Raw genomic sequence first — 72,089 nt, 5'->3', positions numbered from 1 at the left:
CCATTCGAATATCGCTATGGATCAAATCAAAATAGAACTTTTGGAACCACACACATGTATCGAGACATAACAAAACAGTTTTCGGAAGTCAAGATCATTAGCCATCCTAGTGGCTCTAAGAATAGTAGTTTCTTTGAAATCATACATATACTTTGTCTATTTGTTTCACAAGGATCATGCCAAAAGAAGGAAAGGGTAAGCCTTACATACCTGAAAGATGATTCTCGACTTTCAACTTACTTCCCGTCTTGCAACTCGCATAAGAATTATTCGTAGCCTCGTACTCTACATATGGAATCATTCATAATATCATTAGGATCATCGTCGTACGTTCGTCTCGAAACTTTAATTAAAACCCCTTTAAATTCTGCTGAAATTCGGGCAGCATTTCCCCTGTTTATATGCCTAGCCCGAAATTCCAATTCAACAACCAACAACATCAACAACAATACCAATAGTATTAACATCATTTCCAATACCGACGTATGCCATAAAACAGCCCGCGCACTGTTTTCTAAATTTCTCAACCAACCAAATTTGCTATATAACTATTTAATAATTTTATTTCCGTAAAGAAGTTGAAATTAATACCAATGACATTAATAACAACATCCTCCACATTTTAAAAGTTAAATACATTTATTACCATCCAAAATTTTCTTCAAGTTTCATTCCATAATTCACAACACCAACAAACGAATTTATCAGGCTATTCTCTCCGTGCTAATCCGTCGAAACTCTAAATAAACTCGTTAACAATGAAAAGGAACCTTATTCATACCTTAAGCATGCAGCCACCACGTTATCACTCTTCTCCTTGGTTGATTTGTAGCTCAAATTGAAGACAACGCAACGTACAACACTTTTCCCTTCATGGGCTTTGGTATTCAGGGCTCAGATTTCGATCAAAATTGGTTTTTCTTCTCCAAGACTCTTTTTCTCTCTCTCCCGAGAATTTTCTGGGCGTTCCTGGTCTTAAAATGAGGAGGAAGGCCGAAATTTGCACTTATAAAGACATGGGTAATGGGCCTAACCCGGTTGGGCTCGGATTGGGCCTAGCTCACTAACCTTTCTGCCTTAAAACGTCCTTACTCCTTATGCCGACGTCACCTGTGGACCCACGACCTATTGTTGGAAAGCTAATTCAATTATATACAACTTCTATTTCTTGGTATTTTTCCAAATTCCAAACTTATAATACCGTTTTTGCCCCTCGAATTCAGATCACCCGAAAACGTTACTTAAAAATATTTGTTTGGAGGACTTCCACTTTGATTCGGCTCAGGGGTCCTTCTTGAGTTGTGTTCAACTTCACATATGTGCTTCATATAACTTTTCATGTGTCCTAAAAAATTTCTCGACGCCTGGGCCCCACCTCAGCTTATGAATAATCTGACGTACAAAAGTACGGAATACAACATTATCAACGTGAGTTTAAATTATGTGGCAACAATATGATTGTCAATTTTGAGGAAGCGCGTGTCACGCTCATGCTCTGAAAATGCGGGGTATAACATCTTCCCCCCCTTTAAAAACATTCGTCCTCGAATGTTGAGGTAGAGTTCGCTCCGAGGTAGATATCGATGTTTTTACCTGTATTTGTCCGTATCTACTTTACTTACTTGCAGTCTTACTTGCTCGTTAAAACTGAACTTATCTGAATTATGCAATATATTCTTCTTCCTTTGTGGCCAAAGTTTACGCCTGAACTCAAGGGCATCCCCTTTTCTTATTATTCGTTTGTCCACTAACTCTTTACACTTTATCACTTTCATCGTCTCTTCAGTCTTCGTTGTTTACATTCTTGTATGCCCCTTTCATGCCGTGCTTACCACATACTTTTATCTAGTTCGATCTCATTTTCTTTTTGTTCAGAAATTCTTGTTCTCTTTGATCTCCACGTATCTTTCTTATGTTGCACAGATATCCCAAGCCTTTGTCTCCTTGGAGTTGACTTATTCCTATTCTTACTTCCTTAAAGATAAATTCAAGACTGGTCATATCTAGAGTCCCCTGCTTAACTAGTTTAACACTGAAATGTCCCGCTTAATTTCTCTTCCCTTCAATTAGACTCTCGGCACCTGGCTAGCTAACGGTAATTTTTGCACTTATGTCGAAAACATTTCAAAAATCTTCTTTAATGATTTATTTCCTTCAGTTTATTCTGAAAGTTTCTAATCCTTATTTTGGCTAATAACATAGGGGTGAATTCAGAAGTTTGTCGAAAAATAACCAAGATTCTTGAATCATGCGGCGAATTCAGATCTTTTCATTCTTGCTTTTGTCTGTATCCTCCATTTGTCCCTTTTCCAATAAGATCCATCATATTGCTTCTCCAGTGATACTTTATATTCATATCATTTCATCTTCTTTTTAATACTTTTGTTGTACTTCATAATTCCTTACAATGTCATCATAATTCCGCCGATGGTAGCGCTCAGATGGCTTGCAATAGCACTTCCTTGCTAATGACGGATCATTCTCATTAACTACCTTACCTCAGGTTACTCATCCAATGCGTCGAAAATACCGTAGCTAAGGGATTTATAGTCAAATGAGACTCAATTCGACCCATACAACGATCCTCAGCACCATTTCTTATACTCTTGTATATAATATTTTCTCATCATCATTGTTATCCCTCAGAACACAAGAGTATACTTGCAACATAATATTCCACTATTCAAAATATTTTCAAATCCTTGTATGAATCTTTCCTCCAACCTCTTCTCCTCTGATCTGAACGTCATTACAAAATAACTCATAAGTAGGAGGCTAATAGAGATTTAATGAGATTCCGTTCTTCTTCAAATATTTATTGTCGTTTCCACACTATTTTACTAGTCATTTCGTCAGGACGATCATTTATGTGGTCCTATCACATATACTCCCACGATTTGATACATAAACGGTGACCTATGATTTCATGATGCAGGAGGTGTTTTCCAAATCTCAGGCAGTACTGTTGTCATGCTATCCATAGGCATATTGCCTTTTTTCCTTTTAACAAGAATTGAGATTCCTATAAATATTCCTCTTTTAAAACTCTCATTCCTTCCAACGTCGCGATTTTTCTTTAGTAATCCCGTCAGTCCTGATACTTTTCCTTGGTTACCCGTAGGCGTTTCTCACTTCCTGCGTTACCTTTTTGGAGTATGCCTGCTACATATTTATTTGCAACAAAATTTCTCCGGTACGAGTGATTCGAATCATAGCCCAGGACACAACGTATTTGTCACGACCCAAATAGGGGCCGTGACGAGTACCCGATACTTGTACCGAGCACCCCCTATCTCGTATCATATTCTTAGTACTAAGTGGGTCGTATGAACATCACCGTATTATTATTTTTTTCGTTGCTTACTATTAACATCAGCAGCATAATTATAAACATAGGCTAACAAACTTTGCTAACTCATTATACAGCGACGAGGACCATCAGAAGTGCATAACATCTAACTGTACATATCTGTCTACGAGCCTCTAAACATAGTACACACATATACATAGGAAGGGCCGAGTACTGCCGTGCCCGAATATATACACAAAAATAGTACCAAGGAACTGAGGCTCCGGGACAACTGGAGCGCTGCCAATTTCTGCTGATAGAGCTCCTAGGAACCAGATCCGCCTACCTGCTGACCTGCGCGACATGAAACGCAGCGTCCACAAGAAGGGACGTCAGTATGAATAGTGTACCGAGTATGTAAGGCATGGAAGGTAATACAAACAGAACATAGAGTATGATTATCAATATCATAGGGTCATAGGACATATAATGAGACGAGAAAGTAACCTGTACATCGGAATACCTTTTTCAGGTCGGATACCATGCATACTTGTCCGTCTTTTGAAAGCATTTCTTTTTCATGTTCATAGAAAGTAGAGCTTATTTCACATCGTATCATGTCATAGCATATCATAGTATATCATGTAATATCATAGCACCGAACAATGTCGGCTCGCCCACATTGCGCCGAAATACATCGGCTCGCCCATATATCCCGCGTCCGGGCATCCCGCGTCCGGGATGATAAGCCAGCTGACCAGGTGGCAGTGAAACATGTTTCCCTTCCCATTTCCCCATGTACATATACATATCCCATATATATATCATATAAGCATGCAGGAGAGCCTAAGGAAAATCATGTGTCCATCGGAGTGACGTAAGGTCGGTGACCTCCGATTACATTATGGAACAATCGTGGTCGCTTTGTCTCACCTTGAGGGAACGAGTATTTTAAGGCGAGACTACCAACGAAGAATAGCGCTAGAAGAAAACATAGTATGAAACCAGGGGCATCATAGACATCAATTCATGTTTTGAAATCTTTAGAAAATAGTGTCATGACCCAGGAATAGAATTAAAGATCAAGAACTAGTTGGACACTTTCATACTCATACTGAATCCTTAGCTTAAGACTCTTAGTTATGGAATCATTCTTGTCATACTTATCATAGACGTATTCTCTTCCTTAGCATCATCGTTATCATGGTCATCATAGACATATTTCCATTAGAATGGTACAGTACTTATCGTTTGATAATCGGAACAAGGATCAAAAGTTTCCTTTGGATTTTGCTTCAAAATAAGTCGAACAGAACAATAAGGAAAATCCGGGAAAAGTGGGCCCACCTCGGGTCAAATGAGGTGGCGTACCAAGTTTACGTGCATTACATTTCATGACGTCACTTGTGAGGGTTTTAGGGTAGTCGGATCCTATTTATGCAAGTTCTAGATGTTTAGGAAGTTTTTCCAACATTTTACACAATTTCTAGTTCAATCCTACTGAATGAAAAAGGGGAAACTTTAGGTGCGGATTCCGGGGAATAGAGTTGTCCCCGAGGTTCATATCCAACCTAGTATGGCTAAGACATGCCAAGAAAGAAAGAGTAAAACCTTACATACCTCTTTCCGCTCCTTATGCTATTCCAAATTCAAGTTGCAAATCCGCCACAATCTACAAATTGGTCATATTTACCAAACTTTGGTTAGAGTACTTAGAATTGGAATCTTAAGATAATACTTGGCTACCGAAATTTCGGCAGCACTTCCCCTGTAAATACACCATTCCCAAAATTCAACTTAACCAATTTTTAATCAACAACAATCCGGGAATTCAACCCGGCCAAACCATCAACATAATGACAACAACCATACTAACAATCTCAATAACCAACCCAAGATACATTCTAACACTTCAATTCACATACTACTTCCTTCAAGACTTTCCAACTCCAATAAAAACAATAAAAACCTTATAATATATATTCCAACAACACCATACTAATATCATTGTTTTCCATACATGTAAGAACATAATACTCAATTTACATAACTTCAACCACAAGTCTCCAACTTCTACCATTTCACTATGTTTATTAAGCCTTTATTAGCGATATGGAATCCACACAACAACAACCAATATACTAAATAAAATTAACTCATTTTCCTCCACATCACACTACAACTACACGGCCAACATCAAGCATACACAACTACAATCCCTCCAAAATCATTCAACTTCCATTATTAACATAACATTCACAACAATAACAACCAAACACTAAATAAAATAATTAGCACATGATTTCTACCCACACATATACACATACACGGCCACCACCCCCACTTCCATATTTCTCATGAATTTCACTCATTTTTGCATACAACAACATGCAAAAATATCCATATCATGTAAAGAGAATGAATTCTTACCTCCTTCTTTGATTTTTCAACTTGCTTTAATTTCCAACTTATGAATATATGTTTTTCTTGCTCCAATGAATACTCCACCTTGCTAAGGGACCTTCAAGGGATTGTTTGGCTAGAAGAGGATAATTTTTGGATGAGAATTTCCCAAGGTTCTTGCTTGTGGAAGCTTGGCCGAATGGCCCTTGGAGTTTATCTCCTTCTTTTCTTTTCCTTCAATTTCTTGAAAATTCTAGAGAGTTATGTGGACAAGTAGAAGACTTGATCTTCTATTTAAGCACATGGATTTTAATTCAACATGGGCCTAGCCCATGCCCATGGCCGGTTGGGCCTCTTTATTTTTAAAAAAAATTCAAGCCCAAATCCATTTTTCATGACAAGTTGCAATTCACAAAACTATTCTCTGAAATTCCGATTTTACCCCTAGACTCTTTTAATAATCCCGCTTCTAAATTCTTCATAAGCAACTCATATGCCAACCAAAACAAAAGTAAAGCCTTGTTTGTTGTATTCCCGCGATTGTCTTGAATTTTCCGATTGCACAAAAATGCGGGATATAACAGTATTGCTTTACAAAACTTATTTCCTTGATTCTTCTAAACCTTTATTATCTTGTCATGCCTCCTTTCCCATGTCTGTTTCGTAATATACCTGAATTTAGTCCAATTTCACTTTTGTTTTTAGTTGACTTCCTCTTTCATCATGCTTGCTATCAGTCCTGACATTGCAAAACCTCTTAAGTCGTTTCCTCGCTGTACTTTACTTACTTTGTATTGTAGTTCTTGCTACGTTCTCATTATATCCCAATCATAATCAACTCTATAGAGTACCATTTCTTGATCTCATTCGTAACACTGCTTATAAAACAGAATAAAGCTCGTGGAGTAAGCTTACTTAACCGGTAACTCTTTCTAATTGACCCTATTACACTTACCACATAAGTTGTCTTACCAAGTTATTCACATTCATTACAAACCTTAGTATTCTATGCCCCTGTCCCCGTCACACTGTTACTTCATTTTACTAATAGACTCGTCGCATTTCCCTTGTAGTTATCCATCTCAATCAATCCTTTATTTATCTTTTAATGCCACGGCCAAGTTTGTCTTCTCCTCCACGCACGTTTCTTACATTTCATTCTATTTCCTTTATAATTGAACCTCTTGGTCTTTACAGAAATTCTTGCCTCATATCACTAATTTTCTAATCAATTGTGTCAACTCACCATCCTCGTTCTTTCCTTGATGAGTAATCGTTCTCCTACCGTCATTTAGTTAAAGTATCCTTCTTACTCCCATGGTTAGATATTTCCAGTTACTCCACTCCTAAATGCTCTCCTCTTTCTTCGACCAACCCATTAGTATACCTTTCCTACTTTCATCCTTAACCTTCCTTGGGTCTATTCCTCCTCGAGTACCTTTCTTCTCTTGTTATTTGTAACATCGGCTCTGAAGTTCGTGAAATATTCCTTTAGACGCGCAAATCCGTCCTATTCTTAAGTCATTGTTTCAGGAAAGCTCCTCCATGCCTGAGGCAACCACATTAATATGGCCGCACATTTATCCCTTTATATACCTTTCAAGGGCCGAAATCTCCTAACATCGACGCAAGGCTTAATCATTCCTTCTCTTACTTCATATTCCTCTTTTGTTCCATATTACCATACTCTATCCCCTTCATATGCCTACCTTTGAATTTTTACCCAAATAGTCTCGTGCTTTGCCCGTCGTTTCTTTTGGGGAGTTTGCTCAATCATGTTTCTTGCTTTTCACTTTTCCCGACATTTTGATCTCCTTGCCTTCTACTTAATCACTCTCTTTCTTTTCCAAATATCATTGTATTAGAACTTTCCAATCTTACCTTGTAGTGAAAATAGCATCAGCTTACCTTGTAACACTTGTACCGTTTATTTTTATTGTCACTTGAACTTCGGTACCCTTACTTTATTGATGCCTTCCATACTGTAACACCGGTTGCTGGGATACACATGCCCATTGATACAGTAATAAATAAGATACCATATGCATACATATATATATATATATGTACTACCACCTCGCTTACAAAATATTTCCAAATGCTATTCAACCTCAATTTAGTTCTAGAGTCGTGGTGCACCTTCTTTCTCTTCAACGGTCTAGTCTACCTTGTCCTATGCGACCTCTTAAGGTTTCCAGCCATTCCGTATACTCTGATTTCCCTTAGGCTACTCTAGCTTCTCATTTTTTCTTTTATGTCTGCTTTTACAGAACTTTTAGTGCATTTCCCAGAGGGTCACCCATCCTAAGATTTCTCTCACCCCAGCATGCTTAACTTTGAAACTCCGATGAAATCCAGTGCATTAGTCCTGGTATAATCGCACCCACCTCATTGCATGACCTTCATTACATGATCTGGAGCAAGTCGAAGTCTTACAGATTCCAAGACATTCTCGTAACACGTCCTTCCCTTTACAATTACTATTTTACCCTTTTCAATCCTCAATATTCACCTTTCACTTATGTGTATGACTACCTTTCGTCCTAGATTCCTAGATTCCCGATGGTAGTGAACACACCTTCATCGCCGTTACTTATGAATACTCAGGTATCAGCCTGTTCGGATTCCCACTCACCATCTTTATATAATAATCTACAGCAAAACTGATTGCCGACTTTCTCTGAATCCTCCAACAGACCTTGCTCCTACTAAACCTCGAATGTTGTCCATCTTAATCCTTCGGCTGCTAATCGTCTTTCTTGCAATTATTCTTCATGCCATGCCAAATACATAACTCCTCTAGAACAACGAACCTCACTTATTTTCTATTTACAATATTCCCTTTCCACGCTTCCTTCTGTTAGGCGTACCTAACTAAATGACCTGATTTTGAAAAATTCTGGTAGAATCTCCTTTACAATTCTTACTATTCAGAATCTGCACGCAGCAAATACCAACAATGCCTCACAGGGCATACATATGTATACGGCACATTTCAGCCACCCAGAGCTCCCAATTTCAGGTAAAAGAATGAAAATATCAGAACTTACCCCTGTGACTTTCCATATCTTCATTCATCTTCTCCCGTCGATACTGTGAATTTGCTAAAATCAAGGGTTAGTGCCAGGAATCTCATTTCCTATGACTTGGCTCTGTCGCACGATCTAAGACAAAAAGAAGGTCAACAATCCCTAGATGCCCTGCAGCCTCCTGTTTATAAATGTGGCCGGCTTCACACCCATAAACAGGACTCTACTAGACACGACTTTGCAGACAACCCCTAGGACGACCTGCTCTGATACCACTTTGTCACACCCTAATCTTACTAGGGTGTGATGGGCACCCGACCCTTACCTAGGGCCGAGCGAACCCGCTGACTCTTACTACACACATAACCGCTTTGGACTCTTTAAATCAAATAAGAATAAAATACATAATAAGGGCTTGCAGAATCATTTTTTCATCATTCTCAAGGCAAGTAAATCTGTAATCATAAAAAATCTGTAACATAATACATAATGACACATCAGCTGGTGGAGCCGCTTACAAGACTGACATTCTATACCCACGACTCTGTCTGCAAAGTCTCTAACATCGACCAAGATACCATAGCATGAATACTCTGACTCGGCAACACTCCAGGAGCAAATGGAGCTTGCCAATTCCGCTGAAACATCTTCTATAATGGCTTCTACTCATCTGGGTGTACCTACGCAGCATGAAACGCAGCCCCCGGAGAAAGGGGGTTAGTACGAAATATGTACTGAGCATGTAAGGCATGATATACAGTAAAGAGGATCATAACTGATATAAGGAGTACAGAAACAAGTACAATGTTTAGAATACCAGAACTCTTGCCTTTAAAACATAAATTATGCATATCATTATCATATACCGTACCCGGCCCGTTATGGGACTCGGTGGATAAAATCATGTCATCACATTCTCATATCATCATGCATGCATATATATAAATACATATATACCGTACCCGGCCCTCTAGTGAGGGACCCGGTGAATGAAGTCATACCGTACCCGGCCCATCTTGGGACTCGGTGCCATAATCATGTCATCACATACATATACCGTACCCGGCCCATCATGGGACTCGGTGGCATAGTCATATCATCATATACATATACCGTACCCGGCCCTCTAATGAGGGACTCGGTGAACAATGCATTGGAATACGCACGATAACATATCCTGGCCCGGGACTAAGTGAAAGATGCATTGAGGCATGCACGAGCAGAGTAGTGAGAAACTATATGGACATAAATCAATTTTTAAGACTCGTTGGATGAGTACACAAAACGACACTTGAAATATCACAAACACGTTTCGGGTCAATCCGGGTTAGTATAAGAAAGTTATGAACATTTTAGTACAGAAACCTCTACGACCGTTTTAGAAGATATCTTTGGAAAATAAAAAGCAATAGTCATTTCAAGTACCATTCGAATATCGCTATGGATCAAATCAAAATAGAACTTTTGGAACCACACACATGTATCAAGACATAACAAAACAGTTTTCGGAAGTCAAGAACATTAGCCATCCTAGTGGCTCTAAGAATAGGAGTTTCTTTGAAATCATACATATACTTTGTCTATTTGTTTCACAAGGATCATGCCAAAAGAAGGAAAGGGTAAGCCTTACATACCTGAAAGATGATTCTCGACTTTCAACTTACTTCCCATCTTGCAACTCGCGTAAGAATTATTCATAGCCTCGTACTCTACATATGGAATCATTCATAATATCATTAGGATCATCGTCGTACGTTCGTCTCGAAACTTTAATTAAAACCCCTTTAAATTCTGCCGAAATTCGGGCAGCATTTCCCCTATTTATATGCCTAGCCCGAAATTCCAATTCAACAACCAACAACATCAACAACAATACCAATAGTATTAACATCATTTCCAATACCGACGTATGCCATAAAACAGCCCGCGCACTGTTTTCTAAATTTCTTAACCAACCAAATTTATGATATAACTATTTAATAATTTTATTTCCGTAAAGAAGCTGAAATTAATACTAATGACATTAATAACAACATCCTCCACATTTTACAAGTTAAATACATTTATTACCATCCAAAATTTTCTTCAAGTTTCATTCCATTATTCACAACACCAACAAACGAATTTATCAGACTATTCTCTCCGTGCTAATCCGTCGAAACTCTAAATAAACTCGTTAACAATGAAGAGGAACCTTTTTCATGCCTTAAGCATGCAGCCACCACGTTATCACTCTTCTCCTTGTTGATTTTTAGCTCAAATTGAATACAACGCAACGTACAACACTTTTCCCTTCATGGGCTTTGCGATTCGAGGCTCAGATTTCGATCAAAATTGGTTTTTCTTCTCCAAGACTCTTTTTCTCTCTCTCCCGAGAATTTTCTAGGCATTCCTGGTCTTAAAATGGGGAGGATGGCCGAAATTTGCACTTATAAAGACATGGGTAATGGGCCTAACCCGGTTGGGCTCGGATTGGGCCTAGCCCACTGACCTTTCTGCCTTAAAACGTCCATACTCCTTATACCGACGTCACCTGTGGACCCACGACCTATTGTTGGAAAGCTAATTCAATTCTCTACAACTTATATTTCTTGGTATTTTTCCAAATTCCAAACTTATAATACCGTTTTTGCCGCTCGAATTCAGATCACCCGAAAACGTTACTTAAAAATATTTGATTGGAGGACTTCCACTTTGATTCGGCTCAAGGGTCCTTCTTGAGTTGTGTTCAAATTCACATATTTGCTTCATATAACTTGTCATGTGTCCTAAAAAAAATCTCGACGCGTGGGCCCCACCTCAGCTTATGAATAATCCGACGTACAAAAGTACGGAATACAACATTATCAATGTGAGTTTAAATTATGTGGCAACAACATGATTGTCAATTTTGAGGAAGCGCGTGTCACGCTTATGCTCCGAAAATGTGGGGTATAACAATAATAGATGCTGGAATACCATGGAGTCTCATTATCTCTTTAATATAAAGCCTTGCATAATCTTCTGCCACATAGGTCGTTCTGACCGGCATGAAATGAGCTGACTTTGTGAGCCTATCCACAATCACCCATATAGAATCATACTTACGTCGAGAACGGGGTAACCCTGCAATGAAGTCCATGCTAATTACTTCCCACTTCCAAGTTGGAATTTCTATGGCTTGCAACAATCCACCCGGCTTTTGGTGCTCAATTTTCACTTGCTGACAGTTGGGACATTGAGCTACGAATCCCGCTATATCTTTCTTCATTCCGTTCCACCAATATATAGACTTAAGATCATGATCCATTTTAGTCGCACCGGGGTGAACAAAATAACGGGAACAATGAGCTTCTCTCAATATTTGGTGGCGTAAATCTGCCACATTGGGAACACATAATCTGCCTCGACATCGGAGAACTCCGTCTCCTGAAAGCTCAAATGATGACTCCTCTTTCTGAGGGAGTGTATCCCTGTAATGCATTAGCATGGAATCTTCGTATTGTCACTTCTTAACTTTTGCTACTAGCGACGAGACAGCTGAATTCTGAATAGTAGTTCCCTTGCTACCCGAGTCCACTACTCGAACTCCTAGACTAGCTAGTTGTTGGAGCTCACGAGCCATTTCTCTTTTCTCTGGTCGTACATCACATAAACTTCCCATAGATCTGCGGCTAAGGGCATCAGCCACAACATTTGCCTTTCCGGGGTGATACATGATGTTGACATCGTAGTCTTTTAGCAATTCCAACCATCGTCGTTGCCGCAAATTCAACTCTTTCTGCTTGAAGATATACTGAAAACTCTTATGATCTGTATAAATATCCACATGGACACCATATAAATAATGTCTCCATATCTTTAATGCATGAACCATTGCGGCCAATTCTAGATCATGGGTAAGGTAATTCCTCTCATGTTTTCGCAATTGCCTTGAAGCATACGCAATCACCTTACCATGTTGCATCAATACACAGCCTAGCCCAACACCTGAAGCATCGCAATAAACAACATATCCTTCCAATCCCTCTGGAAGTGTCAAGCCTGGGGCGGAAGTCAATCTACCTTTCAACTCTTGGAAGCTACGTCCACAAGCATCTGTCCATTGAAACTTTGCTGATTTCTGGGTCAACTTTGTGAGCGTGGCAGAAATAGAAGAAAAACCTTCAACAAATCTCCTATAGTAACCTGCTAAGCCCAGAAAGCTATGAACCTTCGTAGGAGTTGTGGGCCTTGGCCAAGTCTTCACGGCCTCAATCTTTTGACTATCCACTCAAATACCATCTGCGGCAACAATGTGCCCCAGAAATGCCACTGAGTTCAACCAAAACTCACACTTGGAGAATTTTTCAAACAACTCTCTAGTTCGAAGAACTCCAAGGACAGTACGCAAATGATCCGCATGTTCTGCCTCGGATCTAGAATACACCAAGATATCATCGATGAATGCAATCACAAATAAATCCAGAAAGGGCCTGAACACATTGTTCATCAAATGCATAAACACTGCCGGTGCATTAGTTAGCCCAAATGACATTACCCGGAACTCAAAATGACCATATATTGTTCTAAAAGTTGTTTTAGGGATATCTTTCTCCCTAACTCTCACTTGGTGATATCCGGATCTCAAATCTATCTTCGAAAACCATTTGGCGCCTTGCAATTGATCAAATAAGTCATCAATCCTCGGGAGAGGATATTTATTCTTAATCGTCACCTTATTCAATTGCCGATAATTAATGCACATTCTCAAGGAGCCATCTTTCTTTCGGACAAACAATACGGGTGCTCCCCACGGGGACGAACTAGGCCTAATAAAGCCTATATCAAGCAAGTCTTTCAACTGCTCCTTCAACTCTTTCAATTCTGCGGGAGCCATTCTATAAGGAGGAATAGATATAGGCTTAGTGGCTGACAACACATCAATAGCAAAATCAATCTCCCGCTCGGGAGGAAGGCCTGGAAGCTCTTCCGGGAACACATCCAGAAATTCATTTACTACAGGAACTGACTGAAGAATCGGTGATTCAGCTTCTACATCTTGAACCCGAACTAGATTGTAAATGCAACGTTTCATGATCATTTTCCTTGCCTTTAGATAGGAAATAAACCTACCTTTTGGTGACGCCGTATTTCCTTTCCATTCTAAAACTGGTTCTCCCGGAAATTGGAAACGAACCATTTTCATTCTACAATCAACATTGGCGTAGCAAGAAGCCAACCAATCCATGCCCATAATAACATCGAAGTCTACCATTTTTAGCTCATGTAAGTCAACCATAGTACGACGACCACAAATCACAATTACACAATTCCTATAAACTCGGCTAGCTATTACCGATTCACCAACAAGTATAGACACCTCAAAAGGGTTGATTGACTCCGGTTCGACTCTAAATCGACCCTCAATATATGGAGTAACATATGACAATGTCGAACCCGGATCAATCAAAGCATATACATCATGAGAGAATACCGATAATATACCTGTGACAACATCAAGAGAAGACTCAAGATCTTGGCGTCCTGCCAAAGCATAAACACGGTGCTGAGGACCGCTAGAACTGGGAATTCTCCCTCTGCCTCTACCATGGCCGACTGGCGCATGTGAACCTGGCCCCATAGGGCGTATAGATGCTGAAGATCCGGCTACCGACCCTGAAGGTTGGGTCCTATCTCTACCATGAACTGAAGGGCAATCACACATGATACGGCCTGGTCGACCACATGAATAACAAACATCTGAACCCAATCGACATCGACCCCAATGCAACTTCCCACACTGGGAACATCGTAGTGTGGGTGGCCTCGCCTGACCCGAATCATCTCTGAACTGAGACCCCAAGTAACTCTGACTCGGCCCGGAACGAATAAATCTATCGAATCTCTGGCCGGAAAACCGTGGAGGTGCACTAGTCATAGAATAGCCAGAGTACCTAGAAATTTGTTTTCTGTGCCCACCTCTAAACTCACTCATCGGACCTGAGGATCTGGCCCTCTTGCTATGACCCCTATCCTGCTCGCGTTCACTTCTCTGTTGTTGTAAACTTTCTTCTAAGTTCTGAGCATGAGTCTGAATGCGTGAAATATCCATATTGTCCTAAAGGGACGCAGTCAAGCACCTATCCATCAAACGCGGCCCTAGGCCTTTTACAAATCGGTGCACTCAGTCACCCATATCCGCTACCATGGCTGAAGTATACCTATCCAAGGAATTGAAGCGGAGACTATACTCTAGAGCACTCATGCTACCTTGCCTCAAATTTAAGAGCTTATCGGCTCTAGCTCACCGAACTTCTGGAGGAATATAGTGTCGGAGGAAAGCATCAACAAACTCTTGCCATACCGGTGGAGGTGCATTGGCTCCCCGTGAAGCCTTTTAAACCGTGTACCATTGGATCGAGACATCTCTCAATCTGTACGACGCTAACTCCACCGATTCGGTGTCCGAAGCATGTATCAGTCGAAGCGTCCTCAACATACCATCAATAAAATCCTGAGGGTCCTCCTCCGGCTTTGATCCAAAGAATTCCGGAGGGTTCAAAGTAATGAAGTCGCGGGCGCTTGCACTAACAGCCCTATCACCTTGCCCTGCACTTTGCCGCTGAGTCTGAGCAGCAACCAACTGAGTAAGCAAACGTATGGCCTCTTTCACATCTTGGCCTGAAGCATTCGGTGGAGGAGCCGGAGGTGTTGGAGCTGGGGCTGAGGCTCCCTCACGCTCCTCTAATATAGGTACTGAACGAGAGGACTGAGATTGAGCTGCACTTTGGGACTCACTTTCATCTACTACTGGTGACGGTGCTCTTTCAGCCCGCTTTTCTGCCACCGTCTTGCCCTTTTGGGCTGCTATAGCCTTTCTCTTTACAGGCATTTCTGAAATACACAACACACAATTAAGGAACAAGAATTTCTTATATCATAGCTCTATCGCACGATTCTTATGAGGAAAGAAGGTCAATCATTCCTAAAATGCCCGCAGCTTCTTGTTTATAAGTGTGACGCGTAACACACCCATAACCAAGACTCTACTAGACATGGCTCGTAGACACACCCTAGGACTAAACTGATCTGATACCACTTTTGTCACGACCCGTCTAGGGGGCAGCGACGAGCCCCCGGTGCTAGCCCACCCGGGCACCTCTTGGCTTGCACTTACACTTACACTTACATCTAGGTGAGCCATATAATTAAACATACATTTCTATTCATCAGTTATACTAGTCCCATTGGACAACAATGCCTTTATATCATCATTGGCATCTATACCACATCAATGTACATGAGCCGACAAGGCTAACAAAATGATATACAAAATATAGGCCTACAAGGCCAAACACATCTAACCACGTACACATGTCTACGAGCCTCTAAAGAGAGTATGTCATATCACATAAGCGGGACAGGACCCCGCTATGCCCATAATTATGTACACAGAAGAATAAGTACCCAAAAACTATAGCTCCGAATGAAATGAAGCTCCGCTATGTAGTCCCTGAGAGTGTAGCTATGGATCAATCATGTCTCCCTGTGCACCTGCGGGCATGACGCAGCGTCCACAAACAAAAGGACGTCAGCACGAAGAATGTACTAAGTATGTAAAGCATGATCAATATAAATGTAGAAGCATAATAAGCAACATGAAAGATAACACGGGATGGGAGATAGTAATATCATCGTCATAAGCACTTACTTGCCTTTCATAGGAACTTTCCATTCTAATGCGTATTTGTGTACATATATCCATATCCGTATCCATAATCGTATCCGTTCCATATTTGTACACATATTCGTATACATACTCGTGTCTATGTCATATATACACTCATATCATATTCATAGTATTTACATAGCATACCGACCATGCAGGATCGGTGTTTCATACATACTTGGCCAACCAAGGCTCAAAGTTACACATACCTGGCCCTACCAAGGCGTCAGGGTTACATTTACCTGGCCCTACCAAGGCGTCAGGGTTATCCGTACCATCTGTAGAGGTGTGCGCGCAATACATAATCATATACATATTTATTTACATATCCTACCCGGCCTCATAAGCTCGGGGTTCCATAATAGTCATACATAGATACATATACATAATAACTCATAGGCGTCTTTACTATTATAGTTACTATCATCGTCATCATCGTTATCATCATCGCTATTAACTCATTGTCACTATTATCGTCATTCATCACATCTATCTTTATAGGCTTACTCGTCATATGAAGAACTTAGCACAATCGTGGCGTATCAAGAATCGTGAGCTTACAAGCCCGGAAGATCAAATCATTTGAAATATATCATAATCTTATAGAAGATTTAGATGTTTGGCCAAAAAACCATGCCTTATGAAAGAAGGGTTAGCCTTACATACCTTTCCGTTGAACTATTCTACACTTGCACGTTCTCCTCCGAAGCTCACGTCTCTACCTTCATTAAAGTCATACTATCATTAGACTCGATAGCTAGCATACGTGACAAAAACTAGAGAAAATCAGGAAACGTCTTCTCTATTTATATGACATTCCTCTATAGCGTATATCAACTCTCAAACGTCAATAATACATTCACAATACTATAACGATAGTCATTATTTATCCACATTATCCATATTTCTAGACTTACTTTCAATCATCCATATCCATGGCTATAACGCACGACGACATCTATTCATACATTGCTCATCTCATGTTCTCAACATCATTTATAACATATTTACATCACAACACATCAAGAATCGTAACTCAATTTAAGCTATTTCTCAAAATGGCACTATTCCACATTCATGACCCATTTTTCTATACCCTTCTACAATCCAAGTATTTCAACTCTCAAATACCTTACACAACATAGAAATATCATAAATCTTACCTTAGATGTCGTAGGAACAAGCCTTGGTTGATAATACTCCACTTGAGCAAAAACCCTAGTTCATCTCCAATGAGATTTTTTGACTTGTATGATCTTTAATGGGTTTTCTTACACTTGATTCACTTGGTTTATGTTGTTGATCACTAATAATCCTTGAATTCTTATGGAATAAATGTAGAGAGATTTTTTAGAGAGAAGGGGTGAAATGTGGAAATGAAATAATAAACTTGGTCCCCCTTTTAATAACCTAAAATCTGATCTGAAATGAACAGTCGTCGAAAGTGCAACAGTGGTCGTAAACTCGGTTTACGGTCCGTATTCCAGTTCACGGGCCGTATTTCGTGGACGTTTTTAATCATAACAGAACCATAAAGTCAGGCTGAGACATGGTGATTTACGAACACAGTTTACGGGCCGTATTTCGGTTTACGGTCCGTATTTCAAGTCATCTTTAACCATTCAAACATTTGACAGAAAGTTGAAGTTTTGGAAGTTGAAATACGACATGGCAGTTTACGGCCCGTAAACTACTTTACGGTCCGTATTTCATTTTACGATCAACTGGCCAAAGTGCAAATCTGCAACTTTCCACATTTTCAGAACCTATAGTTAGTCATTATGGAGCATAACCTATCTCTTATTGCAATTGTCTTTGAAATCTTACTTAGGGTCGTCAAACGTCGTTTCCTTCTTATTAAAACATCGTACACGCTATGCCCTTTGTTAGCCTATCCACTGTACGTTCGCGGGGAAATTTTCAAGGTGTAACAAATAAACTCCATGACCCGTAGGTCAGGTATAAGCAACTCCATAACTTGTATCTCTGGTATAATCAACTCCATGACCCATAAGTCAGGTAACAACTCCATGACACGTAGGTCAGGTATAATCAACTCCATGAGCCGTAGGTCAGGTAACACCTCCATGACCCGTAGGTCAGGTATAATCAACTCCATGACCCGTAGGTCAGTAACAACTCCATGGTTCATAGGCCAGGCAACAACTCCATGGCTCATAGGCCAGGCATATACAAACATATAATAATAACTTAAAGGCAACATATTTGCCTGTAAACAACATGTACACTAGTTATTCCTTTTGTCATTCTATCATCTTATATAACCCAACTATTCTTATACCTGTCCTTAATCGGAGAAAATTATTACACTAGGGTTATGGTAACCTGAGTATAATCATCATGAATAGCACATCTTGGTGCGAATAGTCAAAGGTGGCTCAATAGTAAAAATTATGCCAAAGAAAAGAAGGAACAGCCTTAACATACCTGGAAGCTTATTTGTCCACTTTCCAACTTACTTCTCGTCTTGTAATCTACATAAGATCGTTCGTGCTCTCGTAATACAACAATAACAACAACAACATACCCAGTTGAATCCCACAGTGTGGCGTCTGGGGAGGGTTAAATGTACGCAGACCTTACCCCCACCTTGGTAGGGAGGTTGTTTCTGAAAGACCCTCGGCTCAAAAGAAAACAAGAAAACAAGGGGAGAAAAGTCAGATACCGAAAGCAAATCAAAACAATGCGAAAATTAGAAAAAAATAAGGGCAAAGAAGTCATGATAAAATAGCATGGAGAGACAAGACCCAATACATAAAAGCAGGAAACATAGGGCACTAAAAAGTAGAGCAAAGCTACGCCTACTAGTGCGACAGAAAAGCGAGACTACCTACTAGCCTTCTACCATAATTTGAGCCCTCCACAACCTCCTATCTAAGGTCATGTCCTCGGTAATCTGAAACAACACCAAGTCCTGCCTAATCACCTCTCTCTAATATTTCTTTGGCCTTCCTCTACCTCTCTTAAAACCGTCCAAAGCCAACCTCTCACACCTCCTTTCACGACCCAACCCTGTGGGCCGTGACTGGTACCCTAACTGGGTACCCGTACATACCTACTTGACCGAATTTCGTATCATACAGGTTTTTTTTTTCAAACAGATGTTACAGAAGTAGGCCGATACAGATACGACACGCGCGCAAACATATATATATATATACCTGGACAAGCAGACATTTACAGATAAGCCGATAAGGCTTACATACAGACGAAACCCGTAACCCACACATCTATCTACAGGCCTCTACAGACATACAAAATCAAATGACGGGACAGGGCCCCGCCGTACCCAGAATTTCTACACATACAGAACATACGGAAAACAGAAGGTATATACCAAAAGTGTACGCTCCGGATCAAAGGAGCTCTTCGAACAGCAGAGTCAGAAACCTACGCTGGCGGCGTATCACCTGGTGCGTCTGTACCTGCGGGCATGTAGCGCAGCCCCCGAAGAACGGGGGTCAGTACGAAAAATGTACCGAGTATGTAAAGCAGAAACATAACAGATACAATCATAGTCCGAACCGGAGTCACAGAAATATAACGGACAGAACCATACATCAGACAAACGGGCAGAGTCATGATCCAGACAGACATACAGAATCGTGGTCCATACAGATAAACAGAATCATGGTTCGGACAGACCGACAGAATCATAATCCGGACAGACGAGCAGAATCAGAATCCATACGGACATACAGAATCAGAATCCATACGGACATATAGAATCAGAAGCCATACGGACATACAGACATAGTCGTAATTCAGACGGACAAACAGAATTATGCATGCAGAGTAGTGCAGAGTCATACTGAACCATTCAGAATCAGACAGAATCATACAGAGGCATGTGTTTATATAAATATTGATGGCACATGCATACAGACATACATATTCTGGCCCTGTCTGGGGGCGCGGTAACAGAACCCGGCCCTCTTAGTACGGGACGCGGTGGACAGACCGAATCAGATCGGATCAGATCATATCATATGCCATCCTGGCCGCCATCCCCATACACAGATCATAATATCATAATCATACAGATATAACAGATCCCGGCCCGCACACCGAGGGACGCAGTGAACAATGCAGAGAAATATGCACGATAACAGAACCTGGCCCGGGACGCAGTGAAGGAATGCATTGAGACAGCCACGAACAGATCCATGAGAAACCACATACATACAGACTAACATACCGACTCAATCAGACTGAAGGGTGCCAAATGGCGAGCCAAAATCAGAGTATCCAGATAGTATGCATAGTACGCGCCTACATTATACTTGGGAAGGCACGACAGATCGTTATCAGAATCGAATTCTCAGATGTTCAGAAGTCATTTTGTAAGAATTTCATAACAATAGTTGTATCATAATCAAAATAATAGTTCAATTGTTTTCTGAGAAAATCGGACAAAATGGAAGTAATTAAAGTATTACAGAAGATATCGGGCCTTGTGGGCCCGCCTCGGACCAACTCGAGGCAACATATGTAATTTACCGACAATAGGCCTTATGAGGTCATCCGTAATCGTTTGGAAGTGTTCCGACTCCGTTTAGGGATGTTTCATACAAAAATTCATTTTAAAGGCAATTGTAAGAAAATAGCTTCAATTGGATTGAAGGAATTGGAGCGGTTTTCCGTCTCGAATTCCGGGGAACGATGTCGTACTTAAGGCTCGCGGTCGAGCCTATCACATCCAGAACATGCGTAGGAACAAAGGGAAATGCTTCACATACCTCGATAGCGCCTTACGCTCGCTTGGCGTCGACTTCAATTTCGTCCAAAATCTAGAAATGGTCAAGTTTAGCATTTGTTAGTTTCAACTTTTCAATAGTCCAACTTAACACATACTTGCCTACCGAAATTTCGGCAGCATTTCCTCTGTATATATGACATCCCCAAAAGTTAAACACAGCCAAACAATCAACACAACCCAACAACAATATTCATAATAACGACAAGTAGCTCAAAATACATAATAAGGCACAATTTGCCAACTTTCCGTCATAACTTAACATTTTCCGTTCCGACCTTACACTTCCAAACCAAACTTATTATTTTGATGTTCATTACCCATCAAATTCATTACAACACGATTTGGAGGCATATCACACCATTCTCACAAGATATACATAAGATATGCAAACTTACAAACTTTCCATCAAAGCCACAATTTATCCAATTCTCCTAACCTTCAACATACAAGTTCATTATACAATTCCATCTTCCAAATTCATCAACATTACTCATAATTTGCCTCTTAACACTTCCATTTCCATTTTTACATAAGCCATAACAAGGTTGCATAATTTCCTTCAACAACTTAGTAACCATTTTTCCATGACAACAAAGACTATTATTTTTCCATTCATTTCACCATAACACACTTAACATATTAACAAGATTAAATTCATATTCCATCACCACACCACACCACACGGCTACAACCTATGTTTCTCCAACTTCCACAATTCATTCCACTTTCATTTCTAATACAATTTCTACCACACTACAACTAAATTTCAACAAGAATTCAAGTCACCATAATCATGCAATATATATGCATATATTCGGCCAACATACATACAACCACAACACACAAAATTTTCATGCTTTTCATTCATTCCCACACACTACAACATATATACATATATCCCATGGCTTAAAAATGGTAAAATTTTTACCTTTTCTCAACTCTTCCACTTGCCACAAATGGTAGTTTCTTGCCAAAATAATTGTATCACCTTGAAGAGAATCTTGAGCTAAGTAGAAATTCCAAAAGGCATGGATTTTTGAACCAAGAATCAAGCTCCAAGAATTTTTTTCTTCTTTCTCCTTTCTCTTTTTCTCCTAGGCCGTGAGCTCCTTTTTCTTTTTCTCTTATTTCTTTTGTTCTTTCTCCTTATTTCTTGAAGCTTCTTACAAGCTTATCCAATATATATAATTAACAATATAAGAAGAATTCTTATGGGTTTGGACCCCCTATGGCCGGTTGGGCCTCACCCTTTTGGGCCTCAATTTCTAACTTATTTTTTTGACTCCAATTGTAGGCTAAATAAATTGTAATTCATGGAACAAGTTTCCAAAATTCCAATTTTGTCCTTGGTCTCCTTTCGTAATTCCACACCAACGTTATCATAGCCGACACATTCATACCAAGTAAGGTCCAAATATGGCCTCATTCATTACAAATCAAGTTATCTCGAATTTTTCCGAATATTCAAAAATGCCGGATGTAACATCCTCCCCCCCTTTAGAACATTCGTCCTCGAATGTTAAATTGACCTCATGGGGCGTCATACTACTTCGGGAGGGTTCTCTTTATAGTCGTCCTTTGTTGACTTTCCGACATGGCTTCTTCACCAACATTATGGGGTAATTTTTCACATCACTGATTCAAACGCCTTCATAATATATTTGCTCATACCCCACATAATCATCGAACCATAAGCTATATTCTCGTAACAGACAGATGCCTTTCAGACGTTATAATTAATCATCACTTCTTGTTACACTTCTGAGTTTCTTACCATATTATCGAAATCCTACTTCATACCAGACACTTCATACCAAACAGATTCGGAACTAAGACCGGACGTGTAGAAGCATATCGGACGGATTCGTAATCGGAGGCAGACGTATTAAACTATGGCGGACGGATTCATAGGCAAAATCAGAGGTACGAAAGTATGTCAGACAAATCTGAGATCGGAGTCAGACGTACAGAGAGGTATCAGACAGGTTCGAAATCAGAAGCAGACGTACAGAAATGTATCATACAGAGTCGTGATCAAAGTCAGACAGACAGAAATGTGTCAGACAGAGTCGTAATTAGAATCAGTCATACGGAGATGTATCAGATAGACGCGTGATCAAAATCAGACGTACAGAGGCATATCAGACGGATTCATATCCAAAGTCAGACATACAGAGGTGTGTCAGACAGATTCGCAATCAGAGTCAATCGTACAGAGGTATGCCAACCAGAAACGTATTCAGAATCGGACATACAAAGATTTATCAGACGGAAACATAATCGAGTTCAGAAATACAGAGGCGTAATAGGCAGAGCCTTATCAGAATCGGGAGTGCAGAAGTATAACAGATAGAATCTGAATCCGAATCAGATCACTCTTAGTAAGGCTCCAGTGATTTATGAAAAAATTCCCTTATTGGTAAACTTGTTAGCCAAGTTGTCATACAAATCGTTTCGCGTGTCGCTTATCGACTCTTTCAGAGATTCCGCTTATTCACGCTTCTTATCCTTCATCTTTCCTACCATCCATACTCATTTTCTTTTTCAGAGATCGTCATACCAGACTGAGTTATAATGGAATAGGGGTTTTTCTAGTCCTTGACAGCATTTGTGTCCTCACCCCCGCTTCGTTTCATGTATTTGGTTTAGTAAAACCTTTCGTCTATCACAACGTTAGTTGCCGGAACTCGGCTCTTGACCCATTTGGGCACCAGACAAAAATCATACACACACACATACACACATACAGATACATTTACCAATATCTCACTGGCGAGCGTCTCCGACTGTTATTCGAATTTGCTCAATTTCCCGAGCGGTGTTGTACCTTTTTCTTTTTGCCCATTTAGTCCGCCTCGTTCTGCGCGACCCCTGTAAGGGCACTAATTACTCCACACATTTTATTTTCCTTTTGGTTACCCCAAATTTCCATTTATATCTATCATACTCACACTTGTGAAAAATTTTGCATTACTTCCCAGGGGGGTCACCCATCCCAGAATTGCTCTGGCTTGAGCACGCTTAACTCCGAAACATTCATGCATTTTGACGCGTTAGGGCTAATATAATTTCGTCGATTGCCCCGCACGACCTTTGTCACGTAATTTAGGGCAGATCGGGGTCTTAATAAATTTTCGGGAAATTCTCATAGTGGGTCCCACCCCGGGCTAAACCATACAATTTCCATATCGCCCTTCCGAATTCTCAATGTCTATCAGGTTAACAATGACCTTGCTCTTATTAATACCCAGAAGAAGGAAATCACATAATATGATAAAGTATAGACCCATTCATACACATATCCCTCAAGAAAAGATCACTAACATACCTGGGTGTGCGCTTGAAGACGCTCCTGGGTCCTGCCGGCCGGTCAATGCAAATACGCGGTTCGAAGGACCGCTGTAACCAGAAGCTGCACCACGACCTCTGCCACGACTCGCTGGCGCTGGTGCTGGTGCTGGTGCTCCTCGCCCCGTGGGGCGTATGGCTGCCGAAGGAGAAGATGAGCCAGCAACTGACCCAGCAGGCTGGACTGAACCTGAACCACCCTTATGCGGGCACTCTCTGACACGATGATCTGGGCTACCACAAAAATAACAAGCGCCCGTAGTGCGATAACACTCCCCCGGGTGGGGTCTCCCACAGTAGGAACATGGGGGTATGGGTGGCCTCGATTGACCGGGACCTCTGCTCACCTATGAGCCTGGAACTCCGGAGCTCTGTCCAGAGAACTGTGGGGGCATACTGCGTGCTGGCTGGGACGAATACCTGTTACCCTGCCGCTGAGAAAACCCGCTCTGAAATCCCTCTGAATACCCGGCCGATCTGGCTCTCTTAGGCCGGCACCTGTCGTGACCCCTATCAGGCCGACGTTCCCTACGTCGGTCCTCCACACCCTGGGCGTGCGCCTGTACCCAGGCAATATGCATCCCTGGCTGAGAAGCCACCGCCAAACAACTATCAATCAAATAAGGGTCCAGCCCCATCACGTACCGGTGCACCCTGTCGGCCATCTCAGCTACTATAGCGGGTGCATACCTAGCCAGTGAGTCAAACTCTAGGCTATACTCTCGAACACTTCTACCGTTCTGTCTCAAGTTCAAGAATCGATCAACCCTAGCTCTCCGCAGCTCTGGAGGTAGAAAATGATCAAGAAAGGCCTTAGTAAACTCGGCCCATACTGCTGGGGGAGCATCGTCACCCCTGGATAGCTGCCAGGACTCATACCAGTTCGCCGCTACCTCATATAACCGATACGAAGTCAACTCGACGGACTCAGTCGGCGAAGCCTTAATCAACCGTATCGTACTCTCCATCTTTCTAATGAACTCCTGGGGGTCCTCTTCGGGTTTTGTCCCGGAGAATTCTGGAGGATTACATGTCAAAAACTCACGAGCCCTGGAGCTTTCATATCTGTCCGCACGACCACCCCCCAAATCCATGCCTGCGAACCTGCTCTGTCATTAGTGTGGTCAATAACTGAACCGCATCTCGCATGGCCCTGTCCTCCGCCCCTGGCTGTGGAGCTGGAGGCTCGGGCACTGGAACTCCGGGAGCTCGCGGTGGAGCCGCCCTCTGATCAGCAGCTGCTGCTGCTCCAATCTCCTCTGATAAGGGCGGTGTAACAGAGCCGGCTGACAGGGGCTCATCCTCAAGCGCTAACCGCGCACTGGCCCTGGTAACTCTCTGGGCCCGGCTGGTTTCTCCTACCTCGACCCCCGCTTTGCCCTTCTGGGCAGCTGTTGCCTTCTTCGGAGGCATCGCTGAAAACATAACAAATCGTCAGGAGGGGATCATCCTACTAATACAGTTCTATCGAACGATCTAAGATTCAAAGAAGGGTAACATCCTAGATGCCCTGTAGCCTCCTGTTTATAGATGTGGTGCACAACACACCGATAAACAAGACTCTACTAGACACGGCCTGTAGACATACCGAGGACTAACCGCTCTGATACCACTTCTGTCACGACCCAACCCCGTGGGCCGCGACTGGTACCCTAACTGGGTACCCGTACATACCTACTTGACCGAATTTCGTATCATACAGGTTTTTTTTTTTTTTTTTTTTTTTTTCAAACAGATGTTACAGAAGTAGGCCGATAAAGATACGGCACGCGCGCAAACATATATATATATATATACCTGGACAAGCAGACATTTACAGATAAGCCGATAAGGCTAACATACAGACGAAACCCGTAACCCACACATCTATCTACAGGCCTCTACAGACATACAGAATCAGATGACGGGACAGGGCCCCGCCGTACCCAGAATTTCCACACATACAGAACATACGGAAAACAGAAGGTATATACCAAAAGTGTACGCTCCGGATCAAAGGAGCTCTTCGAACAACAGAGTCAGAAACCTACGCTGGCGGCGTATCACCTGGTGCGTCTGTACCTGCGGGCATGTAGCGCAGCCCCCGAAGAACGGGGGTCAGTACGAAAAATGTACCGAGTATGTAAAGCAAAAACATAACAGATACAATCATAGTCCGAACCGGAGTCACAGAAATATAACGGACAGAACCATACATCAGACAGACGGGCAGAGTCATGATCCAGACAGACATACAGAATCGTGGTCTATACAGATAAACAGAATGATGGTTCGGACAGACTAACGGAATCATAATCCGGACAGACGAGCAGAATCAGAATCCATACGGATATACAGAATCAGAATCCATACGGACATATAGAATCAGAAGCCATACGGACATACAGACATAGCCGTAATTCAGACGGACAGACAGAATTATGCATGTAGAGTAGTGCAGAGTCATACTGAACCATACAGAATCATACAGAATCATACAGAGGCATGTGCTTATATAAATACTGATGGCACATGCATACAGACATACAGATTCCGGCCATGTCTGGGGGCGCGGTAACAGAACCCGGCCCTCTTAGTACGGGACGCGGTGGACAGACAGAATCAGATCGGATCAGATCATATCATATGCCATCCTGGCCGCCATCCCCATACACAAATCATAATATCATAATCATACAGATATAACAGATCCCGGCCTGCACACCGAGGGACGCGGTGAACAATGCAGAGGAATATGCACGATAACAGAACCTGGCCCGGGACGCAGTGAAGGAATGCATTGAGACAGCCACGAACAGATCCATGAGAAACCACATACATACAGACTAACATACCGACTCAATCAGACTGAAGGGTGCCAAATGGCGAGCCAAAATCAGAGTATCCAGATAGTATGCATAGTACGCGCCTACATTCTACTTGGGAAGGCACGACAGATCGTTATCAGAATCGAATTCTCAGATGTTCAGAAGTCATTTTGTAAGAATTTCATAACAATAGTTGTATCATAATCAAAATAATAGTTCAATTGTTTTCTGAGAAAATCGGACAAAATGGAAGTATTTAAAGTATTACAGAAGATATCGGGCCTTGTGGGCCCGCCTCGGACCAACTCGAGGCAACATATGTAATTTACCGACAATAGGCCTTATGAGGTCATCCGTAATCGTTTGGAAGTGTTCCGACTCCGTTTAGGGATGTTTCATACAAAAATTTATTTTAAAGGCAATTGTAAGAAAATAGCTTCAATTGGATTGAAGGAATTGGAGCGGTTTTCCGTCTCGAATTCCGGGGAACAGAGTCGTACTTAAGGCTCGCGGCCGAGCTTATCACATCCAGAACATGCCTAGGAACAGAGGGAAATGCTTCACATACCTCGATAGCGCTTTACGCTCGCTTGGCGTCGACTTCAATTTCGTCCAAAATCTAGAAATGGTCAAGTTTAGCATTTGTTAGTTTCAACTTTTCAATAGTCCAACTTAACACATACTTGCCTACCGAAATTTCGGCAGCATTTCCTCTGTATATATGACATCCCCAAAAGTTAAACACAGCCAAACAATCAACACAACCCAACAACAATATTCATAATAACGACAAGTAGCTCAAAATACATAATAAGGCACAATTTGCCAACTTTCCGTCATAACTTAACATTTTCCGTTCCGACCTTACACATCCAAACCAAACTTATTATTTTGATGTTCATTACCCATCAAATTCATTACAACACGATTTGGAGGCATATCACACCATTCTCACAAGATATACATAAGATATGCAAACTTACTAACCCCCTGTTCTTCGGGGGCTGCGTTTCATGCCGCGCAGGTACTCCCAGATGAGCTAAAGTTATTACAGAAGATGATCCAGCGGGGTCAGCAAACTCCATTTTCTTCTGGAGTGCTGCCGAGTCAGAGTCCGTATGTCATGGTTCTGGATTATGTTAGAGACTTTGCACACAGTGTCGTGAGTATTGGTTGTGCGTATGTAAGCGGCTCCATCAGCCAATATGTAGGTCTAAGTTACGTAATGGATTCTGTATGATTATATGTATTTGTTTGATTTAAAAGAATATTTCTCAAAAAAAACAAATTTACTATACATTTTACCCTATCCGATTTAGAAAGTTCGATGTGATTTTCTGTGTAGCAGGAGTCCGAGGGTTCGCTCGGCCCTAAGTAAGGGTCGGGTGCCCATCACACCCTCGAAATGTCGGGGTGTGACAGAGTGGTTTCAGAGCAGGTCTGTCCTAGGGGTTGTCTGCAAAGTCGTGTCCGGTAGAGTCTTGTTTATGGGTGTGTAGCGCGCCACACTTATAGACAGGAGGCTACGGGGCATTTAGGGATTGTTGACCTTCTTTCTGTCTCAGATCGTGCGATAGAGCCAAGTTATAGGAAAATGGGATTCTATCTGTAAGCCCCACCTACGACGGTAAGAGGCAAATAACGATATGGAAAAGCCAGTAGGGCAAGTCTGGAAATATTCGTTCTGTTACCCGAAACCAGAAGTTCTGAGCGGCTGGGATGTGATATATAGTCGTATGTTCTGTAAAGTACTGTTGGTATCTGTTGCGTACGTATTTCGAATAATAAGAAATGGTAAAGGTGATACGGGTCATAAAAAGGGCAAAACGGTAATTGTAAAAGGAAGGGCGTGTGACGAAAAGTGTTTCGAAATCTGTAAGACCTCGACTAGCCCCAAATCATGTAATAAGGGCCATATGAGAAAGCAGGTGCGATTATATCTGCTTAAAGGCACAAGATTTCACCACAGTTTCGAGGTTAAGCGTGCTCAGGTGGGAGCAATTTCAGGATGGGTGACCCCCTGGGAAGTATGCTAAAATTTTATGTATTCTGATGTAAGAGAACAATGGAAAGCTAGAATGGCCCGAGTGAGACTAGAATATACGAGATGGTTGGAGATCATAAAAAGGCCACACAACGCGCAATCAGTTAGATTAGAAAGGAAACAGAAAGAACGCTACAGTTTTGGAATTTGAATAGGTTTGAATGATGTTTGGGGGTAAAGTGTGGTCTAGTTGAAAATGATTATGCATGTACATATGAATGCACATGATGCCCTATCTGTGATTGTATTAGTGAATACGTGTGTCCCCGCGTCCGGTGCTAGAATGCGAGAGGCACCAATTGAATAAGTGTACCGAGCCCCAAGTAACAATAACAAAGGTAAATGGTACGTATGTTATAGGGTAGGCTGTTGTCATTCCCCCTATCTATTAAGTTTGGAAGGTTCCAGGATAATGATATTGGGAAGGAAAGAGAGTAAGTGAAGCAAAAGCAAAAAGGTCAAACATTAGGAGGAAGCGGAAGGTAGGAAATATGACCGAGCCGAACCTCCGGAAGAGGATGAAGTATGATTATACGAAATTAGGGAAAAGTGTGTGAGGTCTGAAAATTGACTTAAACAAGCGAGACCAAAGGAATCGCGACTACGATAAGGAATGTTGTACGGGAATAGACAAACCTTGATTACATTACAAGTTAGTCTAGTGTGTGACGATGTCTGGAAGGCAAAATGAGTATGGGTATCAGGAAAGATGAAGGACAAAAAAATGTGAATAGGCAGGATCTTTGTGAGAGCCAACAAACGACACATAAAACTATTTGTGGGACAATTTGACAAACGAGTTACGAATGAGTGAACAGGTTTTGATGAAATAATTCGTGGTATGATGATCAGGGTGAGTAATGAAGTGTCGACAAGTAAATTTTCGTAAACCACGGAAGCCTCAGTGGAAGTGGTCTGATTCTAATCAAAACTCTGTCTGTTGTACTTTCGCGCCTCTGATTTCGATGAGGCTCTGTTTATTATGCCTCCGTACCTTCAAATCTAATTACGTTCTTATCTGATATGCTTCTGCACGATTGACTCTGGTTACGAACCAGTCTGATAAATTTTTGCACGTCTGACTCGGATCACAGATCTGTCCGACATACTCCCATACGTCTGACTTTGACTACGAACCTGTCTGCTACAGTCCCGTACATTTGACTCCGACTATGAATTTGGCCGGTATCCTCCTATGTGCCCGACCCTAGTTATGAATCTGTTTGATATGACGTAGGATTGTGATAACGTTGTAAGGAACCGAGGAGTGTGACAAGAAGTGAAAGATGTGGAGTGTTGGACCTCCCCTGAGACGTTTGTAAGGCCGGTAAGGCTAATTTAACATTCGAGGACGAATGTTTTAAAGGGGGGGAGGATGTTATATCCCGTACTTTCGCATGTTCGGGAAAATTCGAAATGATTTTGATTTGCAAGGAATGAGGCCATATGTTGATATGAATTCACATAGGTGAGTGTTGTTCATGAAAAATATTGGTGTGGGAATACGGAGGAAGGCCAAGGGCAAAATTGGAACTTCGGAAATTAGTTTCGGGAATTATAAAAAATAAGATTTCTTTGGAATTGGGCTCACAAAATAAGGGATAAAATTAGGCCCAAAACATATGGGGTGGCCGGCCAAAGCTATGGCCCAACCCATGATTTTAATAATTTTCCATGTGCAAAAATTATATAAAGGTCACTATACATTAGAATTTTCAAGAAACAACAAAGAGAGGACAAAACAAAAGATGAAGGGCAAGGGAAAGGAGCTTTCGGCCATGGCTATGGAAAAATAGCCATGGGAAATCTTGTTCTAAAAATATTTTTCTTGTGGTATTTATACTAATTCAAGGTCCCTCTACAACATGGTGCAATTATTTGGGAAGAAAGGGCACTAGTTTCTTCAATGGGACAACATATTTGAGTGAAGAAGTTGAAGAGAAAAGGTAAGAATTCATTCCATATTATTATGTTATAAAGGTTTGTTTGTGTTGTAGTATATGGAAATGAGTAGAAAGTGTGGAAAAATGGAAGTTTGCAAAGTGGGTATGGAATATAGAATGTGGTCGTGTGTGTGTGTTAGTGTATAGGTGTGATTAGTTGAATTTTATGTTGCATTCTAGTTGTGTGTAGGATGGAATGTATATTGAGAATGAAAGTTGAATGAATTTGATGGAAGTTGGGAAAAATGGAGTGTGGCCGTGTGATGTTGAAATTGGAATGGAAATGAATCACTTTGTTTAATATGTTAATTGTGTTAATGTGATGCTTGCAATGTAAATGAAGATGAAATGATATAAGTTTGCATTGAAATGGAAAGTAGAAGTTTATGTCGTTTTATGATGATTTTATGACATTATGAAAATGGGGTTGTTAAGGATACAATTATGATGATCATTGGTGGATTTGGAAGATGGAAACATGTTATGAATATGTATGCCAAAGATTAGGAGTTTTGAATGAAATATGGTTTTGGTGGAAAATTGTATATTTTGTATATCGTGTGAATATTTTGTGAAAACGATATGAAATGCTTTTAAACCATATGGTGATGACCTTGATTAACGATGAATATGAAAATTTGAATAACGGTCGGAGACGTTCGCAAATAAGATATTAGTAAATGTATAGGTATGTGTATGATTTTCATTTGGTGATCATATGGATCAAGAGCCGAGCCCCGGGGACTGATGTTGTGATAGACGAAAGGTTTTACTAAACCGAATATGCGAAACAAAGCGGAGGTGAGGACACGAATGTTGTCAAAGAATAGAAAAACCCCAATTACCTTACAACTTAGTCTAGTGCGACGATATCTGAACAAGAAAATGAGCATGGCTAGTAGGAAAGATGAAGGATAAGAGATGTGATTAAGCAAAACTTTCGAAAGAATCGATAAGCGACACGTAAGCCGACTTGTACGACAATCTGACGAACAAGTTTGTGAATGAGTGAACAGATTTCGACGAGATAATCCGTGGTATAATTGTCAGGGTGAACAATGAAATGTCGACAAAAGGGAAATTTTCGTAAATCACTGGAGCCTTAGTAGGAGTGATCTGATTTTAATCAAAACTCTATCTGTTATACTTTTGCACCTCTGACTTTGATGAGGTTCTTCCTATTACGCCTCTGTACTTCTAGATCCGATTACGCTTCTGTCTGATATGCCTCTGTATGATTGACTCTGGATACGAATCTGTCTGATGCACCTCTGTACGTTTGATTCTGATTACGAATCTATCTGATACATCTCTGTACGTCTGAATCCGATCACGGATCTGTCTGACATACTTCTATACGTCTAACTCTGACTACGGATTTGTGTGACATAGTTCAGTACATATGACTCTGATTATGGATCTGTCTGATATGCTTCTATGCGTCTGGCTCTAGTTATGAACCTGTTTGATGTAACGTGAAATTATGATAACGTTGTAAGGAACCGAGAAGTGTGACAAGAGGTGAAAGATGTTGATGGCAATCGTAACGTTGAAAGGAATTTTGAAGGAAAGAAAGGAACCTCCCCGAAGTGTCACGAGACCCCCTAAGGTCAATCGAACATTCGAGGACGAATGTTCAAAAGGGGGGGAGAATGTTATATCCTGCATTTTCGAACGTCGAATTATTTGTAAGCTGAGGTGGGGCCCACACGTCAAGATTTTTTTTTGGGACATGTGAAAAATTATATGAATCACATATGTGAAGTTAAACACAACTCAAGAAGGTCCCTTGGGCCAAATCAAAGTGGAAGCCCTCCAAAAGGACAATTTAAGGAAGCATTTTCGGATGATCTGACTTCTAGGGACAAATACGGTATTATAAGTTTGAAATTTGGGAATACGTCCAGAAATAAAAGTTGTAGATAATTGAATTATCTTTCCATCCATAGGTCGTAGGCCCTCATACGATATCGGGATCAAGAGTTATGACCGTTTTACTGAACGAACATCCAGTCAGAAAATTTAACCCTGCGCGAACGCGCCCAAAGGGGACGCGAACGCGCAGAAGGAATTAATTAACCCTACGCGATCGCGCCAGAAGGCAGCGCGATCGCACTGAACACTTTTCCAGCTGCTTCTGGCAGCTTCCAAAACAATTATAAAGAGGGGGAGACCCCCTCATTTTCATCCAAACCCACGAAAAACACTCCAAAAACTCTCCAAAAATCTGGAGAGTTCTCCCCAACTCCCCAAGCCAAATTTTTGCCCAAACCAGGTATAATTTCCTAATTTCAGTCCGGATAGCGTATAATTTTCACTGCAGAATCGTATGGCGGTGTGTTGTGGCATAAAAATAAGGTGAAAAAGGGAAGATACAACAATATTAAAAGGAGAAAGGTATGAATCTCTTCCTATTTGTGTTAATACTAGTTTATTTACGAAGAAGACGCGATTAAATAATTGTATACTGAGTTAATTAGTTATGAAAGTTGGAAAACAGCGTGTGGGCTGTTTTATGGAATATGTTGATATGAAAAAGGATATTATTGATGTTGGTATTGTTGTTGTGTTGTTGACTGCTGAATTAAAAATTCGGGCTAGGCATATAAGCAGGGGAGATGCTGCCCAAATTTCTGTAGACAAATAGTGAATTAAAGAATGCTAAAAGTCTTACTATTGACAATTGGTAAATGTGACCATTTGTAGATTTTGAGCGAAACGGGAATTGAATTTGGACAAGCGTAAGACGCAGCTAAGGTATGTAAAGTCTTTCCCTTCATTCTTAGGCATGTTCTGAACATAATAGGCTCGGCCGCGAGCCTTAAATACGACTCCGTTCCTCGGAATTCGATATGGAAATCTGCTCCAATTCCTTCAGTAAGATTGAAACTATGTCCTTATAAAATATCTTTAAAGTATGCTTTTGTACGAAACCTTCCTAAACGGAGTCGGAATACTTTCGAATGATTATGGATGACCTCATAAGGTCTTTTATCAGTAATTTATGTATCTTGCCTCGAGTTGGTCCGAGGTGGGCCCACGGAGCCCCGATACCCCGTGAATGATCTAAATTGCCTCATTTCCGTCCATTTTTCACAGGCAACATCTGAACTATCATTTTGAACATAATATGACTGTTTTTATATAAATCTCACAATATGGTTTTGATATCTGAAAATCTAGTTCGGGTTATGATCTGTCGTGCCTCCCCAAATGACGTGTAGGTGCGTAGTTTGAAAACTATCTGAATACTTTGATTCGATCTGCCAGTTGGCCTATTTCTGTTCCGTTGAATCTGTACGACGATCTGTACGTATGTGTTTTTTCATTAATCAGTTCGTGCATGTGCTATGATTCCTTTCACCGGATCCCGGGCCGGTATGTATATCGTGCGGATGGGCCGCCGAGCCCCATATGTGAATTCCGAAGTATGATGTGTCCGGTTTCGGGGTACTGTGGTATATGTCCGTCCCCGATTACCGAGGATATATTATGAAGTATGATGTGTCCGGGCTCGGGGTGCTGTGTTATCTGTCCGCCCCCGGGTACCGTGGTTATGTTATGATGTATGACGGAGATCGGAGAAGAATTTCTAATATATGTTGTGTTGTGGTGTCAATGGCAGGAGTGGCGACCACGTTCCTGTACCCTATATACGATTCTGTCTGTCCGTCTGGATTATCTGTCCGACCGGTTATGATTCTGTCTGTCCGTCTAGATTATCTGTCCGACCGGTTATGATTCTGTCTGTCCGTCTGGATTATCTGTCCGATCGGTTATGATTCTGTCTGTCCGTCTGGATTATCTGTCTGACTGGTTATGATTCTGTCTGTCCGTCTGGATTATCTGTCCGACTGGTTATGATACTGTCTGTCCGTCTGGATTATCTGTCCGACTGGTTATGATTCTGTCTGTCCATCTAGATTATCTGTCCGTCCGGCTTATGATTCTTCCTATTATATTTCTGTGCTTCTGGTCCAGATTATGATTATGTTTGATATATTTCTGCTTTACATACTCGGTACATTTTTGTACTGACCCCCGGTTCTTCGGGGGCTGCGCTACATGCCCGCAGGTACAGACGCACCAGGTGATACGCCGCCAGCGTAGGTTTCTGACTCTGCTGTTTGAAGAGCTCCTTCGATCCGGAGCATATACTTTTGGTATATATCTTCTGTTCTTCCGTATGTTCTGTATGTATGGAAATTCTAGGTACGGCGGGGCCTTGTCCCGTCATATGATTCTGTATGTCTGTAGAGGCCTGTAGATAGATGTGTGGGTTACGGGTTTCGTCGGTATGTTAGCCTTATCGGCTTATATGTAAATGTTTGTATGTCCAGGTATGTATGTATATATATGTATGTTTGCGCGCGTGCCGTATTTGTATCGACCTACTTCTGTAACTTCTGTTAAAAAAAAAAAAAAAATCCGTATGATTCGAAAGTCGGTCGGGTAGGTATGTACAGGTACCCAGTTAGGGTACCAGTCGCGGCCCACGGGGTTGGGTCGTGACAGGATGCGTACTCCGGCCTGGCTGAGAAGGATATCTGCTATACTGCTGCTGAGGCTGCCCGCCTCGAAACTTCCCGGAATAACCAGCGGACCTAGCTCTCTTGGGCTGCCTCCTATCACGATCTCTATCGGGCTGGCGCCCTCTATGTCGATCCTCCATTCCTTGTGCGTACGCCTGCACCCGAGCAATATCCATCCCAGGCTGGGATGCCACCGCCATACTGCTATCAACCAAATAATGATCCAACCTCATCACGTTTCGATGCATCCTGTCGGCCATATCAGCTACGATGGTGGGCGCATATCTGGCTAGAGAGTCAAACTCTAGGATGTACTCTCGAACGCTCCTGCCCCTCTATCTCAGCTGTAAGAATCTATCAACCCTCGCTCGCCGCATCTCTAGAGGCAGAAAGTGGTCGAGAAAGGTTGTTGTAAACTCATCCCACACCGCTGGAGGAGCACCTTCGCCTCTAGACAGCTCCCAGGACTCATACCAATTAACAGCTACATCACGCAACTGATATGAAGCCAGCTCGACAGACTCAGTCTCAGAAGCTCTGACTAATCTCAGCGTACGCTGCATCTGTCGAATAAAGTCCTGGGGATCCTCCTCGGGCTTTGACCCGTAGAACTCTGGGGGATTACAAGTCAAGAAGTCACGAACCCTTAAGCTGTCATGACTATCAGCATAATCACCTCCTAGCCCGTGTCTGCGAGCCTGCCCCGCTACTAATCTAGTCAGCAAGTGTACGACATCTCTCATTTCCCTATCCTCCGCCGCTGGCTGAGGAGCTGGAGGCTCGGGCGTTAGAGCCTCCGGAGCTAACGGTGGGGCCGCCCCCTGATCCATAGCAGCAGCGGCTGCTGCTCTAGGATCCTCTGATGATGGTGGCGTAGCAGAGCCCGCTGACTGGGGCATAATCTCGGGCATAGTCTGGTCACGGGCCTGAGTAACTCTCCTAGTCTGACTGGTCTCTCCTGCTACTGCTTTGCCCTTCTGGGCAGCTGTCGCCTTCTTCGGAGGCATCACTGTAAACATAGCCATCTGTTAGAAAGGAACCATCCTAATAATACAGCTCTATCACACGATCTAAGATCGAAAGAAGGGTGACATCCTAAATGTCCTGTAGCTTCCGGTTTATAGATGTGGTGCACAACACACCGATAAACAAGACTCTACTAGACACGGCCTGTAGACATTCCGAGGACGAACTGCTCTGATACCACTTTTGTCACGACCCAACCCCGTGGGCCGTAACTAGTGCCCGAGCTGGACACCCGTACACACTCACTTACCAGAATCGACATACAAATGGCTTATCTAGATACGAAGGCTAGACGTCGTCTTAAGCGGTCACATATAACAAATGTATCACACAGAAGCCGGCAAGGCTGTCATAAAACACATCGCCCAAAAACATATATATACATATGTACACACGAGCCGATAAGGCTGTCACAGCAAATGGAACCGCTTAAGACATAAATCACACAGGCATAACTGAACAATAACGACCCATGACCCACACACATGTCTATAGGCCTCTAAGAATAACAATAGAATCATATGACGGGACAGGGCCCCGCCGTACCCCTAAATATATCCATACATATATCCAACGGAAGAGTCTATACCAGAATGTAGGCTCCAGAACAAGGGAGCACTACAAAACAGCAGAATAGGTGTACTAAGCTGGCGGGTCACCAGAACGAGCGTCTGTACCTGCGGGCATGAAACGCAGCCCCCCGAAGAAAGGGGGTCAGTACGAAATATGTACTGAGTATATAAAGCGTGAAATACAATAATCAAGATCATAACTGAAATAAGAAGTATGGAAAATGAGTACAGAGATCAGTATACCAAAAAGCTTGTTTTTGGGACACAAATAATGCATAAGAAAATCATGCATAGGGCTCAGGAACGTGGTCGCCACTCCGACGCTGGCGCCACAACACATCATACTCCAGAAGATTTCATATCTCCGTACAACCCCGAAACACATCATAACATCACAGCACATCATACGCCATAACACATCATAACGCCGTATATAAGCGGTACCCGGCCCCCTAGCGAGGGACTCGGGGAACCGTAACACATCATACTGCCGAATATAACATAGAGCGCACGATGACAAAACCGGTCTGGGACTCGGCGAAAGATATAATAGCACTATGCACGAGCAGAGTAGTGCGAAACTATATGCACATAAATCAATTTTTAAGACTCGATAGACCAGTACACTTACCGACACCTGAAGGAACATAAACGCGTTTCGAGTAAATCCGAGTTAGTATAAAAAAGTTATGGACATTATTCACATTAGGATCCTCTAGGAACGTATCGAAGCGATCCGAGCTCGTCTATTAAAGTTACAGACATTATTCGACATAAAGCTGTTAGGAATAAAAATTCTTTACACGTATTTATTATCCAATCATACAAAAGACACAAAGACCATAGTTCGACTATATTAGGAATACTAACATCAAGAAGTGAATAAAAATCGTCGGCATGCTCGGATCTTATGAATGGAGTTACCCCGAGGCTCGTATCATAGCTTACTTGCAACTAGGACATGCCAAAAGAAAGAAAGGTTAGGCTTTACATACCTTGCCTGCTTCCTAAGCTAATCCCAACTCAAGTCTCGGGCTCCCCAAGATCTACAATAACGTCATTAAATACCAAACGTTAACTACAAGTACTTAGGAATTCAATCCTAAGCTAATACTTGTCTACAGAAATTTTGGCAGCATTTCCCCTGTAAATTCAACAACCCCGAGAATTCAACTCGGCCAAATCATCAACAACAATACCAAACACCATATTAACAACATCAACAATTAATTCAAAATGCACTCTAACATTAGCAACTCCCTTTTACATAATTAGACGGCATTCCATCTACATTCACTTCAACTACATACAATCAAGCTAACACCAATGCTCGCACACTCAAATACTAATCCGAAACCATTCAAACAAAACTCAGGAACATTTCAAACAATCCGCACAATATTCAACATAATCTAACCAATATGCCACTCCACCCGAAACCTCCAAAATGCAACTATAGCAATAACAACACATTTCCTTCTTTCAAATTCATGAACTACACCAATAATTCACACACTAACAACATTATTTTCCATAAATACAAGAAGTGATATTAATGTCGCATTAGCTTCTAAAACACTCTCCGACAATTATAACTTCAACTAGAATTATTAAACTTTCATTTTCATCATAGAATCCATTACAACAACAACCAAAATACTAAGTAAAATTGATTCGTTCTCTTCTACACCACACAACATATACACGGCCAAGCACCCACCTACACGGCTCAACCGTAACACACAAAATTTCATGATTTTCATCCATTTCCACACACTACAACATGTACAAAACATTCATAACATATGAAAAAGAGGATTAAACCTTACCTTTCTTCACTACACTTCTCAACTTGGCTAGGGTGGTAATAGTGCACAAATAAGTGTTTTGCTTGCTCCAACAACTACTCCACGTTAAAGAGGATCTTCCAATTGGTTGAATTTCTAGAAGAAAATATTTTTTTGTGATCAATTTTTCCAAGATGGTTGTTCGTCTATGCTATGGCCTAATGGCTTCTCTTGTTTTTCTCCAAGTTCCTTGAATTTTCTAAGTGTGGAGATGATGATGAATATGACTAATAAGTTATCTAATATATGCATATATTATACATCCATGTGGGCCAAGGCCCACACCATAGTGCAAGGCCACATGGCCCTTTTGTTCAAGAATTTTTATGTTTTCCATAAATCATTTTTTGCCCCAAACTTTCCTTAATATTTCCATGAGCCACCTTGTGAATTTCCCTTTTTACCCCTAGCCTTTCTTAATATTTCCACATCAATAATTTTCATAAATAAATTGTATATTAAACAAGATCAAAATATAGCATTGCCCTTAACTTCTCGTAATTATCTTGAAATATACGAATGTACAAAATACGGGATATAACAAAAACTGCCCTATGAATCCATCAGGCCCATTAGCAATGTCCCCATTGAGTGAGAACACAGCCTCGTTTACTTCACTTTCAGATGGCAACTCCTCCATATTCTTTTGTTGTTCTTCATTTATCAACTTAGGAATATTTTTCAACAATGCATAATCCCCTCCTGAATTTTCTTCACTAAACTGTGACTGAAAGAACCTGATTGCCTCATAGCCAATATCTACTTCATTTTCCAACCATGTACCAGAAGGATCTTGTATTCTTTTTCAAAGCTAATTTATTCTTCCTGCCCCTCACATATGAATGGAAGAATTTTGTATTTCTTTCTCCATCATTGAACCATTTCATACCAGCTTTCTGCTTCCAATACTCCTCCTCTAAGTGTAAAAATCTAGTTAGTTCAGCCTGTGCTTGATGTAACAGCATTCTATTCTCCCTTGAAGCATTATTTTCAAACTGCAACTCCTTCACCTTTATAGTATCTTCAATAGTGGCAATCTGCTGAAATATATTCCCATATGTGTTCCTGCTCCATTGAACCAGTGCTCTTTTAAGTTTCTTCAACTTGTGATGAAATACATAAAATGGATTTCCACAGAAATCAGCAGTCCAATTCTCCTTTACCACCTCCATAAATGTATGATGCTTTGTCCAGAAGTTAAGAAACTTAAAAGACTTGACAATATGATGTGCATTGCTGTTACACTCAAGATGTAGTGGTGCATGATCAGAACCATGACTAATCATATGAGTCACTGCTATGGCATGATATCTAACACTTGCTGATTCACCAGTATTCTGCTAACCTTTTGAGTATGCAATCTTCTTCAGTCCTCCCATTCCACCAGGTGAATTTACTTCCAGTGAATCCTACATCAATCAAACCATAACTTTGTATACAAGTAGAAAAATCCAACGTCTCATTAGATGAGACTGGAAGGCCACCTTGCTTCTCCTCATCAGACACTATGACATTAAAATCCCCTCCTATAATCCAAGGAAGGCCTTGCTGATTTTCTAAGTCCATCATAGCTTCCCACAACTCCTCCTTCTCTTGTCTATCACATTTAACATATACTACTGACACCAGCACTGATTGATTCAAAGATGAGTGAGTTAGCTGCAATTTAACTTGTTGTTCTGATTCAGAAATAACTACACTAAGCCATTCATCTGTCCAAAAAATCCAAATTTTTCCTGAACAGTTCACCTTGCAATTCAGAAAGCCTAACTTCTTTCTATACTCTTCAATAGCAATAGGATCTTGCAAAGGTTCCATTAGGCCTATGATAGAATAATGAAGTCTCCTCTTTAGTTCAATTAACCTCTCAAAAGATTTCTGAGTGTTAACTGACCTAATATTCCAAAATAAAGTTTTGTCTATCATTGAGAATTATTAGTTTTGTTCTTACTCCTCCTTGTTGACACTCCTTCCACTAGAATACTGCTACTTCTGACAAGTTTTTTTGTTTATTTGTTGCATGTTTCAATTTCTGCACACTTTTGGGGGATAAATCTGCCTCCTGTGCTATATCATCAATGTTCTGATTTAAATCTTCCTCATCTTAGCTATTGAGATCAGCTTGGGCTTGTATTTCATTTTGCTTTCGATTATGTGCATTCTCTACTTGTTCCACAGGCAAGATGACAGAATTGTTACTCTCTAGTGGCCTTGAACCTTTTTTTCCTTCTTTTCTTTCATTATCCTCCACTTCCTCCTCTGATATATGAATCTCATCATGATCAGCATCCTCCTGCAGCACCTCACCTAACTTGTTTTCTTCCTCTAAGTTTTTGTGGATTAAGATGTCACTAGTTTCTTCTGAATCATGTTCCTTCTCTTGACTAATTGTATCTGAAATCATCTTAGACACCTTCTGGGATAAAATCTCCCCTTTATCATTGAGTTGTTTACCAAAGTTCTTCTCAATCCAGGCCTTTGCTGATATCCTCTCCACCTTGTTTGATTCATCTATCTGCTTTTCCTTGACCTTCTCAGTATTGTCTAGAATTTTCTGCACTGTAACTAACTGATTTACAACATCAGACACCTTTGCTTCTACATCTGAGGATTTCTGCACATCACTCACATCTATTATATCCTCATCTGTGTTCTGCAGTGCTGCATATTGATTATTTTGCAGAGTTTGATTCTCCTTCAGCATCCAAGCATTTTCATCATATTTACCTCTATGAAAGTGCCTGTTATTCCTTTGTTTTCCTTTCTTCTCCTTGGATCAATCATTGTCATTGCCCTCTACAGGCTGCACCTTATCTGCTAATTCCTTCCCTTTAATTATGTTAACATTGGTCCCTTTGAACTCCTTAATCTCAGACCTGCTATTTTTTGCATTCTTTTGTTCCTTATTCTTCCTTTGATCTGTCTTGCTGCTTTCCTCCTGTTCTTTGTCTGAACTTTGTTCTTCCTCCTTGGGATACAATTCTGGGTGAATGACATAGCAATCTTGCTTATTATGTCCTTGAAGTTTGCAATTTTTTGCAGTACTTAGGAACATAATCATAATTGATCATTATCCATTTATCCACAATCTCCCTAGTACTTTTCTTCTTCATTCTTATATTGATTCTCTTTGGTAATTCTCCAAGCAAATCTACTTCTACCTTCACTTTCGCACAACTTGGCCTGGTTTTATTGGCTGTGGCCATATCAACTTGTAGGGGCTTTCCAACAGCAGAGGCAAGTGAAAAAACTGCTTTCTTCACAAAATAGTTAGGAGGTAATGATGGGAATGATATCCATGCAATTGCAATCTTCGTTTCCTCCTCTGGATCAAACCATGGATCCCATTTGAACGTACGCATGGGATAGGACTAGTTCTTATGCATAATGTAATATGCAGGTTTAGACAATAAGGTTACGTAATCTTCCAAAGAAGAAGCACGTATTAGTACATACCTATTGCCAAACAATCCAATAATAGACTCTCCTTTCAAACCACATTGCTTTGGGATTAATGTTCTCAAAACTTTTACGTCAGGCCATCCATATGAGAATTTCCCAACGACAGCATATTGTAGTTTTTCCTTAATAATCATCTGCTCAATCTCCTCTTCATCCCATACTACCATGGGCTCTCCGTGCAAATATGTGATATTCTTCATGGGTAATGTAGGGCTATACGTAGTAGTAGAAGTATTAGGGTTAAGGGTTGTTGCATAGGTTTGGTTCGGTAAGCAAATTTTGAAGAGAGAGAGAGAGGGCAACAAAAAGTATCGCTATTTTAAAGTGACAGAGTATTAATCGAAGCTCGGATAAATGCATAGATGTGATTCTAGTATGGTTTTGCAGTAGATTCAAGGTGGATATTAAAGATATCGCTGCTTTAACAAAAATAAGGTATGAATCTCTCCTTATTAATATTACTTTTGGTTTATTTACAAAGATAGAGTGATGAAATGGTTGTATAATAAAGTTGTTGGTTGAGAAATTGGACAAGAATCGCGTGGGATGTTTTATGGAATATTTTAGTGTTGATAATATTGTTGTTGTTGTTATTGGTTGTTGAATTGAGATTTCGGGTTAGGCATATAAACAGGGGAGATGTTGTCCGAATTTCGGCAGATTCTAAAGGGATTTTAATTAAAGGCTTAAGATAAGTGTATGATGGTGAGCCTAGTAATAGTATGAACGATTTATATGTAGATTACAAGTCAGGGATAAGTGGGAAGGTCAAGAAGTAATATTCCAGGTATGTTAAGGCTACACCTTTCTTTCTAAGGCATGATTCCTTTGTTGTTAACCTATATATCACATCTTTAATAAAATCGTTTCTAAAAGTACCAAAGCTTACAGTTCCCGATGTTCTTGTGATATCCTTGAGCTTGTTCATGGTTATTGGTGTTATTCATTGATGTTGATCTCACCTTATGATATTTGTTTCCTTCAAGGTGAGATATAGCGATGACGATAGTTCCATAATAATAATAATAATCCAATGAGTTTAGGAACAGGTTCTTAAGGGATGTTTTACAGGACATGAATAGATTTCTAGTAGAGGATCTGTAATGAGGTATTTAATGTTCGAAGAAAGATGCATGTTGTATCTTAGGATTTGGTTATAGTCTAGTCAAGTAGAAAGAAGTACTAATGGCCTGAGCTATGCTTATAAGTCTTATGTGATTATGTAGATCCAACGAGTTAAGTGATGACCACGGGAAGGGCATAGAGATTACTTGTAGATGTTTAGTTATGATGTTGATTATAATTACCACTGGTCTACGACCAGTCAGGCAAATGTTACCACCGAGCTACGGCCGGTTGGGCAGATGTATGTATGTATATATTTACCACTGGACTGCATCCAGTTGGGCAGTTACCACCGTGCTACGGCCGGTCGGGCAATTACCGCTGATTAGTCGGGCAGTTGCGCTCTACCGTCGGGCGATTGTCACGACCCAGCCCCGTGGGCCATGACCACTGCCCGAGCTGGACACCCATATGTATACCTGTTAGACACAATCAGACTGACACTATAGACAACATGGGAATCGACATAGACCCAAAGGTCCTCAACGTCACAGATCATGATAATCTGTCTCTTGCGGAGTCTCAACCAACCACAATGTAATAAAATACGCAGGCCGACGAGGCTGCTACTATATATCATTATAATTCGCAAGCCGACAAGGCTGCCACAACATGTCAATATACTACGCAAGCTGACAAGGTGTCACGACCCAACCCCGTGGGCCGCGACTGGTGCCCTACTTAGGCACCCCAAACAGACTCACAACCGGATCATCGTATTCAGACTCATTCAGACTTAACGTACATTGTTCGAATTGAAAATTAACAACAGACGTCACACAAACATTTATCGAACACTTATCTTAAGCGGTCGCCCGTGCAGAACAGTCAAATCAAAATCAGAAAGGTGGCGGAATATACATCGCCCAAATGCACACACACACGTACAAACTCATGGGCCGTCCTGGCCATAGTAGCATACTGGCCGCTTAAGAACGCAAAACAGATCCACATACAAACACACCGGACCCACGACCCACAAATATGACTACAGGCCTCTAAAACAAAACAGAACATACGAACATATGACGGGACAGGGCCCCGCCGTACCCACACTGCCACAAATGTACAGAATACACACACAACTGAAGGTATGTACCAAAAGTTAGGCTCCGGATCAAGGGGAGCTCTCCAACACATCAGAATGAGTAGCCTAAACCAGAGGATCACCCAAACGAGCTTCTGTACCTGCGGGCATGAAACGCAGCCCCCGAAGAACCGGGGGTCAGTACGGGAGAAGTACTGAGTATGTAAAGCAGAAGGTACAGAAATCACAAACACAACTGAAGTCAGAATGGAACAAACACAAACGTCAAGGTAGCAAAGCAAACCTGTGCGGAAGGCAAATGTACAAATGCAAATCAAATCATGTATAGGGTTTAGGAACGTGGTCACCCCCGACGCTGGTGCCACAACACATCATAACTCCAGAAGTTTTCAAATCTCCGTACAATCTCCAGACACATCGTATCACACATATATCACATCATCAGAACACATCAAATGCCATATCACATCATAACTCCATAGACGGTAACCGGCCCTATGGCGAGGCCTCGGAAACCGTAACACATCATAACTTCCGAATATGGTATAGCGCGCACGATCACAAAGCCGGCCCGGGTACCGACGAACGAAATCATAGTGAATGGCACGAACGGAGTAGTGCAGAAACCATATGCATATTATAAGTAAGTTACCGGACTCGACATATAGTTACATATAGGAATATACCGACGCCAGAAGGCTCGGAGTAGAAGTCAGGTCGATCAAAATTAATGTATAAAAGTTACGAAGTTCCAAACTGCAAAACCTTTGAAAAACGATTCACAGGTCATCCTCCGAAAATCTAACATCATTCAAAGTGCAAAACGTTCAATAACGGCATAGGGAATTTCAAACGAACCCTTAAGTCATAAACAAACGATTGCCTTTCATATCGGACGAAAATGAGCCAAACGAACCAAATAATGGAAGCCTCAGGGCTTGCGGGCCCACCTCGAGTCAAATTGAGGCGGCGGACACAAATCACAAACTTTCGGCTCCATAAAGCCGTCTACAAAAGTTTCGGAGGGATTCGGACACAACAACAAAAGTTATGAAGGTTCGAACATTCTTTCAACCAAATGTAAAGATTAGGTTTCAATTATGCTGAATGAATAGTGCCTAAACTTGAACCTAGATTTCCAAGAGCAGAGTTATCCCCGAGGGTCCGATCTTAACCTAGCGTAACTAGGACATGCCAAAAGAAGGATAGATAGGCTTTACATACCTGGATTGCGCCTTACGCTCATCAAATCTCAATTCCCGTTTCGTCCAAAAACTGCAAATGGTCACTTTTACCAGTTACTATTCATGAAAGTTAACATCCTAATCTTTGGGGTTATACTTGGCTACCGAAATTTCGGCAGCATTTCCCCTATAAATCTAACACCCCCGAGACTTAGCTCGGCTCAAAACATTCAACAACAACAACCCAACAACACCAAACGACGTCAAAGTTCACAACGAAATAGGTTTTAACATCAATGATCTTCTTTATACATAAAATGAAAATTTTCATACAAACTTTACAAGGTCAAACCAACATCAACATTATCATATTCATCATCCATCAAAATCATAATTTTCCTCTTGATACTTTCATCTCCATTTTTACATAAACCATAACAAAGTTGTATGTTTTCCTACAACAACTTAATAACCATTAAGTTCCTTCACTCTCCTCACATAGTCCATGATTAACACAACCAAAATATTAATTCAAATCAGTCCATCAATTTCAATTAAAACAGCCCCTCACCCATAAATTTCAACAAAACAACAAACGGGTTTATAATGCTGTTTTCTCCGTTCTAATTCGTTAAAACTCTAAATAAACACTTTAATAACATAAAAGGAATTTTATAAATACCTTATCAGAAGATCCACCACGAAAATTTCATCCCCCAAGACCAATATTTATCTCAAATTGAAGGCAACGCAACGTACAACGTTTTTCTCTTCATGAGCTTCGGGATTCGGAGCTCGGATTTTGATCAAAATGGCTTCCTTAGCCTTGAAGTTTTCTCTCTCTCTCTCTCTAATGTTCTTGGAAGATATTATCTGAAAATGATCAGCCCTCACATAATTTTTCCTTATATTTATGACGTTAATGGGCCTCATGGGCCGAATGTGAATGTTGGATCGGGTCACCATTTTCTGCCCCGCCAGCCCAACTTGCATCGTCCATATTTGCTTATCCAGATATATTTTTGACGAGCGGTTTGTTGCGTTGGAAACTAGACTCGATGAACTTAATTTTAGGCTTTTAAAACACCTTAAAACTCCTCATATACTAGGAGATATGCCTCCAACAATATGGGCTAAAAATCTGGTCCGAGATGTTTCTGAAGTTGTTCGGATTCATTTCGTTCAGATTCGTTTAACTTCTAATCCTCTTCCGACCCTCGTGTAACCTCTTATACATGCATATACATAGTCATATACATACATAACAATCCATACACATCTCGAAGGGTCCGGAGAATCACAATAACCTTAAACGTAACTGGAGAACTTACGAAGCTTCGACGAAACTCCAATCGCAAAAATATATTCATATCTTTTATCCATCTTCTATAACATTACTAATAATCTCAAATACTTTAAAAGGGCACTCACATTACCTCATATACGCTCATAACGCGATTTCAAATCCTTTAGGTTACGATGTCACCTCGGGATACTTAAGGCAACCATATATATATAACGATATTCTTACTAACTCGATTAACTTTCCTTGAACTTTCTTAACTCATTTTTTTCTTGTCTTAATTAAAATAGCACAGACTCTTACGGGGTGTAACACAAGGCTGCCACTACGTATAGATAACATATGCGAGTCGGCAAGGCTGCTACAACAAACAGAAACATCCACAACCACAATATAGACACAGCTGATCATACTCTATATACAACCCACACACATGTCTACAGACCTCTAAGAGTACTAATAGTGAAATATGACGGGACAGGGCGCCGTCATACCCCTGGACAACCATATATAAATATATCAGAAGATTTGTACCAAAAGTCTAGGCTCCGGAACAACGGAGGTCTCCAAGACAGCTGACTGGAAATCCTAAGCTGGGGGATCACCGAATCAAGCGTCTGTACCTGGGGCATGAAACGCAGCCCCCGAAGAAAGGGGGTCAATACGGAATATGTACTGAGTATATAAAGCATAAGAACATCAAGTAAGATGAATCATAAAAACCAGTCTCAATAATTGAATGCATCTGTGGCTAACATCTGAGAATATCTGCGTAACTATATATGACTGAAACTAACTCTACGGCGTATGATAGGCATAGATTACAATATAACTTATAGTGCTGTGGAACGTACAGCCCGATCCATATATAATATTATAGTGCCGAGGAACGTACGGCCCGATCCATAAATATAACATGTTAGTGCCGAGGAACGTACGGCCCGATCCATATATAATATAATATGTTAGTGCCGAGGAACGTACGGCCCGATCCATTTATAATATAATATGTTAGTGCCGAGGAACGTACGGCCCGATCCATATATAATATAATATGTTAGTGCCGAGGAACGTATGACCCGATCCATAAATATAACATGTTAGTGCCAAGGAACGTACGACCCGATCCATATATAATATAATATATATAAACGCATGTAAAACTCGGAAAAGGATAATCTGAACCCCTCTGGTGACATAACAAGCTAATATGAAAAGTCTCAGGGAGTTATGGACATAAAACATAGGAGGCCAACGATACAAATATCTCTACACTCACTAAGAACAGAGTCTTTGGAACTTGCTTGCTCACTGTGTTCATTCATGTGATAAGGATCATGCCTAAAAGAAAGAAAGGATAACTTTACATACCTGTTAGAGGTTGTTCGTAATCACGTTCGCTTCGCCGCCCCTTAGCCTATTTAATATAACAATAACGCTATCGTTAGTAAACTATACTTCCTAGCTCATAAATCTGTAATCAATCACCTATAGGACTCATCCTTTAATTTATACTTTCTTGATTAGGGTTTTCATTAGTTAAGGGCTTAACGGAAATCGGGCAGCATTTCCCCTATATATGCGCCTAACCCGAACTTCCAATTATCCTCCTGCTATCACAGAAATACCAACAATGATAGTAATAGAGATACATATATAAAATCCTTACAATTCAGCCCATAAACAATTCTAACAATCCAACAACCCTTCTAAATCCTTTTCCAATCCAAATCATTAACGTTTAAGATCATACGCCAACAGACGAACATAATCTTTATATACGATACGCTATACACCTCTTCTTTCCAAATTTATAAGCCATATTAACGACAACACGACAACAACACAAACAACAACATATGACATAAATCACACTTGTAATCTTTTTAACTTAACAATTCCATATAACATCTACAACTCCTAATATCAACGATTTCATGCAATTCCTTACTTCCAATTTCATCCAATCCAATTTTAATCCTTCCATTACGACACTATTAATACAATTACACCACAAAATAAGAAAATCTTACCTAAAGTTTCTCAGAAGAATTTCTACACTTAATTGCTCCAATTTCACAATTTCCTCTTCCTCAATCCAATATCCAATGTTGCTCTCACCTCCTTGAACTTGTAATTGACTTGAAACTTGATCAAAATATTCAACAAGACAAATTTTTCCCCATCACCATGGCCGGCCGAGAGCAGCCGTGGAAGTTATATATTTTTTCTCTAACTTTGATTTTTTTGCAAAATGAAATCAATGTTGAATTGTTCATTAGCCATTTGTATATATATGGTTCTTCATGTATTGACACGTCCAACCCCCTCAAATGACTCACCAAAATATTTTCTTGAATTGTCATATTTTATTTATTATTATTATTATTATTATTATTTTGAATTTCGGGTGGGGCCCACAATTAAAAATGAAATTAATTAATTTTAATTAATCACTAATTCTTACTTAACAATCTAATCACAATTAATCAGTCCCTAATCTCCAATAATATTTCTACACTATATAAAATTTATTAACAATTTGTGTACTAATTAAAATTGAAAATTAAAAGTTCCTATTTCATATTGAAAATAATCCCGTCTTTAACTTAAGTCGATTAGCTTGCGAATAACTCGACGTATAAAAATACGGGATATAACATCCTCCCCCCTTTAGAACATTCATCCTCGAATGTTGAATTGGTCTTGTAAGGTCTTATAAAAGTTTCGGGGAAGTCTTCCTTATCACTATAACATATAGTTTCATCGATTAATCAACATAATCAAGTGAGGAGTTTAAGTTACCTGTAGGCGTAGGGAACAAGTAAGGATACTTATTCTTCATCTCCTCTTCGGCTTCCTAAGTCATCTCTTCTCTATTGTTGTTTCGCCATAATACTTTGACGGAAACCACATCCTTGGTACGCAATCTCCTGACCTGCTGATCAAGTATGGCTATAGGTTGCTCCTCATAGGTCAACTCCTTCGTCACCTGGACATTATCCACAGGAAATACTCTGGAAGGGTCGCCTACACATTTGCGAAGCATTGACTCGTGAAAGACTGGATGTACTACTTCCAAATCAGACGGTAGGTCCAACTCGTAAGCAACCCCGCCTACCCTACGGATAATCTGATAAGGCCCAATGTACCTCGGGATTAGCTTCCCTTTCTTGCCGAATCTCATGACACCCTTCATGGGTGACACTGTCAAGAACACCCAATCACCAACCTGAAACTCTAAGTGTCGACGTCGATTATCTGCATATCATTTCTGTCAACTCTGGGCTGCCAGTAACCTCTCCTGAATAAGATTCACTTTATCAACAGCCTGCTGAACCATGTCTGGGCCTATTAATTTAGTCTCAATAACATCAAACCAGCCAATGGGTGACCTGCACTTCCTCCCATACAAGGCCTCATACGGTGCCATCTGAATACTCGAATGGTAGCTATTATTATAAGCAAACTCGATAAGTGAAAAATCATCATCCCAGCTACCTTTGAAATCAATAATACAGGCCCGTAACATATCTTGTAGTATCTGAATAGTACGCTCGGCCTGTCCGTCAGTCTGAGGGTGGAATGGTGTGCTAAGACTCACTTGTGTCCCCAATCCCTCCTGGAAGGATCTCCAGAAGATAGCTGTAAACTTGGCTCCTCTGTCGGAGATAATAGCTGTGGGAACCCCGTGAAGTCTCACTATGTCACACCTCGACTTTACTAGAGTGTGATGGGCACCCGACCCCATATCTGGAGCCGAGCGAACCCGCTGACTCTTATTAAATAGATAAACTCTCGTATCAATTAAGAAATAAATACATAGTAAGCTCTCAATATTTTTTTTTTTTTTGGAAAGTATATCATCATATGGAACGCGAGACATGAAACGTAATAACATTTTGACTGGTGAAGCCGTCTACCAAGCTGACACTCTATATTCATGACTCTGTCTGCAAAGCCTCTAGCATTTAACAAGGACATCATAGCATAGTACGCTGACTCGGCTACACTCCAGGGCCGAGTGGAGCTCACCAACTTCGCTGGAACACCTTCTATAATGACTTCGGCTCATCTGGGTGTACCTGCGCGGCATGAAACGCAGCGTCCACAAGAAGGGACGTCAGTACGAATAGTGTACCGAGTATGTAAGGCATGAATAGTAATATACGGAAAATATGAAACAGGGATAATGACATAAAAGAGTTATAACACATGTCCTGAGGTAGAAACATAACCTGTACATATAAGTGCCCTTGGGCAGATGCCATGCATGCTTAACTTTCCTTGGAAAATATTTTCTTGTTCATATATATCTATAAAAGTAGAACATGTCATGTTGCCGAGGCGTCGGCAGCCGATCCATTTAACCATAAATATACACATCCCGCGTCCGGGACGATATCATGTCATGTAATGCCAACTGATCAGGTGGATATGCGTATATAACGCTCTGCCCTTATCTCCATCTTCCCCGTATACATATGCATATATCATGTACGTATATCAGTGTCTATAGCGCTCTGGCTCTTTTATCATATACATATACGTGTATCATGTGCATATATCAGCGTCTATAGCGCTCTGGATCTTTTATCATATACATATACGTGTGTCATGTATATATTTTATAAATATATATACATATCTTACATACATTTACATGTCTCATATGCATTTACATATCTTATATACATATGTCACATAGGCACGCAGGAGAGCCCAAAGAAGAATCATGTAGCCATCGGAGTGACGTAAGGTCGGTGACCTCCGATTGTATTATGGAATCATCTTGGTCGTCACGTCTCGCCTTGAAGGAACAATTATAAGGCGAGATTATCAATGAAGAATGTGATCACGAGGAAACATGAAACAGGATTATAACATTTTATTTCATATACTTTGAAACCTTCAAATAGTCATTATCCAAAATAGCTTAACATTTCGTATCGTCGTAGTCATGGTAAGAACATATCCTGGACATACTCGTCATAGACACTTTATCATGTCTGGCATCGTTATTATCGCCATAGTATCGTAGTCGTTGTTTTAATCATAAAAACTTTCAAAATCGTAAAGCTTGGATTTTGGAGAAAAATGAATATTTTGGAAAACATTTATAACTTTTAGAAAGGAAATCATGTTTTGAATTCATAACTTCCAGCTTTTGAAAACAAGGACGTTATGGGAGCATTTATAAGACTATATAGTATGATTCATGCCATAGAAAGAAAGGGCTTAGCCTTACATACCTGCGCCGCGCCTTACTAGCTACGCTTATCGTCCAACTTGTCAATCTACATTCATAGGAGTTCACACATTCGTTAGATCCTTTGTCATATACTTGCCTTAACCTTTCAAACACATTCATTTATATTCTGCCGAAATTTCGGCAGCATCTCCCCTGTAAATACACCACCCCCGAGATTCTAACTCGGCCAAATTTAACAACAACAATCCGAGAATGGAACTTGGCCAAACCAACAACAATATTAGTAATTCATTCTAGCAACATTCCATCATTCAATTCAATTCAATTCAATTTAATTCACGTAATCTTTCCACAACTTCATCAACATATTACTTTGCCCGAAACACTCCAATTCAACAACAACCGTGTATGTCATCAGCATTCATGTATGCTAACTTCAACAACAACCTTCATTCCTCATCACATAATCCATAACGACGACAACTAGAATGTCAAATAACATCGATTTACCTTAACTTACCAAAACGCCTATTATTTGACCATAACCACTTCTTACACATTTTCGCGCATTTTCATCCATCCCTTTACATTTCAACAATAACCATACCTTTCACACATTAACAACATCATTTTCATAAGAGTCTATGTTAAAGTCATATTAATTTTCAAAACAGCCCGCAACCATTACAACATGAACATACGTCATTAAACCTTCATTCTTTACCATAAATTTTACAACAACCACAAGCAAAGTACTAAATAAAGTTTGTTCATCTCTTCTACACAAATGGCCACTATTCGGCCACTACACCAAGCACACACACAACTTCATAAGTTTCATCCATTTCAATCGTCACATAATTCATAACAACAACAACAACAACTAGAACACTAAGTAAAATCAACTCTTTCCTTGTCATACCAAATCAGCCCATACGGCCACACCTAACACACATATTTTTCATGACTTCCATTCAATTCTACACACTACAAGGCACACAAATCATACACAACATATAAGGATAGAGATTGAACCTCACCTTCTTCACCTCACTTCATTTCTCGGCCAAGCTTGTTTCTTGCAAAACAAATGGTTTTCTTGTTCCAACAACTACTCCACGTCGAAGAGGACCTTCCAATTAGTATGAAACCATGAAGAAAGAAATTTTCTATGATCAAATTGATGGGGCTGGTTCGGCCAGCCCCCCCCCCCCCCCCCCTAGGCGTTTGCCTCTTTTTTTTTTTTTTTTTTTTTTTTTTTCTTCATGATTCTTGAAATTTCTAAAGTGGAAGAATGATTTCTTTTTTGTCTTGAATTAAGAGAGGGACTTATATATATATATATATATATATATATATATATATATATATATATATATATTATGAGCATGTGAAGAGCACATGCTTTCTTTCTAGAGGATTCTCCTCTTTTCTTGATTTTTCTCATTTGGTCAAAGAAGACCAAATATCTTCCTTTTTACACTTTAGTCCATCCATATTTACACTTTTCCCCCTTCACTTATGAAATGGCCACTTGCTCCTTTCTTTATTTCCTAGAGAATTCCTCCATTTTTCTTGAATACTTGTGAAATTGCCATTTGACCCTTAGACTTCCATGATATTACCATAGGTCATTTTGCGATTTTTTTTTCTTTTTACCCGTGGCCTTTCCCAATATTTCCATACTACCGACATACACAAATAATATTCTTAACAACTCGTACATCAAACAACTCTTGAAAATGATCTTGTCCTTAACTTGCCACGACTTTCTCGAATCATCCGAATGTACGAAATACGGGATATAACACACTATCTCCGTGAGGTATAACCTAGCATAGTCCTCAGCTGAATAAGTAGTCATGACTGGAAGAAAGTGGGCTGATTTTGTAAGCCTGTCAACGATAACCTAAATAGAGTCATATCTTCGCGGAGTACGAGGTAAACCTGTGACGAAGTCCATATTTATTACCTCCCATTTCCAAGTCGGAATCTCTATCTCCTGTAATAATCCACCGGGCTTCTGATGCTCGACCTTAACCTGTTGACAATTTGGGCATTGAGCAACAAACTCGGCTATATCTTTTTTCATGGCATCCCACCAATACACATATCTGAGGTCATGATACATCTTAGTTGACCCTGGATGAATAGAATAAAGGGCATAGTGTGCCTCTCCCATAACCTGTCGCCGTAACCCTGCAACCTCAGGTACACATAATCTGCCTCTGTATCGTAGCACTCCGTTAGGTGCAATTTCGAAAGGGGTATCCTCCTTTTGAAGAGCTGTATCTCTATAATGTACAAGAACAGGGTCCTCGTACTGGTGTCTCTTTACCGCTTCAATGATAGAGGATTCAGCAACTCCTCGAACAGAAATTCCGCCATCATCAGAATCAGCCAAACGGACTCCAAGATTAGCTAACTGGAAAATCTCATGGACTATCTCCTTCCGTTCTGGTTGTACATCTGCCAAGCTGCCTATCGATTTACGGCTGAGTGCATCTGCTACAACATTTGCTTTCCCTGGGTGGTATAGAATGTCAACATCATAGTCCTTCAGCAACTCTAGCCACCTCCTCTGCCGCAAATTTAGCTCCTCTGCCGCAAATTTAGCTCCTTCTGCTTAAAGATATATTGGAGACTCTTATGATCCATATAAATATCAACATGCATGCCGTATAAATAATGTCTCCATATCTTCAAGGCATGAATTACTGCTGCTAACTCCAGATCATGAGTGGGATAGTTTCTTTCGTGCTTTCTGAGCTACCGGGAGGCAAAGGCTATGACTCTGCCATGCTGCATCAATACACAACCAAGCCCAACGCCTGAGGCATCACAATAAATAAAATAGCCATCTGGCCCCTCAGGAAGTGTTAGAACTGGAGCCGTAGTCAACTTATCCTTCAGTAATTAGAAGCTTCGCTCACAAGCATCGGTCCACTGGAACTTAGCTGCCTTCTGTATTAGCCTTGTTAAAGGCGCTAAAATCGAGGAAATTTTTTCTATGAACCTCCTGTAATACCCTGCTAGCCCCAGAAAACTACGTACCTCGGTAGGCATCTGTTATAGCCCGTATTTTGTACGTTTGGATAATTCAGAGTCGTCGTGGGAAGTTAAGGGCGAAACCAATTTCAAAATTATATTAATGCACAAGTTGTTATAAATATTATCTGAGTAATCTGTACGTTCTGTATTCCGTCTGATATATGACATTATTTGAGCAATCTGTATGTTTTGTATTCCGTCTGATATATGACATTATCTGAGTAATCTGTACGTTCTATATTCCGTCCGATATATGACATAATTTGAGTATTCAGTACGTTCTGTACTCCGTCTGACGTATGACCTTATCTGTGCGTTCTGTACGTGCCACACTCCTTCTGACATCTGGTATCGGTATGTGCGATCTGTGTCTGGAAAGTAAGTATGTCGGCATTCTGTATGCTCTGTGTGATTTTGTTATGCTTTGTATGATTTGTACGGTCTGTATGATCTGTATTGGTCAGTATGGTCTGTGTCGGTCTGTATGGTCGGTATTGGTCTGTATGAACTGTGTCTGAGAAGCAAGTAATTTGGTAATCTGGATAACATGCGTACTCTTGGTACTGTTTGTTTCGATTATGGTTCTGCTTTCTGTATTCTATGCCTTACATACTCAGTACATACTCCGTACTGACCCCTGTTCCTTGGGGGCTGCGTTTCATGCCGCGCAGGTACTCCCAGACGAGATAAGGACACTATAAAAGATATTTCAGCAGTGGTGGCGACCTCCAATTGCTCCTGGAGGACTGCCGAGTCAGGGTTTGGTATGCGTGTTATGGTTTCTGTATGATGTTAGAGACTTTGCAGACAGCGTCGTGGGTATGGTGTGTCAGTCTGTAAGCGGCTCCATCAGCCAATATGGTGGTCTGTGTTGTGTATTGAATTGTGTATGACTACAGATTCGTTCACTTGGAAGATTCGAGAAGGAATATTTCTGAATAGAATATTTCAAAAAAAAAAAAATTACTATGTATTTTACCTGATTTGATTTAAAAAGTTTGACGTAATTTTATGTACAGCAAGCGTCAGAGGGTTCGCTCGGCCCTAAGTAAGGGTCGGGTGCCCATCACACCCTAGTAAGGTAGGGGTGTGACAAAGTGGTATCAAAGTAGGTCGGTCTAAGGGTTGTCTGCAAAGTCGTGCCCGGTAGAGTCTTGTTTATGGGTGTGTAGCGCGCCACACTTATAAACAGGAGGCTACGGGGTATCTAGGAATTGTTGACCTTCTTTGTGCCATAGATCGTGCGATAGAGCCCCGATATAGGGAAACGAGACCCCAAATGTAAGCCTTACATACGTTGGGGAAAAAGTGAATAATGATATGGAAGGCCACGGAGGTAAGTTTTGACATGTTCGTTCTGTCATCGGAAATCGGAAGCCCTATACGACAGAGATTTGGTATGATATGATATGATCCCATATGAAATGACACGACGCGATATGATACGATATGATATGATGCGATACGATATGATATGATATAACAAGACATGATATGACATGATATGGTCTGATATGAGGTAATATGATATGATACGATGTGAAACGATATATAAAGGCCCTAGCCGGCTGGAACATGTTATATATATGTACGATCCGTGAGATGTTGTTGATATTTGTAGTGTGTGAGTGAATTCCGAATAGTAAGGGTTGGAAACGGGTAAAATGGTAATTGCAAGGATAGAACGGGTTACAGAAATGTCTCGGAATCTGTGAGACCTTGATCTGCTCCGGATCGGGTAATAAAGGTTATAAGGGAAAGTGGACGCGATTATATCGGCCCTAAGGCACCGAAATTCATCAAAGTTTCGAGGTTAAGCGTGCTCAGGCAGGAGCAATTTCATGATGGGTGACCCCCTGGGAAGTTTTCTAAAAATTTTGTAAAATTCAGATGTGAGCAGCAGGTCAGGAGCTGGAGTAATCCAAGAGAAATTTAATGTATACGGAATGGTTGGGAAACCATACGAGGTCACATAGAATGCGACAGGCTAGACTAGAAAAGAGACAGAAAATGCAGTGCAGTTTTGGAATTTGGATAGGCTTGAATAGCGTCTGAAGGTAATTTGCGGGTCAGTTGATACTAATTATATGTGTATATGTATATGAACATGAATGGTATCTCCTATGTCAGGATATCGATGGAAAATGAAAGGAAAACTTATGATAAGGAATTTTGCTATGTTGTGCACGGAGTTGAAAAGAAGAACTGTTGGCTTATAAGGAGCCCCTTAAAGGGGGGGAGGCCATATTAGGCTTACAAGGAATAGCGATGACCGAAATGAGCGTCACCACATGAAGTCAAAGACAAGTATGCCTGTATCGAGAGATACGAGAAGAGACTAAGGAAGAGTTGTAGTAAGAATCTAAAAGTGTGACTTTTGTTAAGATACGGTCACGAAACAGTAACAGAAAAGAGATGACCTGAGAAGGATAAGGAAAATATGTCGGCCCAGCGGATTAGAAAACTCATGGCATAGAATAAGGACCCATATAAGGATGGAGAGACTCGATTATATGAAATGGGCATGGAGAAACGGGCAACTATAAAAGAAACCCCCTCCCAAAGTGCTACGAGTCCCCAAAAGGACAGTTGAACATTCGATGACGAATGTTCTAAAGGGGGGGAGGATGTTATAGCCCGTATTTTGTACGTTTGGATAATTCAGAGTCGTCGTGGGAAGTTAAGGGCGAAACCATTTTCAAAATTATATTAATGCACAAGTTGTTATAAATATTAGTTATGACTGTTATTAGTATGGAAATATTGTGAGAGGCTAAGGACAAGAAGAGAAATTCGCAAAATGGCCTATGGAAATATTGCGGAAAGAATAGGGGCAAAATGGGTATTTTGCAAGGTCCAAGAAGTTCATGAAATGGCCATGTTGGCCGTGTGACATGCATGGTGCATGTCCAAATTTTATTAACTATAAGGGCTATTTGTGAATTAAAGAGAAGAAGGGGTCAAAACTTGCTTAAGAAGACAAATGGTCTTCTTTTACCAACTTTAAAGGAAAATCCAAAAACAAAAAAATGAAAGAAACCTCTAGAGAGGGGCATGTGCCCCTCACATGTTTGGAGCTTACATATATATATATATATGATTAAGTCTTGAAAGGAAGACAAAATTTTCATTTTCATTCTAGACATTTCAAGAAAAAATGAAGAAGAAAAAAAAAAGAAGGAGGGGGCGGCAACAGGGGCTGGCCGAACCAGCCCCATGAGTTGATCATGGAAAAATTATTTTTCTTCTAGTTTTCCACTAATTGGAAGGCCCTCTACGACGGGGAATAGTTGTTGGAGCAAATCAATCGTTTGTTGTGGTCTTGAATAACTCTAGCCGTGGGAACACATGGATGGAAGAAGGTAAGGTTCAATTCTTACTTTTATATGTTATACTTGGTTTGTGTATATTATGGTATGTGTGGAAATGAATGGAACTCGTAAAATATTGGAGTTGATGTTTGGCTGTGTATGTGTGTGATTAACAATGTGTATGTAGAGTTGTGTTGGGGTGATGAATTAGTTAGTATTCAACATGCTTGTGTGTTGTATTAACGTGTGGAAAATGGGTGAAAAATCATGGAATTTGTGTGTTGAAGGGGCTGGCCGAAAATGGACTATTTTGCATGTCCAAGAATGAACTAATTTTATTTAGTATGTTTGGGTTATTGTGTTGTGGATTATGTGATGTAAATGAGAATTTAATGGCCCAAGTTGGTCTCGTAATTGTTGCGGGCTGTTTTGGAAGCAAATTTGAATCAAATGTAGTTTCTTGTAATTATGATAATAATGTTGTTAAGGTGTGGTTTGTTGGTGTGGTTTGTGAATCTTAAAGAAAGAAATGTGTTGTGATGGTTTCTATGGAAGTTGGAAGATTTCGGGTTCCATGGTGCATTGTTAGGATTGTCTGAATATTTTGTGATTTGCCCGAGGCGTTCTTGAATCTTGTTTAAATGGTTTAGATTAGTACTTGAACGTATGGATATGGGTGTTGGTTCGATCGTATGCGGTTGATTTGAATGAAAACGAAATATTGTCGAATTGTATATAAAAGATCTACTAATGTTAGAATGTGTTTTGAACCTCTTATTGATGTTGTTGGTATTGTTGTTGGTTTGGCCGGGTTGAATTCCCGGATTGTTGTTGACAAAATTGACCGAGTTAGAATCTCGGGGGTGGTATATTTACAGGGGAGGTGCTGCCAAAATTTCGGCAGAATATAAATGAATGTATTGAAAGGGTGAGGGAAGTACTTGACGAAGGAACTAATGAATGGATGAACTCTCTTGCATGTAGGCAAACAAGTTGGATGCACAAGCGTAACTAGTTGGTCGCGGTACAGGTATGTAAGGCTTACCCTTTCATTCTCTGGCATGTCCTAGAGCCAAGTAAGGTATGATGTGATATGCTGCCTTGGGGTAACTCTGTTCTGTGATTCTGAGACTGGTTATTATTCTAAGTCACTTCTTGATCTGAGTTTATGATTCTGGCTCATCCTCGGATATAAGTAATTGGATATAAGTATTTGATATAAGTATCCTGATATTCGTATTTTGATTTAAATATTTTGACGTGAGTATTTTGATATAAATATTTTGATATAAGTGTTTTAATGTCAGTCCTTGATATAAGTATTTCGATATGAGTATTTTGATATAAGTAATCTGACGTAAGTGTTTTGATATAAGTATCCGGATAAAGTATTATGATATGAGTCTTCTGAAATAAGTATTCGACATATGCATTCTGAAACATGATTTCTGATGTAAGTGTTCTATTATCAGTAATCTACTATGAGTATTCTGATATAAGTACTCTGATGTGAGTATCCAATATGAATGTTCTCTGTAAGCTTTAGCGTCTCTAACTTTTGTATACGACATCAGATTGTTTAGGAGTGTCCGAAGAGGTTCCGGTATCAAGAACGTTCATGGTCTTTCTGTATGTACATATGGTTCCAAAATCTCTATTTGATCTGATTCGTAAGGACATCTGAAGGTGTCTGATATGACTATGACTTTGATTCCCCGAAAAAGGATTCTGAAACGCTTATAAAGCGTTCTGTACTTCGAACGCCCGTAACTTTCTCATACTACGTCGGATTGACCTGAAATCTATTCCGAGCCCCCAGGTATCGGTAAGTATACTGGTCTGTCGAGTCTTGATTGCTATGCATGTGGTTTCTCACGACTCTGCTCGTGCATGACTCAATGTATCTTTCACTGCGTCCCGGGCCAGGTTCTGTTATGTCCTCGTGTGTCCGCTACGATATGATTCACTGCGTCCCGGGCCAGGTTCTGTTATTGTGCGCATTCCTCTGCATTGTTCACCGCATCCCTCATAGGCGGGCCGGGCTCTGTTATATGGTATGATGATATGATGATATGGGGTGGTGGCCAGGATGGCATATGATCTGTTTGTTCACCGCGTCCTGTACTAGAGGGTCGGGCTCTGTTACCGCACCCCTCACTAGAGGGTTGGGTTCTGATATATGCATATATGATACATGAATTTGATATATGATGATTTTGTTTACCGCGTGCCTTATCACAGGGCCGGGTTCTGTTATACGCATATGTGACATACGACTCTGAGTATTCTGTATGTTCTGACATTATCTGAGTAATCTGTACGTTTTGTATTCCGTCCGATATATGACATTATCTGAGTAATCTGTACGTTCTGTATTCCGTCCGATATATGACATTATCTGAGTAATCTGTACGTTCTGTATTCCGTACGACATATGACATCATCTGAGTAATCTGTACGTTCTGTATTCCGTCCGATATATGACATTATCTGAGCAATCTGTACGTTCTGTATTCCGTCCGATATATGACATTATCTGAGAAATCTGTACGTTCTGTATTCCGTCCAATATATGACATTATTTGAGTATTCAGTACGTTCTGTACTCCGTCTGACGTATGACCTTATCTGTGCATTCTGTACGTGCCACACTCCTTCTGACATCTGGTATCGGTATGTGCGATCTGTGTCTGGAAAGTAATTATGTCGGCATTCTGTATGCTCTGTATGATTTTGTTATGCTTTGTATGATTTGTACGGTCTGTATGATCTGTATTGGTCAGTATGGTCTGTGTCGGTCTGTATGGTCGGTATTGGTCTGTATGAACTGTGTCTGAGAAGCAAGTAATTTGGTAATCTGGATAACATACGTACTCTTGGTACTGTTTGTTTCGATTATGGTTCTGCTTTCTGTATTCTATGCCTTACATACTCAGTACATATTCCGTACTGACCCCTGTTCCTTGGGGGCTGCGTTTCATGCCGCGCAGGTACTCCCAGACGAGATAAGGACACTATAAAAGATATTTCAGCAGTGGTGGCGAACTCCAATTGCTCCTGGAGGACTGCCGAGTCAGGGTTTGGTATGCGTGTTATGGTTTTTGTATGATGTTAGAGACTTTGCAGACAGCGTCGTGGGTATGGTGTGTCAGTCTGTAAGTGGCTCCATCAGCCGATATGTTGGTCTGTGTTGTGTATTGAATTGTGTATGACTACAGATTCGTTCGCTTGGAAGATTCGAGAAGGAATATTTCTGAAAAGAATATTTCAAAAATAAAAAATTTACTATGTATTTTACCTGATTTGATTTAAAAAGTTTGACGTAATTTTATGTACAGCAAGCGTCAGAGGGTTCGCTCGGCCCTAAGTAAGGGTCGGGTGCCCATCACACCCTAGTAAGGTCGGGGTGTGAGAAAGTGGTATCAAAGCAGGTCGGTCTAAGGGTTGTCTGGAAAGTCGTGCCCGGTAGAGTCTTGTTTATGGGTGTGTAGCGCGCCACACTTATAAACAGGAGGCTACGAGGTATCTAGGAATTGTTAACCTTCTTTGTGCCATAGATCGTGCGATAGAGCCCGGATATAGGGAAACGAGACCCCAAATGTAAGCCTTACATACGTTGGGGAAAAAGTGAATAATGATATGGAAAGCCACGGAGGTAAGTTTTGACATGTTCGTTCTGTCATCAGAAACTGGAAGCCCTGTACGACAGTGATTTGGTATGATATGATATGATCCAATATGAAATGACACGACGCTATATGATACGATATGATATGATGCGATACGATATGATATGACATAACAAGACATGATATGACATAATATGATATGATATGGTCTGATATGAGGTAATATGATATGATACGATGTGAAACGATATATAAAGGCCCTAGTCGGCTGGAACATGTTATATATATATATACGATCCGTGAGATGTTGTTGATATTTGTAGTGTGTGAGTGAATTCCGAATAGTAAGGGTTGGAAAAGGGTAAAATGGTAATTGCAAGGATAGAACGGGTTACAGAAATGTCTCGGAATCTGTGAGACCTTGATCTGCTCCGGATCAGGTAATAAAGGTTATAAGGGAAAGTGGACGCGATTATATCGGCCCTAAGGCACCGAAATCCATCAAAGTTTCGAGGTTAAGCGTGCTCAGGCGGGAGCAATTTCATGATGGGTGACCCCCTGGGAAGTTTTCTAAAATTTTTGTATAATTCAGATGTGAGCAGCAGGTCAGGAGCTGGAGTAATCCAAGAGAAATTTAATGTATACGGAATGGTTGGGAAACCATACGAGGTCACATAGAATGCGACAGGCTAGACTAGAAAAGAGACAGAAAGTGCAGTGCAGTTTTGGAATATGGATAGGCTTGAATTTGCGGGTCAGTTGATACTAATTATATGTGTATATGTATATGAACATGAATGGTATCTCCTATGTCAGGATATCGACGGAAAATGAAAGGAAAACTTATGATAAGGAATTTTGCTATGTTGTGCACGGAGTTGAAAAGAAGAACTGTTGGCTTATAAGGAGCCCCTTAAAGGGGGGGAGACCATATTAGGCTTACAAGGAATAGCGATGAACGAAATGAGCGTCACCACATGAAGTCAAAGACAAGTATGCCTGTATCGAGAGATACGAGAAGAGACTAAGGAAGAGTTGTAGTAAGCATCTAAAAGTGTGACTTTTGTTAAGATACGGTCACGAAACAGTAACAGAAAAGAGATGACCTGAGAAGGACAAGGAAAATATGTCGGCCCAGCGGATTAGAAAACTCATGGCATAGAATAAGGACCCATATAAGGATGGAGAGACTCGATTATATGAAATGGGCATGGAGAAATGGGCAACTATAAAAGCAACCCCCTCCCGAAGTGCTACGAGTCCCCAAAAGGCCAGTTGAACATTCGAGCACGAATGTTCTAAAGGGGGGGAGGCTGTTATAGCCCGTATTTTGTACGTTTGGATAATTCAGAGTCGTCGTGGGAAATTAAGGGCGAAACCAATTTCAAAATTATATTAATGCACAAGTTGTTATAAATATTATTTATGACTGTTATTAGTATGGAAATAGTGTGAGAGGCTAAGGACAAGAAGAGAAATTCGCAAAATGGCCTATGGAAATATTGCGGAAAGAATAGGGGCAAAATGGGAATTTTGCAAGGTCCAAGAAGTTCATGAAATGGCCATGTTGGCCGTGTGACATGCATGGTGCATGTCCAAATTTTATTAACTATAAGGGCTATTTGTGAATTAAAGAGAAGAAGGGGTCAAAACTTGCTTAAGAAGACAAATGGTCTTCTTTGACCAACTTTAAAGGAAAATCCAAAAAAAAAAAAATGAAAGAAACCTCTAGAGAGGGGCATGTGCCCCTCACATGTTGGGAGCTTACATATATATATATATATATATATATATATATATATATATATATTTATATATATGATTAAGTCTTGAAAGGAAGACAAAATTTTCATTTTCATTCTAGACATTTCAAGAAAAAATGAAGAAGAAAAAAAAAAAAGGAGGGGGCGGCAATAGGGGCTGGCCGAACCAGCCCCATGAGTTGATCATGGAAAAATTATGTTTCTTCTAGTTTTCCACTAATTGGAAGGCCCTCTACGACGTGGAATAGTTGTTAGAGCAAATCAATCGTTTGTTGTGGTCTTGAATAACTCTAGCCGTGGGAACACATGGATGGAAGAAGGTAAGGTTCAATTCTTACTTTTATATGTTATACTTGGTTTGTGTATGTTATGGTATGTGTGGAAATGAATTGAACTCGTAAAATATTGGATTTGATGTTTGGCCGTGTATGTGTGTGATTAACAATGTGTATGTAGAGTTATGTTGGGGTGATGAATTAGTTAGTATTCAACATGCTTGTGTGTTGTATTAACGTGTGGAAAATGGGTGAAAAATCATGGAATTTGTGTGTTGAAGGGGCTGGCCGAAAATGGACTGTTTTGCATGTCCAAGAATGAACTAATTTTATTTAGTATGTTTGGGTTATTGTGTTGTGGATTATGTGATGTAAATGAGAGTTTAATGGCCCAAGTTGGTCTCGTAATTGTTGCGGGCTGTTTTGGAAGCCAATTTGAATCAAATGTAGTTTCTTGTAATTATGATAATAATGTTGTTAAGGTGTGGTTTGTTGGTGTGGTTTGTGAATCTTAAAGAAAGAAATGTGTTGTGATGGTTTCTATGGAAGTTGGAAGATTTCGGGTTCCATGGTGCATTGTTAGAATTGTCTGAATATTTTGTGATTTGCCCGAGGCGTTCTTGAATCTTGTTTAAATGGTTTAGATTAGTACTTGAACGTATGGATATGGGTGTTGGTTCGATCGTATGCGGTTGATTTGAATGAAAACGGAATATTGTCGAATTGTATATAAAAGAGCTACTAATGTTAGAATGTGTTTTGAATCTCTTATTGATGTTGTTGGTATTGTTGTTGGTTTGGCCGGGTTGAATTCCCGGATTGTTGTTGACAAAATTGACCGAGTTAGAATCTCGGGGGTGGTATATTTACAGGGGAGGTGCTGCCGAAATTTCGGCAGAATATAAATGAATGTATTGAAAGGGTGAGGCAAGTACTTGACGAAGGAACTAATGAATGGATGAACTCTCTTGCATGTAGGCAAACAAGTTGGATGCACAAGCGTAACTAGTTGGTCGCGGCACAGGTATGTAAGGCTTACCCTTTCATTCTCTGGCATGTCCTAGAGCCAAGTAAGGTATGATGTGATATGCTGCCTTGGGGTAACTCTGTTCTGTGATTCTGAGACTGGTTATGATTCTAAGTCACTTCTTGATCTGAGTTTATGATTCTGGCTCATCCTCGGATATAAGTAATTGGATATAAGTAATTTGATATAAGTATCCTGATATTCGTATTTTGATTTAAATATTCTGACGTGAGTATTTTGATATAAATATTTTGATATAAGTGTTTTAATGTCAGTCCTTGATATAAGTATTTCGATATGAGTATTTTGATATAAGTAATCTGACGTAAGTGTTTTGATATAAGTATCCGGATAAAGTATTATGATATGAGTCTTCTGAAATAAGTATTCGACATAAGCATTCTGAAACATGATTTCTGATGTAAGTGTTCTATTATCAGTAATCTACTATGAGTATTCTGATATAAGTACTCTAATGTGAGTATCCAATATGAATGTTCTCTGTAAGCTTTAGCGTCTCTAACTTTTGTATACGACATCAGATTGTTTAGGAGTGTCCGAAGAGGTTCCGGTATCAAGAACGTTCATGGTCTTTCTGTATGTACATATGGTTCCAAAATCTCTATTTGATCTGATTCGTAAGGACATCTGAAGGTGTCTAATATGACTATGACTATGATTCCCCGAAAAAGGCTTCTGAAACGCTTATAAAGCGTTCTGTACTTCGAACGCACGTAACTTTCTCATACTACGTCGGATTGACCTGAAATCTGTTCCGAGCCCCCAGGTATCGGTAAGTATACTGGTCTGTCGAGTCTTGATTCCTATACATGTGGTTTCTCACGACTCTGCTCGTGCATGACTCAATGTATCTTTCACTGCGTCCCGGGCCAGGTTTTGTTATGTCCTCGTGTGTCCGCTACGATATGATTCACTGCGTCCCGGGCCAGGTTCTGTTATTGTGCGCATTCCTCTGCATTGTTCACCACGTCCCTCATAGGCGGGCCGTACTCTGTTATATGGTATGATGATATGATGATATGGGGTGGTGGCCAGGATTTCATATGATCTGTCTGTTCACCGCGTCCCGTACTAGAGGGTCGGGCTCTGTTACCGCACCTCTCACTAGAGGGTCGGGTTCTGATATATGCATATATGATACATGAATTTGATATATGATGATTCTGTTTACCGCGTCCCTTATCACAGGGTCGGGTTCTGTTATACGTATATGTGACATACGATTCTGAGTATTCTGTATGTTCTGACATCATCTGAGTAATCTGTACGTTCTGTATTCCGTCCGATATATGACATTATCTGAGTAATCTGTACGTTCTGTATTTTGTCCGATATATGACATTATCTGAGTAATCTGTACGTTCTGTATTCCGTCCGATATATGACATCATCTGAGTAATCTGTACGTTCTGTATTCCGTCCGATATATGACATTATCTGAGTAATCTGTACGTTCTGTATTCCGTCCGATATATGACATCATTTGAGTATTCAGTACGTTCTGTACTCCGTCTGACGTATGACCTTATCTGTGCGTTCTGTACGTGCCACACTCCTTCTGACATCTTGTATCGGTATGTGCGATCTGTGTCTGGAAAGTAAGTATGTCGGCATTCTGTATGCTCTGTATGATTTTGTTATGCTTTGTATGATTTGTACGGTCTGTATGATCTGTATTGGTCAGTATGGTTTGTGTCGGTCTGTATGGTCGGTATTGGTCTGTATGACCTGTGTCTGAGAAGCAAGTAATTTGGTAATCTGGATAACATGCGTACTCTTGGTACTGTTTGTTTCGATTATGGTTCTGCTTTCTGTATTCTATGCCTTACATACTCAGTACATATTTCGTACTGACCCCTGTTCCTTGGGGGCTGCGTTTCATGCCGCGCAGGTACTCCCAGACGAGATAAGGACACTATAAAAGATATTTCAGCAGTGGTGGCGAACTCCAATTTCTCCTGGAGGACTGCCGAGTCAGGGTTTGGTATGCGTGTTATGGTTTCTGTATGATGTTAGAGACTTTGCAGACAGCGTCGTGGGTATGGTGTGTCAGTCTGTAAGCGGCTCCATCAGCCGATATGTTGGTCTGTGTTGTGTATTGAATTGTGTATGACTACAGATTCGTTCGCTTGGAAGATTCGAGAAGGAATATTTCTGAAAAGAATATTTCAAAAAAAAAAAAATTACTATGTATTTTACCTGATTTGATTTAAAAAGTTTGATGTAATTTTATGTACAGCAAGCGTCAGAGGGTTCGCTCGGCCCTAAGTAAGGGTCGGGTGCCCATCACACCCTAGTAAGGTCGGGGTGTGACAGCGTCGTAGGTCTAGGACAAGTATTCACCGCCTCAATCTTTTGTGAGTCTACCCGGATGCCATCACCTCCAATAATATGCCCCAAGAATGCTACTGAAGTTAGCCAGAATTCACACTTAGAAAATTTAGCATACAGCTTCTGGTGCTGGAGCACTCTAAGTACCGTTCTCAGATGGTCTGCATGCTCCTCTTCTAATCGTGAGTAGACCAGAATATCATCAATAAATACAATCACAAACATATCTTGGAACGACTTGAATATTCGGTTCATCAAATCCATAAATACTGCTTGAGCATTGGTCAGCCCAAAAGACATCACTCTAAACTCATAATGCCCGTATCGGGTCCTGAATGTAGTCTTCGGAATATCTGCCTCCTTTACCCGCACCTGGTGATAGCCTGACCGCAAGTCTATCTTCGAGAAACACTTAGCACCCTGCAACTGGTCAAATAGATCATCAATTCTAGGGAGGCGATATCTATTCTTTATCGTCACTTTATTCAGCTGCCTATAATCAATACACATCCGCAGCGACCCATCTTTCTTTCTCACAAATACTACCGGTGCTCCCCAAGGTGATGTACTTGGCCTGATGAAGCCCTTTTCTAATAAATCTCTCAGTTGCTCCTTCAACTCTTTCAGTTCTGTAGGTGCCATCCTATAAGGATGAATAGATATGGGCTGAGAATCTGGCAACACATCTATAGTAAACTCTATCTCTCGCTCAGGAGGAAGGCCTGGAACTTCATCTAGGAATACATCTGGGAATTTGCTAACTATCAGCACTGACTGAAGATTCGGCGCCTCTGCCTTCAGGTCATGCACCCGAACCAGATGATAAATATACCCTTTTCTAACCATCTTCTTTGCCTTGAGGTATGAAATAAACTTACCCATCGGTGATGCTGTATTTCCCATCCATTCTATAATTGGCTCTCCTGGGAATTGAAAGCGAACTACCTTTTCTCTGCAATCAACGTTGGCATAACAAGAAGCTAGCCAATCCATACCCATAATAACATCAAACTCAGTCATATCTAACTCTATCAGATCTGCCTTGGTGCAACGACTATATATAATCACCGAACAATCTCTATATACTTACCTTGCTATAATAGAATCTCCTACCGGTGTAGCTACCTCAAATAGTTCTATCAATTCAGGTTTTATCCCAATTCTACTAGCAACAAAGGGAGAAATATACGATAATGTGGAGCCTGGGTCTATCAATGCATATACGTCTCGAGAGAAAATCGATAGTATACCTGTAATCACATTTGGTGACGCCTCCTAATCCTGTCTACTAGCCAAAGCATATATGTGGTTGGAAGGACCGCTAGAACTGGAAGCTCCGCCACGACCTCTACTACGGCTTGCTGGTACCTGAACACCCTGCACCATAGGGCGCATAGCTACAGAAAAAGATGAACCAGCAACCGATCCAGTGGGCTGAACCATACTACCTGAACCGCTCCTATACGGACACTCTCTCATAATATGGCCTGGACGGCCGCAAGAAAAACAAGCACCTGCAGCACGATGACATTCCCCAGGATGATGCCTACCACACCGAGAACACCGAGGCAAAGGTGGCCTCGACTGACTGAAACCTCTGTTCATCTGCGAACCCGAAGCCTTGGAGCTCTGACCGGCTCCTGAATACCCTGTGCTGTCAAACCTTCTACCTGTGAACTGTGGAGGTGCACTCTGTGCTGGCTGGGACGAATATCTAATATGCTGCTGAGGCTGCCGGCCTCGAAAATCGCCAGGATAGGCGGCCAATCTGGCCGTCTTATGCTAGCCTCTATCACAATCTCTATCTGGCTGGCGTCCTCTTTGTCGATCCTCCTCCCCCTGTGCATATGCCTGTACCCGAGCAATATCCATACCTGGCTGAAGAGCCACTGCCATACAACCATCAACCAAATAACGATCTAACCCCATCACATAACGATGCACTCTGCAGCCATATCAGCTATGATAATAGGTGCATATCTAGCCAACGAGTCAAACTCACGGCTATACTCTCGAACACTCCTGCCCCTCTGCCTCAACTGTAAGAATCTATCAACTCTAGCTCGCCGCATCTCTGGAGGCAAAAAGTGGCCAAGGAAGGCCTCCACAAACTCATCCCATACTGCTGGAGGAGCATCCTCGCCCCTAGACAACTCCCATGACTCATACCAATTAACAGCTACATCCCATAATCGATACGAAGCCAACTCGAAAGACTCAGTCTCAGAAGCCTTAATTATCCTCAACGTACACTGCATCTGCTGAATGAACTCCTGCGGGTCATTCTCGGGTTTTGACCCAAAAATCTCTGGAGGGTTACAACTTAAGAAGTCACGGGCTCTCAAACTGTCATGTCTATCCGCTTGGTCAACCCCTAGTCCATGCCTGCGAGCCTGTCCTGCCACTAATCTGGTGAGCAACTGAACTGCATCTCTCATGGCTCTATCCTGCGCCCCTGGCTGAGGAGCTGGAGGCTCAGGTACTGGATCCTCGGGAGCTGGCGGTGGAGCCGCCCCCTGACCTGGAGCTATCGCTGCCCTAGGTTCCTCTGGAAGTGGCGGTGTAGCAGAACTCGCGGACTGGAACACAATCTCCGGCATAAAATGGGCACGGGCCCTAGTAACTCTCCGAGTCTGGCTAGTATCCCCTGCTACCGATTTTCCCTTCTGGGTAGCTGTCGCTTTCTTTGAAGGCATAGCTTTAAACATAATAGTTTGTTAGGAAGGGATTATCCTGATAATATAGTTGTATCGCACGATCTAGGATAAGAAGGAAAGATAGTATCCTAAATGTCCTGCAGCTTCCTGTTTATAGATGTGGTGCACAACACACCGATAAACAAGACTCTACTACACACGGACTGTAGACATTCAGAGGATGAACTGCTCTGATACCACTCTTGTCACGACCCAACACCGTGGGACATGACCAGTGCCCGAGCTGGACACCCATATGTATACCTGTTAGACACAATCAGACTGACACTATAGACAACATGGGAATCGACATAGACCCAAAGGTCCTCAACGTCACAGATCAAGACAATCTGTCTCTTGCGGAGTCTCAACCAATCACAATGTAATAAAATACGCAGGCCGACGAGGCTGCTACTATATATCATTATAATTCGCAAGCCGACAAGGCTGCCACAACATGTCAATATACTACGCAAGCCGACAAGGCTGCCACTACGTCTAGATAACATATGTGAGCCGGCAAGGCCGCCACAACAAACAGAAACATCCACAACAACAATATAGACACAGCTGATCAAACTCTATATACAACCCACACACATGTCTACAGACCTCTAAGAGTACTAGCAGTGAAATATGATGGGACAGGGCCCCGTCGTACCCCTGGACAACCATATATAAATACATCAGAAGATCTGTACCAAAAGTCTAGGCTCCGGAACAACGGAGATCTCCAAGACAGCTGACTGGAAATCCTAAGCTGGGGGATCACCGAATCGAGCGTCTGTACCTGCGGGCATGAAACGCAGCCCCCGAAGAAAGGGGGTCAGTACAGAATATGTACTGAGTATATAAAGCATAAGATAATCAAGTAAGATGAATCATAAAAACCAGTCTCAATAATTGAATGCATCTGTGGCTAACATCTGAGAATATCTGCGTAACTCTATATGACTGAAACTAACTCTACGGCGTATGATAGGCATAGATTACAATATAACTGATAGTGCTGTGCAACGTACAGCCCGATCCATATATAATATTATAGTGCCGAGGAACGTACGACCCGATCCATAAATATAACATGTTAGTGCCGAGGAACGTACGGCCCGATACATATATAATATAATATGTTAGTGCCGAGGAACGTACGACCCGATTGATATATAATATAATATGTTAGTGCCAAGGAACGTACGACCCGATCGATATATAATAAAATATGTTAGTGCCGAGGAACGTACGACCCGATCCATATATAATATAATATGTTAGTGCCGGGGAACGTACGACCCGATCCATAAATATAACATGTTAGTGCCGAGGAACGTACGACCCGAT

This window comes from Lycium barbarum, chromosome 4, assembly GCF_019175385.1.
Source record: "Lycium barbarum isolate Lr01 chromosome 4, ASM1917538v2, whole genome shotgun sequence".
In the NCBI taxonomy this organism is placed as follows: Eukaryota; Viridiplantae; Streptophyta; class Magnoliopsida; order Solanales; family Solanaceae; genus Lycium; species Lycium barbarum.
The sequence above is the reverse complement of the archived record's forward strand: the minus strand, read 5'-3'. Positions refer to the sequence as shown.